This window comes from Rhinoderma darwinii, chromosome 1 (assembly GCF_050947455.1).
Source record: "Rhinoderma darwinii isolate aRhiDar2 chromosome 1, aRhiDar2.hap1, whole genome shotgun sequence".
Lineage (NCBI taxonomy): Eukaryota > Metazoa > Chordata > Amphibia > Anura > Rhinodermatidae > Rhinoderma > Rhinoderma darwinii.
The window spans coordinates 174,465,835-174,537,923 of record NC_134687.1 but is presented as its reverse complement, the minus strand read 5'-3'; the positions used below and the strand labels follow the sequence as shown (position 1 = coordinate 174,537,923).

At 41.0% G+C, this 72,089-nt stretch overlaps 1 protein-coding gene across 2 annotated transcripts; it reads right to left on the bottom strand.

Moving 5' to 3' along the window:
* Positions 1-38,943: 38,943 nt before the first annotated feature.
* Positions 38,944-67,149, bottom strand: PPA2 (inorganic pyrophosphatase 2). 2 transcript variants are annotated; one of them, XM_075860604.1, is made up of 13 exons: positions 66,806-67,148; positions 57,725-57,789; positions 55,296-55,340; positions 52,363-52,416; positions 52,113-52,232; positions 51,855-51,941; positions 48,696-48,822; positions 47,674-47,801; positions 45,546-45,631; positions 44,207-44,276; positions 42,310-42,349; positions 41,665-41,729; positions 38,944-39,087 (listed from the first exon to the last, which is right to left on the bottom strand). In XM_075860604.1, exons 1-12 carry the CDS (start codon positions 66,963-66,965, stop codon positions 41,710-41,712), a joined length of 1,002 nt encoding a protein of 333 aa, XP_075716719.1. In that variant the 5' UTR covers positions 66,966-67,148; the 3' UTR covers positions 38,944-39,087; positions 41,665-41,709. The 2 variants fall into 2 exon arrangements, with proteins under 2 accessions (XP_075716719.1, XP_075716718.1); XM_075860603.1 differs by lacking the exon at positions 41,665-41,729 and having other exon boundaries at positions 66,806-67,149.
* Between the last annotated feature and the right edge of the window lie 4,940 nt (positions 67,150-72,089).

The following is a 72,089-nucleotide window of genomic DNA, read 5'->3' as shown; positions in this document are numbered from 1 at the left end:
TAGTGCCAATCTATAAAAAATGGTTGTCTTCCCTAAATTGTTATACTTACTACAATCCTTGCCTATATACTTGAGACCAGTGGACGTTATGCGGTTGAATACTCTCTTTCGAGGCTTCATTTTGAACCAGAAGAGACCAAGAGTGAGCCTATGCATATTGCAGCAACACCGTGAACATGGTGGGATTAATTTTCCCCAGTTTCACTTATACAATATGGCAGCTCAACTGCGAGTGATTGGAGATTGGATAACCGGCAGCTCCTGCTTTACTGATTCTGCATTAGATCAACAATTTTCAAGACCCATTTCCTTAACATGCCTCTTACACACTGCCTACTCAGCTCTATCACCTGATCAACGAGCTAACCCCCTAGTCATGTCCTCCTGGAAGACATGGACCAAGGTCAGACAACACTTAGGTTTAAACCCTAGATTTTCCCTACTCCTTTCTTGGATCCATAACTTTGATTTCCAAGACGCCAATCCCCATGTGGTCTTTCGTGGATGGGTTCGAAAGGGGTTGACATGTATTAGTCAGATAATTAACATGCTCGTCCCTACTCATTAATGAACTACGTATCCAATACGATTTTTTGGGCCAACACCCATTTTATTACATGCAGGCCTGTAGTTATGCTCACAAGGTCATTAGACACTTACAAGATCAAGACTGGAATGACTTCTTCTGTCACTTAACTCCATCTCACCAATGCCGAAAAAGACTAATCACTACATACTATAATGTTTTAAGACACCCAATGGACTACGCTAAATCGAGATCGGGTGTATCTTACTGGGTTGACCACTTAGATCAAATAACTCATGACGATATCCTATCATCTGTTACGGCTGCCAAATACCTCCCATCAGCCATGTACTGGGTGATGTCTTTTAAAATAGCTCATAGGGCTTACGTATACCCTTATAGAGGCTTTCTCATGGGTAATTCCCCTTGACCATTCGTGTTTAAAGTGTGGAGCACCGCATGCAGACTTATTACATTGTCTCTGGTTATGCCCAACTATTGTTGAATTTTGGAGAAAGAGTCAATGTTTTGTGTCAAACACCCTGTCCATACAATGCCCCTCAACCAAAAAGTGGGATACTGCCACCTTCCATGCTCTTTATCCCGAAACATCACAAAAAACTGTTATACTATGTCTCTGCGGCTGCTAGGAAGGCGATTCTCCAGGTTTGGATATTTAATACACCCCCCACACATCGTATTTTCCTAGAAAAAATATCTTATCTTTTCCGAATGGATTGGGTGGAAACCTTCCTTCGAAAAGAGCACGTAACTGAAGTTTTTTTTTAATGTGGAAGAACTGTATACCTCTCTTACCACTTCATATAAAACAAAAACTAATTGCATGCTTTGGCTCCACAACTTGGTATCTGGAACATCAGCTGTCTGGTGTGACACCAATCATGATATGATTCCTTAAGTATCTGTGTGGAATCGTGGTACCGATGGGGGATACACGTGTCCATCCCCCCCCCCTTCCCCTCTATCCTTCCCTTCCCCCTTCTTTATGGTTTATTTAGTGTGTTACATGTCCTATGAATATTGAGACTTTTTCCCTTTGTCTTTGGGGTAAAATCTCTAATTCTGTCCTTGTTCCAACTAGGATCCTTTGAAGTAACTTGAATATTATATTCTATGCAAACTAATGATATAAGTGTTCAGAGATGCTATTGCCATGGGACATGTTGTTGAATTGTTGAATTTTTGTTCACTTGTCTGTAATGTTTGGGAAAAATAAAAATACATACATAAAAAAAAAATAAAAAAAAAAATATATATATATATATATATATATATATTTTAGGCACCATGTCAGCTTTGAAGAGCTCTTGTGGTACCAAAACAGTGGAAACCCCCCAAAAGTAACCCCATTTGGGAAACTACACCCCTCAAGGAATTTATTTAGCGGTATAGTGAGCATTTTGACCAGACAGTTTTTTTGCAGAAATTTTTGGAAGTAGGCCATGAAAATGAAAATCTACATTCTTTCAAATAAAATGTAGGTTTAGCTAATTTTTTTTAATTTCAAAGAGGACAAAAAAAGGAAAAAGCACCACAAAATTTGTAGAGCAATTTCTCCCGAGTAAAACAATACCCCACATGTGGTCATAAACGGCTGTTTGGACACACGGCAGGGCTTAGAATGAAAAGAGCGCCATTTGGCTTTTGGAGCTTAAATTTAGCAGGAATGGTTTTCGGAGGCCATGGCGCATTTGCAAAGCCCCTGAGGGACCAAAACAGTGGAAACCCCCCGCAAGTGGCACCATTTTGTAAACTGCACCCCTTTAGGAAATTATCTAGGGGTATAGTGAGCATTTTGACGTAGGTTTTTTGCAGAAATTATTGTAAGTAGGCCCTGAAAATGAAAATCTACATTCTTTCAAAGAAAATGTAGGTTTAGCTAATTTTTTCTCATTTCCACAAGGACTAAAGGAGAAAAAGTACCACAAAATTTGTAAAGGAATTTCTCCCGAGTCAAAACAGTACCCCATATGTGGTAATAAACGGATGTTTGGACACACGACAGGGCTGAGAAGTGAAAGAGTGCCATTTGGCTTTTGGAGCTCATATTTAGCAGGAATGGTTTGTGGAGGCTATGTCACATTTGCAGAGCCCCTGAGGGGACAAAACAATCAAAACACCAAAAAAGTGACTCCATTTAGGTAACTACACCCCTTGAAGAATTCATCTATGGGTGTAGTGATCATTTTGACCACACAGGTGTTTCATAGAATTTATTAGAATTGGGCAGTGAAAATAAAAACAATCCTTTTTCTTCAATAAGACGTAGCTTTAGCTCAACATTTTTAATTTTTTCAACAAATAAAAGGAAAAAAGAACCCTAACATTTGTAAAGCAACTTCTCTTGAGTACGAAAACACCCCCTATGTGATCATAAACTGCTGTTTGGGCACATGGCAAGGAACAGAAGAGAAGGCGTGGCATTTGGCTTTTGGAGCACAGATTTTGTTGGATTGGTTTCTTGACACCATGTCGCAAAGCCCCTAAGATACCAGTACAGTGGAAACTACCCAAAAGGGACTCCATTTGTGATACTATACCCCTTGAGAAATTCATCTAGGGGTGTAGTGAGCATTTTGACCCCACAGCCGTTTCATAGATTTTATTTGAATTGGGCAGTGAAAATAAAAATACATTTTTTTTTTCCAATAAGACACAGATTTAGCGCAAAATTAGTAATTTTCTCAAATAATAAAGCAGAAAAAGAACCCCAACATTTGTTAAGCAACTTCTCCAGAGTATGGCAATACCCCATATGTGGTGATAAACTCATTTTTGGACACACGGCAGGGCTCAGAAGGGAAGGAGTGCCATTTGGCTTTCGGAGTACAGATTTTTCTGGATTAGTTTCTGGTCGCTATGTAGAATTTGCAAAACCCCTGTGAGAGCAAAACAGTGGAAACCCCCCAAAAGTGACCCCCATTTTGGAAACTACACCCCTCAAGGTATTCACCTAGGAGTGTAGTGAGCATGTTAATCCTGCAGGTGTTTTGCATAAATTAGTGTGCACTCGATATTGCAGAGTGAAAATGGTATTTTTCAATATATATACCAATATGTGGTGCCCAGCTTGTGCCACCATAACAAGACAGCTCTCTAATTATTATGCTGTGTTTCCCGGTTTTAGAATCACCCTACATGGGGCCCTAATCTTTTGCCTGGACATTTGACAGGGCTCAGGAGTGAGAGAGTACCATGCGAAATTGAGGCCTAATTTGGCGATTTACACAGAATTGGTTAACAATGGCAGAGGCTCAGATGGGAAATAAAAGAAACCCCCCAGAAGTGACCCCATTTTAGAAACGACACCCCTCAAGGCATTTATTCAGGGGTGTAGTGAGCATTTTCACCACACAGGTGTTTTCCATAAATAAATACGCTGCGTATGGTGCAAAGTAAAAATTAAAATGTTTCCACAGAATTGCCAATTCGGTGGCAAGTATGTCGTGCCCAGCATATGCCACTGTAGACACACACCCCAAAAATTGTTAAAAGGGTTCTACCGGGTATGGCCGTGCCATATATGTGGAAGTAAACTACTGTTTGGACACACTGTAGGGCTCAGATGGGTGGGAGCGCCATTTGGCTTTTGAAGCGTAGATTTTGCTTGGTAGTACGGTAGTTTTGTTTGAGTATTACTGGGGTTTCCATTTATAATGTGGGGGCATATGTAAACTGGGCAGAGTACATCAGGGGCATAGTCAGAAGGTATAATAATGGGGTAAACAATAAAATAATCCATAGATGTGTGTTACACTGTGAAGCAATCCTTTCTGCACAAGGTGTCGCACTGATAAACGGTGTCTTTACTTATCCCCATTTTGGTCCACACTCCGCACCTTTGCAGTTTGGGGAAATTTGCTAGGAAGTGTTGTCCTGGTATAATACGGGCACCCTAGCTTCTAGCACATGTTTGGGCCCCCCACCTTCCTGGTTCCCTAATTTTAGGGCCCCGATAAATCGCCTCTTGAAACAGACGAAATGTTCCTCTGATCTGCACAACCGCATATTTTTTATTTCCTGACTTATGGAAGCCTTAACTAATTTTATTTTTTCATCGACGTAGTGGTATGAGGGCTGTTTTTTTTGCGGGACGAGTTGTAGTTATTATTGGTATCATTTTGGGGTACATGAGACTTTTTGATCACTTTTGATCCTATTTTTTGAGAGGCAAGGTGACCAAAAAAACGCAATTCTGGCATAGTTATTTAGGGTTTTTTTTTACACAGCATTCACCATGCGTTATTAATTACATGTTAACTTTATTCTGTGGGTCAGTACGATTCAGGCGATACCTAATTTATAGCACTTTTTTATGTCTTACAACTTTTTGCACAATAAAATTACTTCTGTAAAAAGAATGTATTTTTTCTGTTGCCATGTTGTGAGAACCATAACTTTATTTTTTCGTCGACGAAGCTGTATGAGGGCTTGTTTTTTGCGAGACGAGCTATAGTTTTTATAGGCACCATTTTTAGATACATGCGACTTTTTGATCACTTTTTATTTAAATTTTTGTAGGGCAAAGTAACCAAGGTTAAGGTTTTTTTTACGCCGTTCACCGAGTGGAATAAATAACATAATATTTTTATAGTTTAAGCCGTTACGGTCGCGGCGATACCAAATATGTATGGTTTATTTATTTTTTTCAATAATAAAAGGACTTGAAAAGGGCGATTGTGTTTTATTTTATTACTTAAAACTTTTATTATATTTTTTACAACTTCTTTTCACTTTTTTTGACACTTTACTTTAGTCCCACTAGGGGACTTGAAGGTCCAACTGTCAGATTTTTTTTTCCCAATACATTGCACTACCTACGTAGTGCAATGTATTAGATCTGTCAGTCATTCACTGACAGCAAGCCGATTAGGCTTCGCCTCCGAGCGGGGCCTAATCCGCTTCCGTAATAGCAAACAGAAGGCCATTGTTAGGTCTCCTGGTGTCATAATAGCAGTCGGCAGTCGTGCGATTGCAGGGCACAGCTGGTAATCTGCTAGCAACCACAAAGATGCAGCGATCGCATCCAATCGCTGCATCTGAGGGTTTAATGGCAGGGATCGGAGCTAGCTCCGGTTCCTGCCGTAACAGGTGGATGTCAGCTGTAACATACAGCTGATATCCACCACTGATGACGCCGGCTCATCTCCTGAGCCAGCGTCATCTTGCCCGTGGCTACGGAAGCCTTTCAGGCCCTGCCTCCGGGCGTGGGCTGGAAGCTTTCCGTGCTAGGCACACCCTCCCGCCAGTATTAGACCTCCGGTTGCCATTGCAGCCAACACTCCAGCGATTTCATTGCTGGGGTGTCGATGAGCTGCAAACAGTAAGTATACGACATTTTGCGGGAAGCACTGGCTTTCTATGTCGTATACTTACGACAAATGTCGGGAAAAGGTTAAAGAAATGGATTGTCTAGAGGTTTTTCATATTTCATCAGGTTTCCTTAGTGAAGGGTTAAATGTTAAGTTTTTTCTTCCTTTTTCCTTTCCAAGTAAATCCTTAGACAAAAAGATTTCTCTTTTTATACATAAGTACATATCCATTAGTTTAACCCCTTAACGACATCCAACGTATGGGTACGTTGTTGTCGTTAGGTACTTAACGCAATCCAATGTATGGGTACGTTAGAGCGTTAAGTGGTCACGTGTCTAGAGACACGGTGGCAGAGTAAAGATGGCTGCTGTCCCCGACATCTTTACACGTGGCCCAGGGGGGTGGCGCCCCCACCCCACATCGGCGATCGCTGCAATTGGGTCGTTCAGACCGGCCAATCGCGGCTTTAACCTATCACTGTGCCGCAGGGCACAGTGATACGGTGGGGATTGGTGCGGTCTAGGATGGCACCAATCCCTGCCATGTACTTGTAAGGCAGTAGTGATGGCGCCACCCCCCCCCCCCATCGCTACCATTGGTCGGTCTGCATAGACCGACCAATGGTAGCCATGGTGGGTGTTTCAAACACCCTGCACCAGATCTGCCCACCTCATTCCGGTTAGGAACGGTGAACAGATCTGGCGTGATAGTCTGTGAACAGAACACTTACCCTTGCTGGGGCCTTCTGCGCTGCGATCGTGATCTTCTGCATCTTGCTGTGTGATCATTCACTGTGATCATCATCAATTGTACTGCTGCTGATTTTTTTTTTTAGCAGCATCACCAGTGATTCCTAAATTTCCCAGTCCCTGTTGCATTTTTTTTTTTACCCAGGTTTTGTTTGTTTTTTTATTTTTCTGCCAGCCCCATCTCCGTGTGTGTGCCTTGCAGCCTCTGAGCACTGATCAGTGACCGCCATCACTGATCGGCATTTGTGCTAATTTATTGGCAACGTTTTTTTACTTTGGGCCTGTTTTTACTGCACCATTTTCATGTGTGCGCCGTGCAGCCACTGAGTGCTGAGTCCATAATCAGCCACAGTGGTAATTTATTGACGCCGGTTTTTTTGGGGGCTTTTTTCCCCCCATTTTTCTGCCAGCACTGTCTCCATGTGTGCACACTGCAGCCCTAGAGCGCTGATCAGTGACCACCATATCGGATCGGCATCTGTGCACATTTTTGGGCGCAGGTTTATTCTTTGGCCTAATATTACTGCACCATCTTTTTGTGTGCGCCCTGCGGCCACTAAGTGCTGAGTCTATCATCAGTTTCAGTGGTAATATGTTGACGCAGGTTTTTTTGGGCCTTTTTCTTTTATATAAAAAACTGTACAAAAAACAACAAGTTAAGGCCTCGTTTACACGAGCGTGATATACGTCCGTGCGACGCGCGTGATTTTCACGCGTGTCGTACGGACCTATGTAAGTCTATGGGGGCATGCAGACAGTCCGTGAGTTTTGCTCAGCGTGAGTCCGCTGGAAAAAACTAACGACATGTCCTATATTTGTGCGCTGTTCGCGCATCACGCACCCATTGAAGTCAATGGGTGCGTGAAAATCACGCAGGTCACACGGAAGCACTTCCGTGCAAACGGTGTGATTCGCGCAACAGCTGTCAAACTCTGAATGTAAACAGAAAAGCACCACGTGCTTTTCTGTTTACAAACATCCAAACGGAGTGTCATAATGATGGCGGCTGAGCGAAAATCACACAGCCGCGCATCATACGGAGCTGACACACGGAGCTGTTAAGTGTCTTTTGCGCACGCAAAACGCACACGCTCGTGTAAACCAGGCCTAAATAAAATATAGTTAGGTGTAGCTAGTACCTGCATAGGCAGGACGTTAGGGTAGCGGTAGCTAGTATCTGCATAGGTAGGACGTTAGGGTAGCGGACGTATAGGTTAGCATCCATTTATAATAAAAAAAAATACATAGCATTTTAGGTAGTTTTAGCTATACAATTTTTCTAAAGTTAGTGTCAATTTACTGTAGTATATTTCTTATACTAGTTTTTTCTAAAATATAGTGCTACATTTAGTGTCAGTGGTTACTGTAGCTTTATAGCTTTAGTCTAAATTGACTGCAGTATAGTTTTTATACTAGTTTTTCTAGCACTAATATATAGCATTACAGATTTAGCGTAAGTTAGTGACGGACATTCAGTTTGTTTTACTGAAGTTCTTCACTAAATTTTACATTGCGTAGTTTTATAGTTTTAGCCTAAATTTACTGCGGTAGTTTTTATACTACATTTTTTATTAGCAGATTCAACGTCACAAAATTTTAGTTTGTGTCAGGTAGTCAGGAAATTCTTTACAGTTTTATATTGTCAAAAATTTTTGTTACTGACGTTTGTTCAGTAAATTTTTTATACTTCATATTTTTTTCTAAACTTTTATTGTCTCTCGTTTCTCCTTTTTTTTTATATTCAGCAATTTTGAAATACACGTGTAAAAGCACAACACACACAACCCTCTGTGTAAAAATAAAGTAAGTGTTACAAGAATTCAAGCACTACACACCCCCCTAATAAAAATGTCCCAATCATCCCAAAGGGTCTATTCAGCAGAGGAGGCATACGCCATCCTGGCCTCTGACACGGATTCCGCCAGCGAGGGAGAAGAATTCGCCCCATACATCTTGTCCCCTTTCTCATCATCCGGTGATGAGGAACCCCCGCAAAGGCGGCCCAGGACATCAGCTAAGGCAACCCTCCAGATAAGTGATCACGTGTGGAACCCACCACCGAGAATTATGAGCCGGAGATCCCCGAATTCATAGGCAGCTCAGGAACTCATTTTGAGACTGAAGGGTTCACAGAAATAGATTTTAAGGGTTTTTTCAGTGAGGATTTCTTGAATTTAATGGTGGCCCAGACCAATTTATATGCCCAGCAATTTATTGCCCAGAACTCCACGTCATCATATGCTAGACCCTTCAAGTGGACCGCTGTAGATGCAGCGGAGATGCTCAAATTTTGGGGCCTTGAGCCCCTGTGAGAAAGAACAATTTAAATACAGGTGTAAATTTTAATTGGAAGAGTGAAGAAAACGGAGCAGCCAGGTACATTGCAGTGACTAACATGGGTCAGAACGGGGGGAGTGTAATGTTAACAGGTGTGATGTGACATCTGTGTGATGTGTGATACATATGTAATGTAATGAGCCATCTGTGCGATGTGTGATGTGTGCAATGTAACATGTGTGATGTGATGAGACATCTGTGTGATGTGTGTAATGTAACATGTCTGAAGTTTGAAACTAATGGCCACAATAAAAGCAGAACTATATTGTATGTTTCCTATTTTTAACAGCAGTAATGTCTAAAAATTTTAGTGTTAAAATCAGTTCCACTTTTTTTCATTTTTTATGGAACGTGTTTTATCTTCGCGCACGCGCAGTCGTCTGTAACTACACCAAGCGAGAAAAATATTACAGCCGGCTGGATCTGTTTGTAAAAAGATAAAAGCTATACTGCAGATTAATGTGTTATGATGTGATAAGATTTAATGTTGGAATGTTTTGATGTTGATTCAAATGAATTAAAATACAGATATTGTGAGACACGGGGTCTTGAAAATGTATGTGCCCCCACTGTTCCCTATTTTTATGTATAGCTTATTGGTTTGCAGTAATTAACATTTGTCTTGTTTTTGTCATGTGTTTGGCACACATGAGGCACGTGCTATGGTGCTGCTTAAACGTCATTTTTGAAAATGTGAGATGTTTTACAGGTAAAATTTATTTTTGTCAGGAGAAAGTCATTTTTGTTCCAGGCTGTTGTGTATTACAGGGGGTTAAACTAGTGCCCCCCCCCCCCTCCGATAGAGTGCCTAATTTCATTATGTTGATATGTAGTTTTGAACCCTGCTACATTACTTTCGCAGAGTCCAAATAGGAGGGAATGTTGAAGGGACTGATCAGGTAGTTTTGTTTTGTGTTTTATTTTGAATTAATGAATTTGGTTCTAGGAGATCTACAAAATGTGTATGAGCTTCTAGGAGTAACCCAGATTAAATGTGTATGACAGTAACCTACATTTTGAGGTTTTTCTGTGTAGATGGTTCCAGATCCTTCCAGAATGGTGAATATGGCACTGGGTAAGCTGTGCTGTAGTCTCCACCCAATATGAGGTATTGTGTAAGAGACCATCCCCCTCCAGCAAATTTACACAGGAGGCAGAGGTGACGTCACTCACAGATGAGTCTTTACAGATTTAGATGGGGAGAAGGCAAAACAAAAAAATTGTTTGAATATTGTTTATTTTATTCCAGATTTCAGTAACATATTTTGTTTGTTTTTGTATTAATCAGGTATTTACAGGACCTGGTGGGTGGGATTTACACGTGTTCTGGATCATCAGATGCATGTGGAACAATAAAACTCCACCCTTTTGAAATGTTCTATCTATATGTGACATGGGTTTCCAATGTAAATTTGTAATGTAGAAATACTTCATCATATACAGTATGTGTAGAACAGGATACGAGGCACAAGGTAAATTACCCAGAAACCACTCTCACCTTCTTGTTCATCTCAAGGAGCGGAGCTGGAGGTGCTCGATGAGGCTTGTAACCTGGCAGAAGGTAAGACGGCCGACATTTACACTGACTCTAGGTACGCTTTTGGCATCGCCCACAATTATTGGCCCATTGGTAGTAGGAACTTTATTGGATCATCGGGTAAGCCAATTGAGAGAGCGAGAGAAGACAGAACTGACAACAAGGGTATATGCAGCCAGGTGTCAGTAAATTGGCTTGTCCCTGGATACAATAATGCCACCACTAGGTTTGTAGCAGCCTGCATGATGTGCGCACGGCATGACATAGGTAAAACAGCAAAGGTGCCTGTGAAAAGTGCAGCCCGGCCAGATTAACAGTCCCAGCGACTGCAGAACATACAACTACCCGAGGCAGAAGTGTATGACAATGTGCTCGTGTGTGTAGACCTGTTCTCAGGGGGGCCTGAGGCCCGGCCGGTATTTTCCCCACTGCAGACGTTGTGTGTAGTGACAGGGGAACAGTGTTATCCCAAGTATTGACCTAGTGTTTGTACAATAATAAGATGTCAGCAGTTCTCCAGATGTTATTCCAAAGTTAGTTTGTTTAATAATTGTATTTAAGAAGTGTTGTGGGAATATTAAATACTGAAGTTAAGTTTTATGTAAAGTTCTAGACCAGCCTCAGCATTGGACTATTAGAGTCATGGGTCAGATAAAAGGTACAGAAGTGGAATATTCCCATTCGAAAAAAATTTTTGTTATTTGTTTATTTTTGTTGTTATTGTGAAAGGAAAATTCTGTGCAGTATGTGTGTGTGTGTGTGTGTGTATATATATATATATATATATATATATATAAAAGAAAAATGAGTTTGCATGTATCATTTCTAGTTATTGCTCAATGTGAACGTTTGATGTAAAGATGTTATTTGTTAATGTTTTTCTTCAAATTAATTTTTGATTAAGATCAATTAATGTTTATACAATGAAAAAGCTTGTTCTCCACAGGAAGAATCCAACTGGGAGCGGAAGGCGTGAGAACCAGATTCTAACAGAATGTGGACGGATAAGGGAAGGTGAACCGGTAACACCCAAGGCACTCTTGATGGCACTTGCATTGATGGTGTATGACCTCACATATGCCCCAAGACTGCAAGGATCGATTTGGTAAGATCTAATTGGTATGTCCCAGGCTTTACAGCTGTTGCTGCTAAATTCTGTTAGAGCTGTTTGATTTGCCTACAGAACAGTCCTGGCAGACCGGTGCCAACCTTATCATACCCGCCTCCCACGAAGAGAACAGACCTTGAGAGGCCTTCCCATGCAATACAAATTAGAGTAAGAAAAATTGGTTTGCGACATTTGTCAGATAAACATGTGGAATCTGTGTATATTTTGGTGAGATGGAGATGTTCCAGGCAATCAGCTCAGATCAAGGTACAAATCCTGCTGGAAAGCGTGACACCAAGTGCAAATGAAATGTACCCAATAATTACACATCTTCTAGGTGCCATGTCCATTGGAACAGAGAAGTTTTTCTTATATAAAAGGTGTTTGTTTGATTTAGTTTAAGGGCCTGACATTGTTCTTGTATGTACTTAGAACAACTTTTATAGTACGTAGATGTTATCACCAGATTAGTATTTATTTTAACAATTGACAAGGGTTGGGGGTCCCCAGCAAGTGCCAGTAAACATGAACTAAATGATTTGTAATACGATGAACTCCATTACTGAGGTGCGGCAGGCGCAGCCGGAGCCAGTACAACGCGTTTGTCATACACTGACGGCAGTGTCACAATTCCAAGCAGCCGCCCAGACAATTAACTTACCGGAGGAAGAAGGCAGATGCGGAGGGTTTGTGGTGGTCACAATAACACTCCACTAATCCGCCTACGTGGGATCTCACACCAGGCTCACAGCATGAGGTGCTGTGTACAGCCTGGTGACGTAAACTAAAAGAGACGGGGTCTGAAAGATGAGAAGGACCAAACCAAGTCCTGATAACATCAGCAAAGTTCAAAGTAAGGACCAAAGACCTGAGTGAATCCATCAGCAGTATCAAGTGTTTTAATCAAAAGACAGGAGAAGACGAGGACGATGATGTACAGGACTTGTCAATACACTGGTGGTCCTATTGATATATTGCTTGAGTTTCATAATCATAATATATAATTTCTGTAATTTAATATGAGAAAAAGGGGGGTTGTGAAGGATGATTTATTTGCTTATATTCTCTGTATGAAATTACATTGTGAATTATCAAGCAGGATGCCGAATTACTAAGATATGTAATATGTGAAAGTGATGATAATGTTTAAATGATTTAGTTTCGTGCAGCAGCCATCTTGTCTGGAGTTCCCATCTTGGTTTTATTGTAGTGAATAGAAAAGTCATTGTTCCTTTAATACAAGTAATGTTGATTTTGTATGTTTTATCTTTGACCTTGGTTCCCATTCGAAGTTGGTAGAGAATGGACAGGGAGGGAGATGGGAGGGTGGCAAGTATGCGTGAGGGAAGGTTTCCCCCATCTCCACGGGAATATTCTGTCCAAAAGAGATAAGGCCACCTGCAATACCTAATTTGTGAAGAATTATAATGATGTATCTGGGGTGTATTTTATTGTATGCTTTTTACTGAATAACAAATATTGTTACATTGTCTCTGATTGGTTTACCTCAAGCCTACACCCCTTCTGAATTTCAGTTTAACAGTTTGAGTTTGGTAATAAATCCTTCAGAGGAGCATTTTGAACATATCAGCATGTCTGTGTGTTTTCTTCTCCTCTCTCGATATATATCGGTGAAATATCCTAATTAGGATACTGACTAATGGGGTCTGGCCTTGAGAGTCTGTTTGGACTCGTAGAAATTTCAGTCTAATATATTTTGAGCGATGGATTTCCACGACACCACAAAAGGTCACATCATACGGCGGGGAGGGGGAGGAGGGAATGGGGATCAGTGTGATAGGGATGAATGAAAAGGATCCTTTTATCCCAATTGCCCCCCCTAGCCGATGGCCGTATATGCTCGATCCCCTGGAATTTGATAACATTGACACCAACAGAAAGAGGCCCAATGGATTTTCCGCATGCATACCATGAAACTGGCGGGTCTTAATGAACAAATATTGTTCAATTGCTTCCTCTGATTTCTATCCACCGCTTGCTTTGATCCTGGTTTGGGTGAACATCTATTCTGCCATGTTTCATTGCTCGATCCCGGCTTGGGTGATTGGTCATTCTGCCATGTTATGTAATGCTTTTCATTCATCCCTATCACACTGATCCCCTTCCCTCCTCCCCGCCGTATGATGTGACCTTTTGTGGTTAGCCCTGTTGCTAGGGGCCGCCCAGAATGATTCCCTAAGTGAAATATAGCGATCTACTGCACCTTTGTTTTGCAGTGATTTCCTGTGTCACACACAGCGATCTATTGCACCATCAGTTTGTCTTTACGATCGCTATGACTCCTGTTGCTCGTTCCTTTCCTGGCCATTTGTTTTCATGCCATTTTCATGCAGCCGCCTTATGATCCCTGGTTACTAGGGACGCATTTTGGTTGCTCCCTCCTGCGGTGACAGCGAGCGTCCGGGGGCTGGCCCTGCTCGGGCCGCGTCATGGCGTTGCTCGCGGCGGATTGGCTGCCCGGCCGCGGCGTCATCCCTGGGAGGGAGTGGCCAGTACTACTTATGCCCGGCATATCACTCGGCTCGTGTTCGACCAGCTGACTAGTGTCGTGCACGAGCCGGGTGAATGGGATGAGACACGCAATAGGTGTCTCCCGGCCATAATATAGATGTGTTAAATCTACATCAGTGTGACCCCTGATGAAGCACCCTGAATATTAGCGGTGCGGAAACGCGTAGGGACACGCTTTATTGGCACAAATTGACCAGGTGTTTATAATATAACACAGCTAGGGGGATCTATCGTCTCAGCAGTGTGTGGTGCCCTCATTAGTACCCCCAATTGCTCCCCCCTCTGTGTGGTCAACCGTGCATTCACCTCTATCAGTAGCTTTGGCTATTTAGGCCTTTTGGTATACCTTTAAATGTTCGGGGGGCATGAGCACTGTCCCATCTCAGTAAATTATTCCTGCCTGTTGGTTTATAAAACAAAGTTGTCATCAAGTGATTATCTATTGTTTTATCAATTTTGACATCAAGATAGTGTATGCATTCAAGATTACACTCAATAGAAAATGTAATCAGATTTTTACACTTATTAATATGACATGAATTTGTCTAAATTTTCTTTACTACCTTCCCACAATATAAAGACGTCATCCACATATCTTAGTCATAATTTGATGTATTCATTAAAGGGGCTATTTATTTTGTACAAATGAAGATTCAAATGAGGCCATAAAGATATTTGCATATCCTGTAGCTGCAGAAGAACCCATCGAAGTTCCTTGCAATTGCAAGTAGTAATCATTACGAACGTGAAGTAATTTTTAGTGAGTATTAGGGCATGTTCACACGTGGCGGAATTGCTGTGGAATTCCGCTACGGACAGTCCGCACTGGAAATCCGCAGCAGACAGTCTGTCCATTGGTTTCCACACCTTTTGAGTTATCTTCGTGCAGACGTAGCGGACAACTCCGCTGTGGACCATAGGCTGCGGTGCGGAATTTGGTGTCCGCAGCATACACTTGCTGTTGCGGACTGGATGCGTACTTGTGGCTGAATTTCTCCATTGACCTTAATGGAGTTGAAAAATTACGCAATGAAATCCGCAGATGTTATGTGTGTTGCGGATTGCTTTCACGAACAGGATATTTCATCATTCTGGCCGGACCTATGTGTTTCGAGGTCTATAGCCAGACTGAGATGGAATGTTTTAAAAGAGAGCAGGATGTACTCTTCACCTGAATTCGAAAAGACTAATCCGCAGCATTTTACTTCACATTTTAGGCAAAGGCGCAACAGAATCTGCAAGGCAGATTATGTGCGGCATTGATGTGGACAGTGTCGGCAGAATTCCGCCACGTGTGAACATGTCATTAGATCTAGAAGACACATAATGAACTTGATTGTTTTGTTGCTTAAAGTAGCATCTTCACTAAGTTTGTGTCTGACTAAGTTTGTGTCTGACTGCAGACATTCATTATATGGGATATTATTATATAATGTGCAAAGAAGTGTTTCTTTAGTTACAGTTAGTTTTTCAATTCTATTAAAAAAATCGCTAGTATCTTTTAGACGATCAGGCCATTTCTGTACGAATTTTTGCATTGACATAGATTGCCAATGGTTGCAATATGGAATTTATGCCGGAGACTATGGGTCGTAGTGGGGGTTTATTTTGATTTTTGTGCACCCTTGGCAAAAGGTAAAGTATTGGAATGAAGGGATTTTTTTTAATTAAGGCATCAGCCAAATCTTGGTACATAATTCCAGATAGAAGTGCATCATCCAGCACTATGTCGATTTGTGGGAAGCCACTTTTTTTTTTTTATATTTATTCAAATAAAATTGCATTCATATGAAACAGTTATAGTTATAAAGTAACTGTATGAATACAGAATAATCTGTCACAGAGAACTTTACAACAGAAAAACACAAAGAACCTGTTGTTTATCTTGCAGGTCATATTTTCCATACCTTCATAGAATTTACCATTTATGACTAAAAATTTTCCATGAGTCATTAATAGAATGAAGCTGTTTTTCAGACTGTGAAGTAGAAAGTTTCAATACTAAATAGCAGCAAGCAGCAAAATGTAAGAGCTCAAAAAGGCTCCTGACTAAGATGATCTATTTATGAACGAACATTTGTCAAATTGAACAGAAACTGTATCTGATAGTTTGAGGAAATAGTTATTTCAGTGGACTGGTCATTAGCCAACCTGCCAATACATTGTAATCTTTTTATGCCAAGCGATTGGTACAGTATAATGGAAAAATGCAAAGATCAAGAGTGGTAATGAGATGTATAGGCATGCAGTAACTTTGTCTTAAGGTCAACTGTTAATGATGCATTATTATTTTAGAATACTTATCCACATTACATAAGATCACATACCAGATCATTGATAGCAATAATTAAACCGCATAAAGAGTTAAAGGGGCATTAGGAGACGCACCTCTCTCTCTCTTGAATTGTACATTTGGGGGTGGTTACTGCCTCCATCTTGGTCGTGCCCTCCTCCCATCTGTAAAATAATGTTTTAAAGTGTAACTAAACGTTCGACAAACTTCTGACATGTCATAGTGATATGTCAGAAGTTTTGACTGGTGGGGGTCCGAGCACCGAGACCCCCACCAATAGCTAAAACAAAGCGGCAGAAACCCTCGTGTGAGCGCTGAGCCGCTTAGTCTCTGTTAGTCTTTTTAGGGAAATCAATGTATCAGAGTACGGGCTCAATAGAAGGTCTATGAGCCCGTACTCCAATACATCAGCTTTCCGGAAAAAGCCAAACAGAAACTAACCGGCTGAGCGCTCACACAAGGGCTTCTGCTGCTTTGTTTTGGACCCCCACCAATCCAAATTTCTGACATATCACTATGACATGTCAGAAGTTTGTCGAACGTTTAGTTACAATTTAAATAAGTGCCGGATAAAGCTGGTTCCTATGTAACCTGAATTTATTTTGTAGGCCTAGGCTTAAAGGGGTTTCCCTATGAAGGACATTTATGACATATCCACAGGATATGTCATAAATGTCAGATAGATACGGGTGCCACCTCTGGAACCCACACCTATCTCTAGAACGGACCCCCCTAATCCCCGTTCTAGCTTTTTGTGCTCACGCTGACTCCCGGCTACTTCCTAATTACATGGTAGGGAGTTATGGAAACAGCGTAACTCGTTGAGCTACACTGTTTCCTTAACTCTCATAGTAGTGAATGGCAGTTACAGAAGCAACTTAGAATGTGAGCTATGCTGTTTCCGTAACTCCCGACCATGTAATCAGTAAGTGGCCGGGAGGCAGTATGAGCACAAAAAGCTAGAACAGGGTTTAGGGGGGCCCCATTCTAGAGATAGGTGCGGGTCCCAGATGTGGGACCCACATCTATCTGACATTTATGACATATCTCGTGGATATATCATAAATGTCCTTCATCGGAAAACCCTTTTAAAAGAAAAATCAGGTATAATGAGAGGGCAAATATGTTTAGGTTAAGGATTACCTGTATAAAGGTCGCCTTGTCTTGGCAGGTGGGCTCGCACCATTTGATCAAAATGTGCGCGAAGAACCTCACATTTCTAAGTATAGTAAAAACTTACAGTAATGCAACTTAAATTAACCCATATCTTCACTGTTTGCATACATCTTAGCACCTGCAGTGTGCTACTGCTTCTTTCAGTTTGTTTACTATTTTGTAAATGTGTTTTTCCTGGCGTTTTTGAACTTCTACAGGAAAGCCTATGGACAAAAACTCTATACCTAGAGCTTGCTGTGTTTTATTAAAAATGAAACAGACGCAAAAACACTACAAAAAACAAAACAATGTATATGTAGGCATTTTCATACTATAGAGTTTTAAAGTGGCATCGGGCTGCAGCATTTTTGACCCAGAAAAGCCACCAAAATCTGGCCTAACTGTGGTCCTACAAGATAATTTCCATTTAATACCTCTTTTCCATAATCATAAAATAATGGACATAAGTTGCCTACTGAAGAGGTTGGTATCAAAATAGCCATCCTGTTCAGCGAGAGTGGTCACAAAATAGTACTGGGAACATTACAAAATCGAAAAAATCCTTAAAATGGTTTTCCTGCTAATAACATGTTTTTGCGCATTTAAATGTAAAGAGTTACTTACATAAAGATTGCTGATCCGGCGGTCAGATGCGTCGTTCAAGCCTGTCCCCCTTTATCAGCACCAGTCACGTAATTAGATCAGCTCCGCCTCTTTATTGGTAATCAGTGTTCCGACTACCCCTCTCACGCCCCCAGCGGTCGGCACGTCAGACCATACCAAATACATATTCCTGTTTGCGATCGGCAAGATGTAGAGGATGGGAGGGAGTGGTTTAGCCTGCACGTGAAGTAATTGACCCGCCTTTTGGAATGCCCTCTGAAAGAACGGAGCGGCATGATCACGTGACTGGCACTGATAACAGTGGAACGGGGCGAAATAGTGAATCTCACCAACGGAGAGGCGATTTATACGTAAGTAACTCTTTCTTTACATTTAAATGAGCAAAAACATGTTATTTGATGGAAAACTCCTTTAAATTTCATATTAAAATAATTGGCAGCATGGGGGCTAGTACGGTCACGTTTCAGCACCAGGGTCCTATGTTTCAGTCAGACCAGGAGCAACAGAAAGTTTGCTCCATTTGTGTGGGTTTCCTCCAAATATTTGGATTTCCTCCCGAACCCGGCTCAATTTCATGACCAGTTTACTTATTTTGTTTGTCTGAGATATGGACATTAAGATTTTGAGTACCACTGCGGACAGGAACTTTGAGGCAATATAAGCAATGGGAAAGCAATCAGAAGAAACAGGAAAGCATTTATCTCAGGTAGACTCTTACATGGTTCTCCTTGGACAAATAATGAATGACTACAGAATGCTTTAAGTATACTATGGATGAACGCGGCAACCTCACCATTAGGTCATCATGTCTTCTGTCTGTATTTGGTTTTGTACATCTAGGTAAAAGATGCATTACTCATTCTAACAGCTCCTTATGGTCTGCGAGATGCCGTTTATACTGGAACCCCTCCAGGATATCATTTACCACACTAAAAATGACCTCAGTCAATGTGCTTATTTAACCCCATTGTTTCTTTACAACAATGGAAATGACAGTAGAATCTGCTAGAGGGAGCATTTGCTGGTGGTGACAGAGCACAATGCGACTATGCAGAATCTTTTCAATAAATCACCAGGCAATGTAATTGGGGGATGCCTTAATATCTTTACTTCACACATTGCATGAATCAAGAAATGCTTTAAACAGTTTGCCAATATATTGCGTGCTGTCAGTGGAAAGAGAGAAAGCCAAGCACTTGACTCCATGCCAATATTCTGAAAGGTTCTGGGGAATGGAATTTCAAACTACTAGCATTCAAAGAACATCTGCAAAGAATCAATGAGCTCTTTAAGAATACTCACAGGAAACATTTAAGCTGAAGAAAATACTGATCTTGTGTTTGCATTATGTTTTCCTCAGGTTTCAAAATGCGTTTAACGGCTCTCTTCCTTCTGTCCCCAAAATTGCACCAGCAACTCATAAATCACAATGAATTCTAGCATGGACTAACGCAGAAGCTGCATGCTGGCCACCGTTACCCTTACACTGAAGGCTAGTCCTCCAACTCAATTACAAGGTACTTTGTTGGGATATTACATTTTACTATCTTCGTTGTAGGGATAAATTGTCAACTTTTCTACATCAGTTTTCTGGCATATCAAAATTACAAAAGTGCTTCAAAAGTCACAATTAAAAAGAAAAAAAAGGCCGACACATTTACTATAATTTACACGAAGCTGGCATAAATTTATTTTTCCCTTTGCATCGACTGCAAACTGTGTGACAAATTTATTAAGAGGGACGCGCTTAGTAATAAATTAGTCCCATCTTAGTCTTGAGAGCTTCATACTAAGACTCATACTAAGAAAATCTGCTCCTTACTGTAAATCCATATCTACACCAGACTAAACAGAAGTGGCTATGTCACAGTCAGGTGCTAGCTCCCGCACCACAGCGTACACTTTCTTCATGGATTCAAAGGTCACCATGTATAAACACTAGGTGACAGTACTTTCTCGACAGATGATCATCACAGTCAGCCACCAGGGGACCAAATCACAGTGGTCCCAGTTCGATGATTGCTGCTATTGGTCAGTCAAAGTAGACTAACCAATCACAGCTGTAAATGTCAAAGTGGCAGCAGAAAAAGCTGGTACGCAGCTCTGATTACCTTATTCCTGTCAGCGGTGTTGAGGAGATCAGAGTTGTGTGGCCTGTTTTCCTTGTCAGAAAGTGAAAAACATAATTGACCCCCCTTAACCCCTTTGGGACAAAGCCATTTTTAGAGGCATAACTTTTTTTTTTCCGTCAATAGAGTGATGTGAGGGCTTATTTTTTGGAGAGGAGTTGTATTTTTTTTTCGTACCATTTATAGTTCTATATAATGTACTGGGAAACTGAAAAAAATGTTTTGCGGGCTGAAGTTGGAAAAAATTGTGATTGCTCAATGGTTTTTTAAGTTTCGTTTTTACGTCTCTCATCGTGCGGTAAAAATGACAACTTATCTTTATTCTGTGGCTCAATACGATTACGGTGATACCAAATTTATGTAGATTTTTTTATATTTTACTACTTTTATTGATAATAAACTTTGTTAAAAAAAAAAGTTTTGTGTCGCCACATTCTGAGAACCATAACTTTTTTTTCACCGATTGAGTAGTGTGAGGGTTTATTTTTGCAGGACGAGCTGTAGTTTTTATCGGTACCATTTTTTGGTATGTAGAACTTTGATCACTTTTTATTACATTGTTTTTTAGAGCTAAGTTGGCCAAAAAATAGATTTTGGCGGTTTACATTTTTACGGCGCTCACTGTGCGCGTTAAATAACACTATATTGTAATAGTTCAGACTTTTACGGATGCAGCGATACCAATTTTGTTTACTTTTTAATTTTTTATATTACTTTAGGCGTTTTTTTTTTTTTTGAACTTCTAAACTTTTTTTCACTTTCTATTTTACAAACTTTATTAGCCCCCTTAGGGGACTTGAACCAGCGATCATTAGATCGCTGATACAATATACTGCAATACTAACTTATTGTAGTATTTTTTCGTCATTCTTACACACTTCTGTTGAGACTTGCCACAGGCAGGGCTTAGCCGAGGCGGAGTGCAGCCAGTCCTGGGGTACTTCATTAGGCCCCTGGGCTGCCATAACAACCGTCGTCACCGCCTGATCTCAAAGCTGGGGGGGGGGTGATTAGTTGTCGGAGGAGGCCGATGAGTTGTCGGAGGGGGCCGCCCCATCTCAACGCCTCAGATGCTGCGGTCGCGATTGACCGCAGAATTTGAGGGGTTAAACAGCCAGGAACAGCGCAATCGCTGCTCCCAGCTGTTAGTCCCGGGTGTCCGCTGTAAAATACAGTCGACACCCGCAGCATATGGAGCACACTCAGCCCATGAGCGTGCTCCAAACATCATCCCCGGACGTAATAGCACGTCTGGGTGCGTGAAGGGGTTAAAATATGCCCTGTGTTTCCCATAACTGCTCCATACACCTCTCCTGCCTTTATTTTAATAATTCTCTTTAAGTAGTGATGATTATAGGACATTAGGTAGCGTTAGGTGTAGGAGTTAATTAGCCTAAGTCAGGGATTGGGCATACATTTTTGTTCGTTAGGTATAGGGCATTAGGTAGTGTTTGCATACAAAAGAGAAAGAAGGGAGTCATGTACTATATATGGTACAAAGATATAAAAATCTAAATTTTTATTAAATACATTGTCAAAGTAGTTAAAAAATATACAGGAGAACCAAACACAATCAGCTGTATAAGGGCCATGTAAAGTAACAGGAAATTAGTACAGCGTAATTATCAGACATATATATGGGTACATAATGAAAGAAAAAAGGGAGATAAATGATGTCACTGATCTAGTACAATGCGTATGACAAATCATATGTGGGACAGAAAGGAACCAGTCAAAATCTAAATGGGAAAAACACGTAAAGATACCGGAGAATCCTAAATGACGGATAAAGTAACTAAACAGAGTAACAGTCTCAGTATATATCCATAGCAAAGGGGAAGCAGAGAGTAGTATCTACTCCAAGTAAGTGTGCAAAAAGGCCACACAAGATAGATGTGACCCAGGATTTATATTAAGCCCTGCACAATGATAGACTATAAAAACCACCATGCTGTCTCAAAATAATACACATTTTTAAGAATCCCATAGTATGTAAAAGTCAAGATTTCTTACCCATTATTGTGAATTAATCAATGTGCCCAGGAAGCGCACCGACGCGGCTGTCGTGTGATTAGCTTTTTCAAGGGATAGTGAAAGAATGTTAATACCTGATCATAAATGAGAAGCCGAATGTATCAGGTGGTAAGAGCTGGACCAATGGTATATCGAGTCAAGAGCGCATGCGCATAATGCGAGACCCCAGCCCAAGGTAACCAAAAAATAGCGCTTCTGGTGTTTACATTAAAGAGGCTCTGTCACCAGATTATAAGTGACCTATCTTCTGCATAATGTGATCAGCGCTGTAATGTAGAGAAGTGTTTTTTGTTTTGAAAAACGCATATTTTTGAGCAAGTTATGAGCAATTTTAGATTTATGCTAATTAGTTTCTTAATGCCAAACTGGGCGTTTTTTAACTTTTGACCAAGTGGGCGTTGTAAAGAGACGTGTATGACGCTGACCAATCAGCGTCATACACTTCTCTCCATTCATGTCCATTTGTACTTAGCACAGCGTGATCTAGCGAGATCATGCTGTGCTGTCACATACACCCACATTAACTTTACTGAAGTGTCTTGAGAGTGACATCACCTCCAGCCAGGATGCGATGTCTCTTCACAATCCCGACACTTTGGTAAAGTTTGTGTGGGACTTAATCACAGCACTGCAGATTAAAAAACTAATTAGCATAAATCTAAAATTGCTCATAACTTGCTAAAAAATGATTATTTTTCAAAATAAAAAACAGTTATCTACATTACAGCGCCGATCAGATTATGTAGGATCAAAGGACCTTTGTCAGGCACTCGTTCCCCCAGGTCACTGGTATATCCAGATGATCGGCGCTGTCCTCAGAATGGCGCCAAAACAAGCGGAAACCCGCCATTCTGAGGACAGCGCCAATCATCTGGATATACCAGTGACCTGGGGGAACGAGTGCCTGACGAAGGTCCTTTGACCGAAACGTTGCACGCACCAAACCCCTGGCATCTAATATAATAAATTCTAAGAAATTGAAACTCACGACTCAGTGTGCCGAATACTTTCTCTAAATACGATTGGGTTGGGACCCTATTCGTGCACCTCCTCTGATCTGGTGCATTCCGAACCAATCTCTACCAGATTATGTAGGAGTTAGGGCACTTATGTGGAGACAGAGCCTCTTTAAGCCAGAGGCAGGGCTTAATAGGAGCACAAAGATGGCAGACCTGGGGGGGCGTGCGATGAGTTAAATGCCGCAGTCGCTATTGACCGTGGCATTTAACAGATTAAACTAACGGGTTAAACCACCGGGATCGCGCTCAAGGGCGCGATCCCGCTTGTTACTGTGAAGTGTCGGCTGTAACATACAGCCGACACCCGCATCGTATGAAGCAGGCTCACTCCGTGAGCCTGTTCCATATTTTCCCCTACCCGGCTATGACGTTGTCATACATCAAATGTCGGGAAGGGGTTAATTACCTTTCCACTGTGGATATATAGTACAGTGCAATAAAAAATGTTGTACATATGTAAACTTTCGTGATATAGTAATCTCCATCAAAAAATCTGAGAATATTAATTCAAAACAGGTGAATAAATATAAAATGTATTAAACACTTAACGTGAATATCACGCACATCGTACATGGCAGTCAATAGATCATTGAGCATTATCACACAATGCCAATTACATCGTGAACATAATAAGGTTTGAAGAGAAAATATGAAGTGTAAAAATAAAGCTAATTAATAAAGTGAGGAAAACAGTGAGGAAAAATGCAAAACAATAAAAAAAACATGAAAAATAGTGAAAAAAGGGGGGGAATTAAAGAGGCTCTGTCACCACATTATAAGTGGCCTGTATTGTACATAATGTGATCAGCGCTGTAATGTAGATTACAGCAGTATTTTTTAATTAGAAAAACAGTCATTTTTGACGGAGTTATGACCTATATTAGCTTTATGCTAATGAGTTTCTCAATGGACAACTGGGCGTGTTTTACTTTTTGGCCAAGTGGGCGTTGTACAGAGGAGTGTATGACGCTGACCATTCAGAGTCATACACTTCTCTCCATTCATTTACACTGCACATAGCGATATAGCTATATCGCTATGTGCAGCCACATAAACACACTATAACGTTACTGCAGTGTCCTGACAATGAATATACATTACCTCCAGCCAGGATGTGATGTGTATTCAGAATCCTGACACTTTGCTAATACAATCCCGACATTGCAGCACAGCAAACGTAATCTCGCGAGATTACGATGTAACCTGTAATTTCAAAGGAGATTACGCTTGCCTTGCTGTAAATATCACAGAGACGCTACAGAAGTGACAGGATTCTGAATACACATCACGTTCTTGCTGGAGGTAATGTATATTCATTATCAGGACACTGCAGTAATGTTATAGTGTGTTTATGTGGCTGCACACAGCGATATAGAAGCCTGTCAGAATCACGGCATACTGCAATACATTAATATAGCAGTATATAGTGCAAGCGATCTAACGATCGCTGGTTGAAGTCCCCTAGGGGGACTAATAAAAAAATAAATAAATAAATAAAAAAAAAACTTTTATTTTACTTTGCAAAAAGTTTACAAAAATAAAACCCTTTCCTATTTCCCCCCTAGAGCATAGTTAAAAAAAAAAAAAAATTAACATAATTGGCACCGCCGCGTCCGTAAAAGTCTGAACTATTACAATATATAATTATTTAACCCGCACGGTGAACGCCATAAAAAAAAATACTGTAAATGCCAGAATCTCTATTTTTTGGTCACCTAATCTCCCACAAAAAATGATATAAAAAGTAATCAAAAACGTCACATGTATCCCAAAATGGTATCATTAAAAACTACAGCTTATTCCACAAAAAATAAGCACTCATACCGCTTAAATCGGCGGAAAAATAAAAAAAAGTTATGGCTCTCAGAATTTGGCAACACAAAATAAATTTACATTTTTTACACTTAGGTTTTTACTTGTAAAAGTAGTAAAATATAGAAAAAACTATATATTTGGTATCTCCGTAATCGTATTGACCCACAGAATAAAGTTAACATGTTGTTTTAATTGCAGTGAATTCCGTAAAAACGAAGCGCAAAAAACAATGGAGGAATCGCTGTTTTTTCATTTTCTACGACACAAATAATCTTTCCCCCGTTTCCTAGTACATTATATGGCACAATAAATGATGCTACAAAAAACTACAACTCATCCCGCAAAAATCAAGCCCTCATAGAACTATTTAGACGGAAAAATAAAAAAAGTTATGGCTATTGGAAGGTGGGGAGGAAAAAACAAAAATGAAAATCTGAAAAATGGCTGCGGCAGGAAGGCGTTAAATGTCAAAATGTATTGCAATGGATCCAATACAAGTTCACAAATTTGGATGTCCCAGTTGCTCATCCCCAGAAAGAGACGAACCGCATCAATACCATCGTTATGTTGAATGCTGGTGTAGAGATCCTACACCAGCCATGACTAAAACCATATCAGGATCAAGAGAGATCCCATCAATTCGTGTTAGGACATCTGTTGTGTCCTTCACAAAGGAAGGTAGGCATTCAACCATCGATTTCAAATACCGTATTTTTCGGACTATAAGACGGACTATAGGACGCGCCCAGATTTTAGACAACAGAAAATAGGGGAAAAAAAATCATATTTTACAAAGAAAAAACTGTTGGTTAAAAAAAAAAATTTGTTCAGTTTCACCACATTCTGAAAGCCATAAATTATATTTTTCCATCGTTTCAGCGGTCTGAGGGCTTATTTTTTGCGGGACAAGTTGTAGTTTTTATTAGCACCATTTTTTGGTACGTATGATTTTTTTATCACTTTTTATTTCATTCTTTTTAGCGCAATGGTGACCAAAAGACAACGATTCTGGGGTTTTAAATTATAGTTTTTTTTACACTGTTCACTGTGTGAGTCAAATAATGCTATATTGTCAGACTTTTACGGATGCAGCGATACAAATTATTTATTTTTTTACATTGTGCTTTGGGAAAAATGTGAAATGTTTTTTTTAACTTTACATTTTTTTTTACACACTTGAAAATGTATTTAACTTTTTTTTTACACACATTTTATTAGTTTCCCTAGGGGACTTGAACCAGCGATCATTAGATCGCTGGTACAATACACTGCAATACATGGATGAGTTACGGAAACAGCGTAACTCGCTGAGCTACGCTATTTCCGTAACTCCCATAGTAGTGAATGGCAGTTACAGAAGCAGCGTAGCATGCTACTCTGTTTCCGTAACTACTATTCAGTTCGATTTCGGAAATAGCGTAGCTCAGCGAGTTACGCTGTTTGCGTAACTCGACCATGTAACCAACAAGTGAAGTGGCCGGAAGCCAGCGGTGCCGGGTAAAATAGAATGGGGCTTAGGGGGGGCATTCTAGAGATAGATACGGGTCCCAGAGGTGGGACCCGCATCTATCTGACATTTATGACATATCCTGTGGATGTCATAAATGTCCTTCATAGGAAAACCAATGTAAATGCCGCGGTCGCTATTGACCGCGGCATTTAACTAGTTAAACGGCCAGGAACAGCGCCATCACTGGTCCTAGCCGTTAGTGCAGCGTGTCAGAAGCTGCCACCTGAAGTGTATAGAGCGGACTCAGCGCGTGAGCCCGCTCCATACATCATCCCCTCCCCACTCGATGATGTGCTGGCACATCACGGGTCGGGAAGGGGTTAAGTAAGGAGCGGTCAGGGGGCCCGGCACTGCCGGGTCCCCTGACTGCCGACTATAAGACGCAGGGACTTTTTAGCAAGATTCTTGCTAAAAACTGCGTCTTAGTCAGAAAAATACGGGGACGGTCAATGAATTTGCAGACTGGGTCACATAGTCCACCTATGCCTGACACAATAGGACGTCCCGGGGGATCGAACAAATTTTTGTGTACCTTGGGGAGAAAGTATATAGTTGGAATCTTAGAATATTGGACCATCAAACCATACAAAAATGTTTGGGGGATTATCCCTTTCTCATGGGCTGCATGCAAAATCCTACATAGGTCTGTTGAAAATGAGCTCACTGGGTTATACATCATTTTATTATAGGTTTGTTTATCTTTCAAATGGATTCCCTCTCATATTTGACTACCGGCCAGATCACGACGATTCCCACCCTTGTCTGCAGCTTTGTAGACCACATCATCATATGACTAACTCTCAAGGATGCACGCTGGGCTGAAGTCAAACTGTCCAGTCTTCGGTTTGTTGAAATCTGTTTAAAATCATTGACCACCGATTTAGTGAAAATCTCCACCCGTGGGCATACAGACAAAGGTGGGAACTTCATCGATCTGGGTACAACTGATGATGGAAACCTACCTTGTTGAGTAAAGACTTGCTCTTGTAACAGGTCAAGAGCCTTCAATGCCTCTTTCCAAATCACTGTTTAAACCCATATCTACTTCTCCCGTGCGGTGTAGTTTTTTGAAAGTCAGTTTATGGGAGAATAAGTACAGGTCTTTCATTGCTGTGAAACAATTAAAGGAGTTACTCGGAGAGAAAGTGAGCCTCTTATTCAGAAGGTCACACTGTGTGTCAGAAAGGGTATGAGAGGATAGATTGATTATCTCCAGAGATTGTTCTTAGATTTCTTTCCTTGCTGGTATAGAGGAGTAGTTTTGAGTTTGGCCGCTTGTCTTTCTCGGTTTCTACGTGGGTAGATGGATTCCTGGTTATTAACTATGTTGCCTGCCCTTTTCACGCTTAGATGTTCAGCACTTGAGGCTGAGGAGGATACGGAGCCTGACCTCGAATGGGACAGAGAACGAGATTGGGGTTTTCACCATCTATATACTCTATCTTACTGGCGATAACTCTTATCCCTCTGGAATTTTTTAGATTTAGTTGAACAAACTTCTTGTTACAATTTTTTTAATTCTTTGTCCAGATCAGAATTTAGTTTATCAAGTGCATGACTGGAGGTCTTTTTTTATTTTACTCTGTCCTTCCTCTCATTTTCTACTTCAGTCAAAGTGGCTGGATTAGACTGAATAAGAAGGTGAATAGAAGCCCCTAGAGCAATCAGTAGATAATTCCTCCCATTTTGTTTTGAATATATCATCAATAAAAACGATGGAAAGACTTGTATTCTTATCCCTCTGGGTGTAAGGCCTTTGGTCAAATATTGTTCTAAAAAGGCCTTGTTCCAGCAAACCTTAGTCCTTTTTTTTTTTTTAAGTAGTTCTTTGAACCTGCTATTGTGTTCCCTAACATCTCTACCATTCGAATAAGATTACATTAGGTAGTGTTTGTAAGGTGTTGACTGTTTGGTAGCACTGTTTGTTAAGGGCCTTTTACACCTGCCGATATTCGGCCGGTGCAGCGAGCGCCGTTCAGTTACACATCATTGATCGGCGCTCCTTTGCTCCTGTCATGAGGACGATGAGGACGAGTGGTCGTTACTCCGATCGCTCGTACCTATACATTATCAAGTCGGCAGCGCGTCTCCTTGTTTACACAGGGAGATGTGCTGCTGCCAACGATAATATTTTGCTTTTTTAAAACGATATGACCTACAGATCGAGCATTTGCTCGTTCATCTGCTGATCATTGTCCTTTTTACACAGGGCAATTATCGGCAACGAGCGTTCTATGAAGGCTCATAATAGCCCAGTGTAAAACCCCCTTCAGGTTTAGGTTGTTAGGGAACGTTTTATAATTTAGCGTTATAGAGTTAGTTAGTATAAAAAAAATGTTAAGAGTTTACATATATATATATATATCTATGTAATATATAACTATTTATTTTATTTTTTTATTTCTTTGGTTATTGTTTTTTTTTTTTTCGAAAAAAAGTATAAGACTCAGCGGGTGTTTAAAGAAGAACAGGCCTTTGCGATAATCGGTTTAGACAGAAACCTCAATTAAGGCTGATGAGAGCAGTTGTTATTGCAGTCATCCTCCAACTATAAACCCCAGGTAAGGCGGAGCAGGCAGATGCATAGTGAGTCTAGCACAAGCACTAGTGACCCAAATTTTCTGTCCAGACACATATACGCCCAAAATTCCAGATTTTAGTTTTGTGACAGGAACTTATATCGTCACCAAAGGATATAGAGGCAGATTTAAAAAAAAAAAATATATAAAAATCTTTTTACAGAATACTTAATTGATTTAATGGCCATACAGACTAATTTGCACGCTGAACAATTTGTATTTAGTTACCAGATCTTTTTATGCCCCAGGAAACATCTAGCATCCAGTCGATCAGAAAGAAATACAAACATAAAGGGTCCTGCCTTGCAAAAAAAGTAGACAAAAAGGTTCTATTGGTCGACCGGTATGTTGTACGATACCCCCAATGTATCGGGAAGTGATTAAATGATGATGTTTTGAGGCCATATTCCGATTATTGCAATGGTAAGCCACAACATCTACCAGCAAGTGACTCAAGCCATGATCGGCTACATAAAAATGTTAATTTTAAATTTGCAGAGGCATGTACCTTTGATAAAAATGTTGCTGTTGATAAATCCCCGGTGGTGGTCAAGTGGAGGTTAAAATTCCAGCATTATACACCCGGTAGGAGGGCCAGAAATGAAAGCTCATAAAATGTGCTAAAACCACTCTGAATTCACCCACCCTTTTATGGTATACGAGGAAAATCATACCCAAATTAACCCACCAGTTGTATGTCGATTACTTATATACAAGTTTGTTTGGATGCGATCGCAAAAAAAAAAAAAAAAAGAAGACTGGTCTGTGGAACCAAAATGACCTTCTACAGACCCTAGTAAATCTAACATTAAAGGCCACAATAGTAGAGCCCTTTGTAATGAGGATTTGATGGTAGTTAAGTGCACGTCCTAAAAAAAAAAAAAGATCTACTCATGCTAACTTACATCCATGCTGATGAAAGCAGCCCTGGTCCTAAGTCCGGAACAAATGCCACCGCTTCCAAACCTATATGCGTAAAGCAATATAATAAGCATATGGGAGGGTGGACTTTGCCGACCAAATTTTGCAGCTCTAGAACTGGAAATTTTTATTGTTCAAAATGACGCTATGTACAGTAATTCCTTTGTTATTTATTGAAAGGAAGGAAACGAGGGACCTTATCTGGACTACCAGTGCCCAACAAGAGAGATCCACAGGAGAGATACCGTGCGTGTTTATAAGGAGGCACACAGGCTACCAGTGTGATACTAGCCCAGAAGAACCAAGGCTACAGAATCACGAGGGTACCACATATAACATTCATCTAATTCATATAATTATATTTATTTTATTTGTACTCCTGTTTTCGCTCTTCAGAGATTTCCATTAAATTATTTCGGAGTCATTTTTACTTCACTTTCAACTCCTTTCTAATGATCATATTTGCTACTTATAATTCGTGTTTCAGCTAAATTTTTGTTATACAACAGATGAATATCTTCAGGGTTGTTATTTTATTAATATCTCGAGTTATTCTTCTTTTGACCGATACCTAAAAACCTCTGCAATCATGAAATGGCACCTAAAAATGATTCAAGCTAAAATTGCCATGAAAGCACAAGCCTTTCCATCCATTTTGAGCCCTGCCATCTTAGAGTCCACCTATTGCAGAAACCAGGACAGAGGATAACAATTTTTGGGTGTATGCGGCAGTTTTTGTTAAAGTAATGTCTATGAGTGAAAATCCGTTCCATTCAACTGAACTTGCAGAAATCCATGCACTTGCTAAAGAAATAGACCCCATTCAGATGAACGAAACTGATTTTCAGTCGCAGAAATTTCTGCAACAAAATCTGCCATTCGAATCCACTCTAAGGCCTTGTTCCCACAGTGCAGATTTGATGCATAATTTGCATGCATTTTTTAAATCCCAAACCAGAATTGGATACATGAGAGGAAACACTTAATACCTTCCTTTATATATTTCTTCTGTTTAGGTTCCTGTTTTTGGTTTAAAAATTACATGCAAAATCTGCATCACATCTGTACTGTGTGAACAAGACCTAAAGCCTCTTACACGGCAGTATTTTGCTTCAGTATAAGAAAAGCCAGGAGTGGATCTAAAACACGGAAAAGGTACAAATCTTCCCATTACTTTTCCTCTGTGTAGGTTCCACTCCTGGTTTTGGCTTACAAATACTGATTGAAAATGATAACCAAAATACTGCCATGTTACAGAGGCCTTAGGGTTGCCATAGGCTGCGTATGAAAAATTAGGGGTGTACATTTCAAAATGGGGTAACTTTTCAAGGTTGTTTTTTTAATGGTTTTGCCAGATCAGAGCCTTTGCCAACATTGCATGTTGGCTAAAAATCATTCAGTAAAAAAAGGCCTGAAAAGCCAAAAGGCGCAAGTTCATTTCTAGACCCCACCGTGTTTCTCCAGTAAAAAAGGGTCACTTCTGGATTATTTAATAAAACTGGAGACTTAGCACAATAAATATTGAAGTGCTTTGCTATAGCTTTTAGTGTAGAAAAAGTGTCACATTTTCCTTACACCCCTCACTTCCCATTAATCCAAAAGGAAAAAAAAAAAGTCACTGGAATGATATATCTGAAAAAAGGGACATTTTTATTTTGCTGTACATTATACTCTATTATTGACATTATATATATTTTATCTATTTTTGATACATTTGTTTCTATTGACTGTTCTTATGACTATGTCCTGCCATGTAAAGCCATTATAACTATTCATATTACCATTTGGTGATACGGGCGTGACTTTTTTATTTGGAGGATTTCTTCTAAGTTAGCTGCTCCTTATCAATACACTTTATTATGGTTTTGTTCATTTTTTTAGTGGCCCTCATACACCTGACAATACCTGTAGTAATGCGGACGTTATTTAGGGGACTAGTGATCCATTCATTGCCCCTATAAAATGTGTTGATTGTTTTGCGCACATTTCGAATCCTAACTTGCCAGGCAGAAATCTGTTATGGTGCACAATGTTGCTTGGCACATTGTCCATGATAATGGGATAGATAGGGCTAAAGAGACGTGGGATTAAACCCTTGAATGGAACCGGTCACCAGCATTTCACCTATTAAACTCTACTCACTCCTTGTAGTCAAAAGTTCATTGCCGTTATCCCCTAACTCCTCCTCCGACAGTAAATATCTGTCTGCAAACATTTTGCGCCTTTTATGGTAATAATCCAGCAGTCCCGTTCATTCCTCTTCTAATGTTCGCCCATTGCCGAAAACTGGCCTGCCCTGAATGCCGTAATCTCATCTGAGATAGCGCGCACGCGACCACCATGTATGGTCTGATACCCTCCCCTGCTTTGTCCGGCCTCAAATCTAGTTATTGCGCATCGTGTCCCGTTATGCGCACGCACCAGAACATCGATGCACAAGCATGGGATTTTGTGTGTGTGGGGGTAGGCGAGGAGCTGTCAATCAAAAGTAAGGAGGTGGGGTGAACTCGGAAAGGCTTGAGGAATGAAGATATGACTCTTTTCAAACGAAGATATGACTCTTATGCTCATTAGCAGACAGCACGGGAACACTAAAAAACTGAATACTGAAGGTGCAGCGCCTACTTAGAAGATAATTATAGGTTACCTAAAAATGATTTTTCTTTTGTGCCATGTCTGAACTCACTATTCGAGAACATCATTTAGCAACTTCTTCTAAACAGCTGACTGGCCTGTCCTGTGATTTCAAATACACTCCTGAACAGCGAATGTGATTGGTCAAAGCCCTCACTGGACCTCCCCATCATACTCATTCAGACAGGATTTGATAGAATTTTCCCATAGGAATATTTTGTAATAGAAAATTCAACATTTTGCAAACTGTTCTCCCCTGCTCTTTCTATAGTAGCCCTATAAAAATATTTTTGATAGTTTCAAAACTAAAACAGAAGTGAACAGTTGCTTTTACCTACCTACAATATGATTGGCGATTCTCAAGACAAACATGTAGCTACTAGAACACGAAATGCTCAGTCTGGCATCTGCAAAAGCAACACAATCCTGGACCAACAGGTATTAACCCCTTAAGGACGCAGCCTAGTTTTGGCCTTAAAGAGGCTCTGTCACCAGATTTTGCAACCCCTATCTGCTATTGCAGCAGATAGGCGCTGCAATGTAGATTACAGTAACGTTTTTATTTTAAAAAAACGAGCATTTTTGGCCAAGTTATGACCATTTTTGTAGTTATGCAAATGAGGCTTGCAAAAGTCCAAGTGGGTGTGTTTAAAAGTAAAAGTCCAAGTGGGTGTGTATTATGTGCGTACATCGGGGCGTTTTTAATACCTTCACTAGCTGGGCGCTCTGATGAGAAGTAACATCCTCTTCTCTTCAGAACGCCCAGCTTGTGACAGTGCAGATCTGTGACGTCACTCACAGGTCCTGCATCGTGACGGCCACATCGGCACCAGAGGCTACAGTTGATTCTGCAGCAGCAACAGCGTTTGCAGGTAAGTCGATCTTACCTGCAAACGCTGATGCTGCTGCAGAATCAACTGTAGCCTCTGGTGCCGATGTGGCCGTCACGATGCAGGACCTGTGAGTGACGTCACAGATCTGCACTGTCAGAAGCTGGGCGTTCTGAAGAGAAGTGGATGATACTTCTCTTCACAGCGCCCAGCTAGTAAAAGTATTAAAAACGCCCCGATGTACGCACATAATACACGCCCAGTTGGACTTTTACTTTTAAACACACCCACTTGGACTTTTGCAAGCCTCATTTGCATAATTACAAAAATGGTCATAACTTGGCCAAAAATGCTTGTTTTTTAAAAATAAAAACGTTACTGTAATCTACATTGCAGCGCCTATCTGCTGCAATAGCAGATAGGGGCTGCAAAAGCTGGTGACAGAGCCTCTTTAAGGCTCAGAGCCCATTTTTCAAATCTGATATATTTCACTTTATGTGGTAATAACGTCGGAATGCTTAAACCTATCCAAGCGATTCTGAGATTGTTTTCTCGTGACACATTGGGCTTCATGTTCGTGGTAAAATTTGGTCGATATATTCAGTGTTTATTGGTGAAAACTTGCAAAATGTAGAGAAAATTTGGAAAGAATAGCATTTTTCAGAATTTAAATGCATCTGCTTGTAAAACAGACGGTTATACCACCCAAAATAGTTACTAGTTCACATTTCCCATATGTCTACTTTAGACTGGCATCATTTTTTTAACATTATTTTATTTTTCATGGACGTTACAAGGCTTAGAACCTAAACAGCAATTTCTCATATTTTTAAGAAAATTTCAAAAGCCTTTTTTTTAAGGTACTTCTTCAGTTCTGAAGAGGCTTTGAGGGGCCTATGTATTAGAAACCCTGATAAAACACCCCATTTTAAAAACTAGACCCCTCAAAGTATTCAAAACAGCATTTAGAAAGTTTTTTAACCCTTCTGGCATTTCACAAGAATTAAAACAAAGTAGAGGTGAAATTTGCAAATTTCATTTTTCTGCTGAATTTCATTATTATTCAAATTTTTTCTGTAACACAGAAGGTTTTACCAGAGAAACACTACTAAATATGTATTGTCCAGATTCTGCAGTTTTTAGAAATGTCCCACATGTGGCTCTAGTGCGCTCATGGACTAAAACACAAGCCCTAGAATCAAAGAAGCACCTAGTGCATTTTGAGGCCTCTTTTTTATTAGAATATATTTTAGGCAGCATGCCAGGTTTGAAGAGGTGTTGAGGTATCAAAACAGTAGGAATCCCCGAATAGTGACCCAATTTTGGAAACTACACCCCTCAAGGAATTCATTTATGGTTGTTGTTACCATTTTGACCACACAGTTTTTTCACAGCACCTATTTGAATTGGGCTGTGAAATTAAACAAATGTCATTTTTTCCAATAAGATGTCATTTGTGATCAAAATTTCTTATTTTCACAGGGAACAAAATACCCCATTTTGTTGCCCAATTTGTCCTGAGTGCAGCAATACCCCATTTGTGATGATAAACTGCCGTTTGGGCTCATGGGAGGGCTGAGAAGGAAAAGAGCGCTATTTGTTCTTTGGAGTCCAGATTTTGCTGGATTGGTTTTCGGGTGCCATGTCGCATTTGCAGAGCCCCAGAGGTATCAAAGCAATGGAAACCCACCAGAAGTGACCCCATTTTGGAAACTACACCCCTCAAGGAATTCATTTATGGGTGTTGTGACCATTTTGACTCCATAGTTTTTTCACAGAACTTATTTGAATTGGGCTGAGAATTAAAACAAAATTATTGGAAAAAATTAATATGTAGTTTTGGCTGAAAATTTCTTATTTTCACAAGAAATAAAATACCCCATTCTGTTGCGCAATTTGTCCTGAGTGCCGCAATACCCCATTTGTGGTGATAAACTGCCGTTTGGGCCCATGGGAGGGCTCAGAAGGAAAGGACCACCATTTGGCCTACTGGGGATTTTCTGGTGCGAAGTCATGTTTGCAGAAGCCCCTGAGGTACCAGTACAGTTGAAACCCCCAAGAAGTGACCCCGTTTTAAAAACGACACCCTTAAGGCAATCTAGAGGTGTAGTGAGCATTTTTACCAGAGACATACACCCCATAAACTGTAATGTGGGTTCTCTCGGGTATGGCAATACCCTCAATGTGGCTGTTATCAGCTGCTTGGGCACACAGCAGGGCTCAGAAGGGAAAGATAATGGGGGATAAGCTGTGCGGAGTACATCAGGGTAAGTAGAATTGGGGTAAATTATAAATCAAGGGATGTATGATAAATTTTAAAACACTCTTTCATACAGAGCTCTGGTTTTTCGGCACACGCGTTACATTGATATATTGTGTCCTCCCTTATACCCCTCTTATAGCAGACTTTGCACCTCTTTTGAATTTTTCCCTTCTTGCCAGTTTGGGGAACTTCTCCTGGAAAGTGCTGCCCTGGTGCGATGCGTGTGGCCACGCTTCCAGAAGTACTGGGTGCCCCCCCCCCCTTCTTGGTCCCTAAAGATTAGGTTCAAGATAACCACCTCTTGAAATTCCAGGAAAGTTCCCCTCTGGCCTGTACACATTGTACAATGCCATCTGTATGATGTGCACGGCCAGCTTCTTATACCACACCGCATGGCGCTGTAGGGTGTCAGGACTTGATCTGACAAGTCCACCCCTCCCATGTACCTATTGTAGTCCAGGATGCAGTCTGGTTTAGGGTTCTCTGTACTGGTACCTCGTACAAGTACATGGGTACTGGTGTGACATTTCTCTTGTCCTTGTACTTGACACACAATATGTTGCTGCTAGAATGTGCCCTGCGCTCACCCCTTCTTGTTTGGCCTGCAGAGTCTTAGGGAGGCCTCTCAGATTTCTTCTAGCAGTGCCGCAGGACTGGAAGCGAGGCAGTTGAAGAGTGGGACGCCGGTATAAAAATTATCCAGGTAGAGGTGGTAACCCTGGTGCAGCAGTGGGTGCACCAAATCCCACACAATTTTTGCATTAACTCCCAGTAAGGGGGGGCATTCTGGGGGCTGAATACTGGTGTCCTTCCCTTTATATATCCTAAATTTGTAGGTATACCCTGATGCACTCTCACACAGCTTATACATCTTCACACCATACCTTGCCCTCTTACTCGGCAGGTACTGGCGGAATTGAACCCTCCCTTTAAAATCCACCAAGGACTCATCAATAGAAATACACTTCTCGGGGCGTATGCTTGGGAAAACCGGGCACTGAAACGGTCTAATAGGGGTCTCCGTTTATACAAACGGTCAAAACTGGGGGTCATCTCGGGGTGGGCACAGCTCATTATCAGTATAATGTAAGAAGCGAAGTATTGCCTCATTTATTTATTTTTTTAGGTTCCAGTTCAGTTCTGAAGTTGCTTTGAGGGGCCCATATATTAGAAACCCCTATCAAACACCCCATTTTAGAAACTAGACCCCTCAAAGTATTCACAACAGCATTTAGAAAGTTTATGAACCCTTTAGGTGTTTCACGGGAATTTAGAGCAAAGTAGAGGTGAAATTTACTTTTTTTTTTGTCAGAAAATCCTCTTTATACCATTTTTTTTATAACACAAAAGGTTTTATCAGAGAAATGCAACTCAATATTTATTGCCCAGATTCTGCAGTTTTGAGAAATATCCCACATGTGGCCCTAGTGCGGTAATGGACCGAAGGAGCGGCCTCAGAAGCTAAGGAGCACCTAGAGGATTATGAGACCTCCTTTTTATTAGGTACCATGTCCGGTTTGAAGAGGTCTTGTGGTGCCAAAACAGTGGAAAACCCCCAAAAGTGACCCCAATTTGGAAACTAGACCCCTTGAGGAATCCATTGTAGTTTTCATGGGGTACATGCGGCTTTTTGATCAGTTTTTATTCTATTTTTAGGTGGCGTGGTGACTAAAAAACAGCAATTCTACTATTGTTTTTTTAATCTATTTTTTTTACAGCGTTCACCGTGCGCTATAAATGACACATTCACTTTATTCTGCGTGGCGATACGATTACGGCGATACCAGATGTTTATAGGTTTTTTTTTATGTCTTATGGCGTTTGCACAATAAAATACGTTTTGTAAACAATCATTCACTTTTTGTGTTACCTTATTCTTAGAGCCAGAACGTTTTTATTTTTCCATCAAGAAAGCCGTGCAAGGACTTATTTTTTGCGTAACGAACTGTAGTTTCGATCAGCACCATTTTTAGGTACATGCGCTTTTTGATCTCTTTTTATTCCATTTTTTGGGAGGTGAAGTGACCAAACAATTGTGATTGTGGTTCGGTTTATTATTATTTTCTTTTACGGCGTTCACTGCGCGGGATAAATAACGAAATAATTTTGTAGATCAGGCCGTTACGGACACGGCGATACCAATTATGTATAGTTTGTTTGTTTATATATTTTTATTAATAATAAAGGACTGATAATGGAAAAAGGGGGATTTTTACTTTTATTACTTTCAAAACTTTTATTTTCTTATTTTTACACATCTTTTTTTAACTTTTTTTTAACTTTATTACTTTGTCCCATTAGGGGACTTGAGGGCAGGAGGCCCTGATCGCTATTCTAATACACTGCACTACATGCGTAGTGCAGTGTATTAGAACTGTCAGCTACTCACTGACAGCAAGCATAGTGGGTCCTGACTTCGTCAGGACCCACTAGGCTTCCGTCGATGGCAGAGCCGGACGCCATTGTTTGGTGTCCGGTTGCCATAGCCACCATCGCCAGCCGCTATCACGTAGCAGGCTGGCGATTGTAGCTTAACCCCTAAAAAGCCGTGATCACTATTGAACACAGCTTTTAAGGGGTTAATCAGCGGGGACACCGCGATCGGTCCCCGCTGTAGGAGCTGCGGCAGCTGCTGTACGAGACAGCAGCTGTCACAGCTCCTGTATGTGTCGGGAGGACGGCCGAAATGGCCGTTACTCCAGCGACGTAATAGTCCGTCGCTGAGCGCTAACGATACAGTTAGCGCGACGGATTATTACGTCGCTGAGCGCGAAGGGGGTTAAAGCAGATTAGAGCGTCTTAGACACATGTCCAGGTACACATGCAGAATTGTTGTGCCCACATACTGTAATTTTTCTCTAATTTCTACAGTAACACATCTAATTGTCATATAGTCCCTTTAGCCGGCAGTAAACGCATAAAGCGACACATAGAAAATATATACAAACTATTAGATCTGTAAAAATATTTAAGATCGCAAAATTCTGAAGATACAAAGTAAACAACTAGAGAACTTTAAGAAAAGAAAATGTGTTTATTTACAGTCATCAGAATCCATGACATAAAATAATACGTACACCGTCCAAGGCTCTTGACAATGTGCTAAAAAATAACTAGGAGTTAACTGGATCAATTTTTAATGAAGTGCCATATGTCAACTGCAAAAGAAAAAATATGACATTAGAAGGAGTCCTCTCCAGTGATGTTTATTAAAAAATACTTCATGAGAAATGATAGAACAGAGAATTTGTTTTTAAAACCCATTAAGGCAATGACATTAACAGAAGTACCTTCATTCATTCATGTTATTTCTGTAATTCCACAAAAAGTTAAGACTTAAATTAACATTTTAAGTGTTAAAACAATATGCCAGACACCTGGACTAGAGTTTCGTTTTAGATCCTTTTTAACATATAAAACATAGCTCTACACATACAGATACAGTTAGGTCCAGAATTATTTGGACAGTGACACAAGTTTTGGCATTTTAGCGGTTTACCAAAACATATTGAATATACAATTATATAATCAATATGGGCTTAAAGTGCAGACTCTCAGCTTTAATTTGAGGGTATTCACATCCTAATTTGAGGAAGGGTTTAGGCATTACAGCTCTTTAATATGTAGCTGCCTCTTTTTCATGGACCAAAGGTAATTGGACAATTATCTCATAGCTATTTAATGGGCTGCATGGGCTATTCCCTCGTTAATCCATTATCAATTAAGCAGGTAAAAGGTCTTGAGTTGATTCCAGGTGTGGCATTTGCATGCTGTTGTAGTGAACCAACATGAGGTTAAAGGTGCTCCCAATGCAAGTGAAACAGACCATCTTTAGCCCTTATTCTAATTTTCTAAGACTTTCAGTGCCACTCTGATTCATTCCAAAACGGCCCGAGTGTCACAACGATCGTGTGCATAAGGCGTAAAGGTCCGTCAAAACAACAGACAGCACACGGAAGGCATACGTGTGCCGTCCGTTTTTCACGGATCCGTTGCCAAGCAGGGCATGCCGAAGTTCCCTGCATTCAACACACAAGATGGATTTTAACGGAATGTTTTAAACGGAAGCACAACGTGTTAAAAACAGAACGGAAGCGTAGTGACATCGGAAACCACACGGATGACACAACATTTTAAACTAACGTGAAAATGGTGAAGGATGTGTGCAGAAGTCCTTAGGAGTGGACAAATCAGTTTGGTACATTCTTGGGTGAAAAAAAAAAAAAGAGCGCACCGGTGATCTCGTGAACTCCAAAAGGCCTGGATATCCACGGAAGACAACAGTGGTCGATGATCACGGAATCCTTTCCATGGTGAAGAAAAACCCCTTCACAATATCTACCCAAGTGAAGAACATGCTCCTGGAAGTAGGTCTATCAGTATCTAAGTCTACCATAAAGAGAAGACTTCATGAGGGCAAATACAAAGGGTTCACCACAAGGTGCAAACCATTAATCAGCCTCAAAAACAGAAGGGCCAGATTAGACTTTGTCAAACAACATGTAAAGAAGCTGTTCTGGAACAGCATGAAACTAAGATCAACCTGTACCAGAATGATGGGAGGAAGAAAGTATGGAGAAGGCTTGGAACGGCTCATGATCCAAAGCACATCACATCCTCTGTAAAACATGGTGGAGGCAGTGTGATGGCATGGGCATGCATGGCTGCCAAAGGCACTGGGTCACTAGTGTTTATTGATGATGTGACTGAAGACAGAAGCAACCGGATGAATTCTGAGGTGTTCAGGGATATACTTTCTGGTCACATTCAATCAAATGCAGCAAGGTTGATTGGACGTCGCTTCACAGTACAGATGGGCAATGACCCAAAACATCCTGCAAAAGCAACCCAGGAGTTTAAGGCAAAGAAGTGGAATATTCTGCAATGGCTGAGTCAATCACCAGATCTCGACCCGATCGAGCATGCATTTCACTTGCTGAAGACAAAACTTAAGGCAGAAAGACCCACAAACAAGCAACAACTGAAGACAGCTGCAGTAAAGGCCGGGCAAAGCATCACAAAGGAGGAAACCCAGCGTTTGGTGATGTCCATGGGTTCCAGACTTCAAGCAGTCATTGCCTGCAAAGGATTCTCTACAAAGTATTTTAAAAAAAACATTTTATTTATGGTAATGTTAATTTGTCCAATTACTTTTGAGCCCCTGAAATGAGGAGGCTGTGTAGAAAAATGATTGCAATTCCTAAACGTTTCACAGGATATTTTTGTTCAACCCCATGAATTAAACCTGAAAGTCTACACTTCAGTTGCATCTCCGTTGTTTCTATTCAAATCCAATGTGGTGGCATGCAGAGCCCAAATCATGAAGATTGTGTCACTGTCCAAATAATTCTGGACCTAACTATACTAGAATAAGAAAATGGCACTGCAAAATGGAGTTAGCGAGTATGTGAATGACATCACCAGCCTGTGCTCACCTCCTTCAGCTAATATTAGGCATTGGCAGTCTGAAGGTGGTTTCAAATTACCGCATCACACTATAACCCATGGGGGTAACAATAGTCTGAAGTTATGGCCACCTCTGTGTACTGCATAACTCATACTTTTTTGCTGCTACCGCTATTCTTATAGAAAAAAAATGCTAAGACTTCTTTTGACCCGGTTTTCATATTACCCCCAGTGAGCAAAGAAATAATCTTAAAGGGGTTTTTGAGACACTTAAAACACAGGCTGCAGGCAGGGTATGGGCTAAAATAAGAAAAACAAGTTATACTAACCTACTAAATCCCCGGATGCTCCATACTCCGCCTACAGCCCTTGTTTTACATGTTCCAGATGACTCCTGAGTTTAAATAAATAAACATTTAAATTGGAGCTTCCTAAAGGAAATTAAAAATGTGAAAAAAAAAGTCTATATACGATAGCCTGCCGTTACAAGCCAAAAGTTTAACGTTTCATTACTAAGGTATTCCAATGACCTCTTCCCACAGAATTCCACATTTGCAGTGCCGTCAACGTCATGAAGACACTGTGTCGATTCAAATCCCTAAATACATCTTTGTCATCACATATGCCCCTGTTAGAGCCGTGTAAGAAGTAGAAGTGTTGTATTTTGCGGTGATTTGAGCACACAATCGGTCTTCCTTGACAAAACACATAGAAATAAGAAAAGGACAGCTCATCAGAATCGCAGTAGTGCAGCTTCAGGCTTTGAGTCTTAAACATCATGTAATTCCCATCAAGGTATACTAGAGGGGCTTTTTTAACATTTATTTTGGCAGCTACTAGAGATTTTATGGCGGTAGTACCAAGCGGTGCAACAGTATTATACATAATTACACCCCCAGAAATATTAGTAGTATTAGAAGTTCATGGACAACAGGCTTTAATGGCCAGAAATTAAAGACAATTTACACACTGACCTTCAGGGGACACCGGACTTGATTGTCCCGACAATGGTGCCTACAGGAACAATGAAAAGGTTTTTAGCTTTTCTCCCCCCATCATGGTTTGCTCATTGCAGTTTTACAGTGTACAGCTTCGAAGTAGTCGAAGTTATAGGTACATAAAAAAAAAAAACAACTAAAGCGGGGTTCACACTTGTGGTGTGTAATCCGTTACTCTGATCCATTTTTATATTAAAATAACTGATAAAAAACGGATCCATTAAAAATCCCATTGAAATCAATGGGATTTTTAATTGCATCCGTTTGCATCCATTATGTTAGTCATCTGTTTTTTTTTTTAAGTACATAAAAGTGCAGAGTGCAGGACTTTTTTCTCCGTTCAAAAAAACTGATGTCAAACTGATCAGTTATTTTTAACATTGGTGTCAATGTAAGGCTTCGTTCACATCTGCGCTAGGGCTTCGGACCGACAAAGCTTTCCGTCGGAACGGAGTCCTGACAGACACAAACGGAAACCATAAGTTTCCGTTTCCATCATCATTGATTTCAATGGTGACAGATCCGGTAACGATGGTTTCCATTTGCCTCCGTTGTGCAAGGGTTCCGTCGTTTTGACGGAATCAATACCATAGTCGACTACGCTATTCATTCCATCAAAGTGACGGAAACCTTGCACAACAGAGACATACGAAAACCATTGGCACCGGATTCGTCACCATTGAATCAATGGTGATGGAAACCTATGGTTTCAGTTTGTCTGTCAGGGCTGTGTTCCGACGGAAAGCTCCAAACAAACGTTGGAACGGAGCCCTAGCGCAGATATTAACGAAGCCTAAAAGTGATACAAACGGATTGTAATCAGTTTGCGTCACTTTTTTTTCATCAGTTAAAAGAAGCCTTTTTTTTCTCTACCCATTTGCAAAATTAAAACTCTATTGACAGGAAAACACCTCTAGTTCTAGTAAGAAACTGGAAGTGACCCCCCCCCCCCCCCCAGCAGACATTCTATTGCCATTTTGGAGCTGTATCTACATAAAGTTTGGTGGGAAAATTTATTGTTTTAGCTTTGTCATAATGGTGTGAATTGATCAATGTACTCATACTCATGTACACTACTCATTTATGGCCCCCCCCCAGGAAAAAAAAAATAATTTAAGATAAGAGCCTAGCAACAGACTATCAACTGAACAAAAAAGGGTGCCAAAAAAACTGATCCGTTATAAATTGATGCAAACGGATGCTTCTCGTCCATTTTTTTTGACAGATGCATTAACTAATCCTTTAAAAAAAAAACAGACAATTTACCATCCGTTTGCAGCTGTTATTTTTAGAACATCCACTAATCTAAAAACAGATCAGAGTAATGGATTATGCAACACAAGTGTGAACTTAGCCGAAGTAATAAAAAGCTCTCAATTTTTTGGGTAATAATTTCTACAACTTCCTCACAAAGTTACATTCATCTCTAGACTTAAAGCATTTGAGAAGCCATTTAATTTCCACTGCAAAGGGATAGAAACATGCAACGACACCATCTTCTGAGCAAGCAGCTGGAATGTAGTAAATTATACACATAAAAAATGTTGGACAGGAGTAGCCGATGACGGTTGATAATAAATTTTGCCAGCTGAACTGCAATGTCTCAGATTGGGTTTAATATGCAAGAGTATAGACAACATCTTTCAGAGAGTCATTCGCTAATGGGGTCTTGTCTTTACTGCGTGGATTTTACACCTTCTGGATAGACACAAATAACTGCAAAAATTATCAAAATATTTTGCACAACCAGTTTCCATCCCATAAAAGAGGTTACCCATCAAGGCAAAACCGTTCTTTCCAGTTAAAGAGAATGAGAACGGTGGCATCCTTACAAAGCAATGCAAAACCACAGTAAATAAGTGGAGGAACTCACGGATTGGACTATAGCGGCAGCTTCTTCCTCACTGCAGCAGAAAGGACTATCACTAACCAAAACGTTTTTACTGCAGGCACAAAAAATTTAAATGGTCATTTAGTGCATTTCATAAAAGTAATATGTACAAAGAATCCGTTTTTATATAAACTTTTAAAGAAAACCATATAGGGAATGAGTCCTTAGAGGTTCTTAGCATAAATTTGAATTAAATAGCCAACCATGTCTGAGAAGTAGGTAATATTTTGTGAATCAACAAGGTTGTCGAGCAGTGTGAGCCAGTGTGAAGGGGCACAGGGATTTGAACGGACCTTTAACTCTTAGTGAACCATTTTTGTGAATATAAGGTGAAGACCTTTTTTTAACCCTAGAGTACCTATAATTTACATTTTTTTGGTATAACTCATAAGTGTATGCAAAAATTATAAACTTTGTAATGTATCTTGTTAAAGAGAAAAGCTTCTTTCTCCACTTATCAAACACTTCTACTTGGCTACAGTATTGAAGTTGGGAGAACACGGGGAGCTCATCCAGGACACTCCTTTGGTAGTTCATCAGAAGTAGGCACTGAGCTACTGAGTGTGGGAGAACATCATAGCAGATAGTGCCTGCCCATCTAGAGCGGAAAAACTGACCATTATGCCACTTTCACATGGCAGTATTTTGCTTCAGTATTTGTAAACCAAAGCCAGAAATGGGTAAATGGAAGAGGTGCAAATCTTTTCATTATAGTTTTCCTCCGTGTTGGTTTCACTCCTGGTTCTGACTTACAAATACAGATCCAAAAAACTGACCTCAGTACACAAGTATGAATAAGGGCTTAGAGATGAAGCCTGCAGAGGAGGGGGGAAACTGCTGAAAAACACATCACACAGGTGAAATGGTGGGGAGGAATACGGATATTACTCAAGTACACACGATTGTTTATTCTGAAAATGGATTTAGAATGATAGGTAATATATAGTTCCAGACATGGGCAACTTTAATATTTAGGTATTAACATTCTGAGCATCCTTTACAAGAATTCTGATAACATTGTAGAGAAGCTGTATCAGTGCAGATGTCCCCAACAGTATATAGGAATAGTTCACAACTTATTCTGTGACCAGTGGTCTCACGTGGGCTATTGCCATATCCATCAGCACACGGATATGACAAAGTTCCATAAAAGAAGATGTTAAAATGGCTTGAAAACCAAAGCTTCACTTAAAAAGTGGTGCAGCTTGTACTGTATAAGCATTAGCTCTTCAATCGCACTTCATAATAGACACGGAGACTGTACAGAAAACAAGAGTATAATAAGGTAAAGGGTCAAGCAGCAAAGACACACTGCTCTTACCACACTAGATCACCACACTCTGACTTCTTATGCACCATGTTTAGCCAATATTCATGTGTTTCTTTAATCATTTCAACTGCAAACGCCTAGAAAAACACAAACACAAAGCTGTGTAAGGCAACTTATGCTACCTAAAGAGATATAGAATAGTAAAGGCCATTCGTTTCTGAAACATAAAAGAAGCAGCATGTCGCTGAATGTTCCTTATTGCTCTTTGTTATGGCAAAGGCTATGCCAACCGCATGCTCGTCCAGAACAATAGACATTCTGTGACTCAAAAATATTTATAGATTTATTTTTTTTTTACTGAAAATGCACATTTCATTTTTTCTTTTTTAACCCAGAAAGCTTTACGGTGAACCAATTGACAACATCAATATCTTCAATTGGACTCATTTCAAGAAAGCTAGTCTTCTTGATCAGGTGAAAAAAAAAAGTACGTTTTTAGACACAGAAAAGCAAAAACGGCCACAGAAATTAAAAACAACTGACAGATAACGATACCAATTACTTTTAATATTATTTGTTTTAACGCGGACTTCAGCATGGACACTACTTTTCCAGTTTGAAATGGGGATGCACTGACTTATTAATTACGTATTCTTAAAGAGAAATGACATCAGATTTCTGTATTCTCAGAAAGTACAATCAGCAGCTTTGACAGATTATTTACCTGCCATAAAGTGCTTTCAATTTTCAGCTCTTTAACTGTAGCCACTAGTAGAACTCTATTAGGATGTCATACGGAGTCCTTATTCTAATATGTCTGTCAAATACACAGGTTCTCTTTAACCCCTTCAGGACCCAGCCATTTTTTGGATTTTAGTTTTAATTTTTTTCCTTCCCATCTTCCAAAAGCTATAACTTTTTCATTCTTCCGTCAATATAGCCATAGGAGGGCTTGTTTTTTGTGGGACGAGTTGTAGTTTTTAATGGTACCATTTGTTGTACCATATAATGTATTAGAAAATAATTCTTTGTGGGGTGGAATAGCAAAATAAAAAAAAAACAGTGATGCCTCAATATTTTGAGGGGTTTCGTTTTAACGGCTTTCACCAGATGGTAAAAATGGCATGTTCATTTTATTCTACCAGTCAATACGATTACGGCGATACCAAATTTATATATAGTTTTATTTATGTTTTACTACTTTTACAAGGAAGAAACTAATTGTTAAAATAAAATTTGTGTTTTGTTGCCACATTCGGAGAGCCATAAATATTTTATTGAGCTCTCTGTATCTGAGCGAGCTGTAGTTTCAATTGGTACAAATTTGGGCTACATGAGACTTTTCGATCACTTTTTTATGAGATATGAAGTGACCAAAAAACAGCGATTCTGCCGTTTTATATTTTGTCATTCTTACGGCCTTCACCATGCACATTAAATAATGCTATAGTGTAATAGCTCAGCAGCTGTGAAAGTGATTAAAATAATGTTGACATGAATTCAATTTGTGTAGCCGCCATCTTGCCTGGTGTCTCCATCTTATAGCGATACCAATTTTGTAGGTTTTTTCCATTTCTTCAGAGGAAAAATGCTGGTTTTTGAACTTTGAATTATAATTTTTTATTTACACAACTAAAAACGTTAACTTTTACTTTTTTACACATTTCATTAGTCCCCCCTAGGGGACTTGAACCAGCAATCCTTAGATCACTGGTACAATACACCTGTATTGCAGTATATTGTCATTTTTACAGGCTCCTGTTAAGCCGTGCGAGAGACACGGCTTAACAGGAGATGAAGAAAGGCAGCCCTGGGGGCCTTCATTAGGCCCTGGGCTGCCATGACCACTATTGGCACAAACCGATCACTTTACGGGGGTCAGATAAGCTGTCAGAGGGGGTGCCCTCCACTGTTTGTAACGTCTTAGATGCTGCGAGTGTGCTTGATCGCAGCATCAAAGGGGTTAAACAGCCATGAGCAGCGTGATCGCTGTTCCTGGCTATTACTCCCGTGTGTCAGCTGTAAAACACAGCTGACACCCACTGCGTACGGAGTGGGCTCAGCGGGTGAGCCTGCTCCAAACATTACCTCCTCCACCACGACGCAATAGTACGTTGTGGTGCGGGAAGAGGTTAAAGAGCAATCCTTATGCCTAACAATTGGTGTTCTCTGCACTCACCTGATCTTTAAATTGCCCATTAAAGCCAAACTGGTTTTCAGGTTTTCCATCAGGCACTTTATAGGTTTTCAGCCATTCAACAGTAGCCTCAAGATAGCCAGGTTTGTACTTTTTTACATCATCGATGTCTGTAACATGACAAACACAGTGAAAAACTGAACATGTCCACTGCTGTCGGTGCATTTTATACTGGATTTTACTACAGTTTACCAATAAATAGGAAAATAGTAAAAGGGGAAAAAAAATAAATATATATTTACAAAAAAAAAAACCTCTAGTATACAATTTCTGTGACTGGGTGAGAAAAAATATATCCTACTACGAGCACCACATGGGACTAAAAGATCAGAGCGATAGGGATCTCAGCAAGACTACGGCTACATCTGGTTTTCTAAAAAGCTTTACTTTTCTCAGTCTATTTTGAAACATCCACCCACTCCGATTCTATGTATACTCTCTGCTTCTGCTCCCACCTGCCCTCTCTGTAGACTTGTATTGGCAGGCTGTGAAGAGACACACACCCCTGCAGTCCGTCTCATCTGCTCTATAACTAGGGATGGATTTTGCTTGACCACAGGGGTGGACAGCAGATTACACGATGGGAGACACCTAGTAGCAGTAACTTCACACAGAATTTGCATGGATACATTTTTTTTTTTTATAGTAAGTAAATTACAAAGTTTATATAATATGCCTGTTATATATATAATGTTACCATAAATTGTTTGAAAAGTTAGTGTCCATTTACGTAAAAACAAAACCATTCCTAAACTTTGGCTAATGCTCTAACCTCTGATTAACGAATACAGGACCATTTTTACTTTAGAAGTACAAGGTCTTGAGGGAAGTTGCTTAGAACTCAACTCACAGTGCTTGAATAGATTTGCTATCTTGGATATAGTGGTCATACGAACACTAGAAACTGTTATGCAATAAATCGTAACATTCCGAGATAACAAATACCTATACGCAAACTGACCAGCACACAGCACAGTAATGACTTCTACTGTAATTTAACTAACCATTGAACTTGTCGGCTTCAGGATCTTCAATATTGATTGCAATAATCTTCCAGTCCATTTCCCCTTCATCTATCAACGCTAGAATTCCAAGTGGTTTTACTTTAATTACTTCTCCTCTAGAGCAAACCTGCAACACCCGATGCATTGTATTAAGGTTTTATTAGTTAATTGTTATAATTTGATTACAATTTTTTTGCCAATCATGAAGACAACCCCCCCCCCCCCAATCTATCACTATTGAAAGATATGCCGGATTGAATGGATATAGCTGCAGAGCTCCTGGCTGTACTGATCTTGCACATGTTCATTTTCTCAGCAAACTAGCACAAAGTATGTACCAATGCAAGATACCATAAAGAGGAATAAACACGCCAGCTGCTGTGAAACCGCTAGCCCCATAATGCCCTGAAAGCTGTTCATGGTTGTGAAACTGCAGGTTTCAACCCGCGAAAACTTCTTCTCTTCCAAGTTTGTACCTTGTTGCCCTGGGATGAATCCTGCTATAGTTCTATTCACCACGGTTGGGCATATATCCGCTTTCTTTCTGTGTAGTGAGACTGCACTTGTGCGGTCCTCACTGCACAGGGCGGGCATGCGCCCTGCGCACCAGCTGCTGTCACAAAAGAAGCAGTTTCTTGCCTTTCTGGATGGGCTGCTCACTACAGTATACTGTATTTTGGAGGCATGGCCAACATCGGCAGCGCACAGGAGAGTGCATGGTGTTTGTAGGAGAAGCATGTAGTTTCCCCCAAGCAAACAGCGATCACGTTCCCAGGGGTGAAGGATCACCCACATCGTGCTAGACAGGGTCACGAAGAACTGGGTGGTAGCAGAAGTAGTAAATCAGCTAATAAGAATCCCATATTTGGGTTGCTTTATGTTGATATTTGGATAAACCCTGGCCTCACTCACGTTTTTTTCTTAATGCATTAAAATAAAACCTGTAAAAACAGCAGCATTTTTTTTAAAACGCAAAATGCATTTTTAGGGCGCTTCTATTTAGTGTCATTTTGTACATGCGTTTTTCTTTAAAGAAGCCTATGGAGAAAAACATCTGAAGAAACTTTATACCTGGTAAATGCTGCGTTTTGAAAAAACTTCTAAAACCAAAATGTATGTAGGCTTTCTGATATTTCCTTAAAAACTTTAGAATAACATCTGGCTGCAGTGGTTTTTGATCCCTCCCCAACAACTTACAAGAAAAAAAAAAAGCTATGGGAAAGCCAACCTATGCAGGGCCTGATTCACACAAACTTATTTCTTGTCCGTGTGCTGTCCCGTCCGTTTTAACAATGACAGAACAATGACCCATACAAGTCAATGGGGCACACATCAGATTTTTTTAAACGGAGCGTGTCCCTGTTGCGAGAAATTCACAGCATATTCTATTCTGGTCGGTTTTTGCGGCCCAGACTAGCCCATTGAAGTCTATGGGTGCGTGAAAGAAAGAGACCGCACACGGACAACATCCGCGTGCTGTCTGTTTTTTTCGAATCAGCTGCTAAATAAATGCAGAAAAAAAAAACTGATGACACATGGAAAGCACACGGACATTTATATGGATAAACAAAACTACTTTTCTTTCGAACGCAAATCAGACAGGCTTGTGTAAATAAGGCCTTAGGGTAAGGGCTTGTCCACACGTAACGGAATTGCTGCAGAAAATGTCTGCAGCAATTCCACAGAAACTAGCAGGATTTCCACTGCGGAAAAACTGCTCCATTTACTGCATTTTTCAAAGCAGAAATTTGTGCAGATTTTTTTGCATTTTTCTCATTGCTTGGAGATGGTGATATCTCCTCTGAAAAACGAAGCAATTCAGTCCACTTTCCACAGAAGGAATTGACCTGCTGCGGTACGAAAAATACGCACTGCAGGTCATTTTCTGCAAGGAAAATTGAAGCAAGGTGTGGATGAGATTTGTTAAATCTCACCCACTTTGCAGCTACTGCATTCTGCTGCATATTTTCCGTCCGCAATTAATGGACAGAAAATACGCAGAAATTCCACTACATGTGGACAGGCCCTAAGTCGACACAGGACGGAATTGTTGCAGATTTTACTTGCGGGTTTGTGCTGGTAAAATCTGCAGCGGAATACAGTACAAGGCAATTTAGTAAGATTTTACCGAATCTCATCCACATGCTATTGAAACTTTCAGATTTTAAGATCTGCAGCACGTCAATTTCTGTTGTGGATAAGGCAAAAATTTGTTGTGGATTTTCCCTACTAACTAATAGGAGGGGGGGGGGGGGGGAGAAAATGTATGATCAAAACCGCAAGTAATGTAGTGTTGAATTTGAAACCAATGAATTCATTTTTAGCTTCCGCATCAAATACCAGTGTGGAACTGAACTAAAGTTGGCCATACAATGCAGACCAAAGACATGCATTGTGCTCTTAATAGGGAGAAAGGAGTGAAAGGGGTTGTCTCACCACAGTTCTTTAGAAAACGGTAGCTAATGCTGTATGTGATTAAAGTAAAGCTATTTTACATAGTTTTATTCTTTTGGGACTCCCCAACCTGTTTTTAGTTATGAGATGGGTCCCTCAGTGTTCCAATTCACTTCCTCTTTTGGGGGACGGGCTCACTAGTCCCCTGCTAACCAAATCCTTTCTTGTACTGATTATGTATCAGTCTCTGCACTGCCAGTAAATAGAAAATAAGAGATTAGTTGTGTTTACAAACTACTAATCACTCATTTGGCTCAAGGGTGGGGAGAGAGAAGGTAAAGAAGGGTCATGTTTCAATCTTGCATGGTGAAGGCCCTTTTACACTTATCACTTTTACCAATTATCGGGCAGAACGCTCGTTCCCGATCATTGCAGTGTGTAAACAGGGCAACGATCAGCCGATGAACGCGCAAATGCTCGCTTATCGGCTGATTTTATCATTTTAAATGCCGAAACTATTATTGTAGACAGGGAGACGTGCTGCCAACATGAAAAATGTATGGGGACGAGCAATCTGAGATACTTATCTCTCCCAACATCCTAGTTCGAGGGAGTCGGGACGATGCCATACACATTAGACGGTCGGCCGGTTCTGCCAAAATCTTGTGTGTCCAGCCAACATTCATCTAATGTGTATGGCCACCTTTGAACGCAAAAAACAGACAAAAAAACAAAACCAAACACAGTTTACAGAACATAGAGGACCTTTGAGCCAATATCACAGACATCAATAGGATCATTATCTCCACAGCATTTCGTATCTTTGTCTTTATGACTAGGATCTTCCCAGGTCTGTAAAACAGGGCAGAAAAACAAAGTTATTAACTAGTAGACACTGAAAATAAAATAACTCAAACACAAGTTTCCTAGCAACAACGTTCAAAATCTTGTAACTATTTTTCCCATTAAATAAATTATTTTAGAATATTTTCCAGTAGTCAATACTGAACTTCTTTATTTTACCTGAGGTAAAGCGCCATAGTTCCATATGTATCCCTTGTGCGGGAAGATATTTGACACATATCGAAGTTTGCCTTTTTTTATATCTTGTTTAATTGGATTTAAAGGCTCCTTTGTTGCAATCTAATAAAAAAAAAAAACGCAGAGGAAAGTGAGAACAGCAGAAATACCAGGGCGAGTGGCCATGGAAAAAAAACCAGCAGCAAAACAGAATATATTTCTCTTATTTTAATTCTAAAAAGCAGCTAGTTACCTCCATTTTGGCATTTGTCCATCTTGGCACTTCAACCACCATGTTGAATATATTCTGAAAAATAAATTAAATTCGGGTTTTTAAACAGACATATAAAATAAAAAATGGTGGGCCTCTGGACTTATAGAAAAAAAGTTGGTTTTTAACCATACCGAATAGAAATTGCAAAAAAATGCAGTAAATATATTGCACGGTGCCGTTTCTGGAAAAAACAATATGTGAAACCAAAAAAAAAGGAAAAGGAATTCCAGAAACACAAAAGACACTCTTTGCTTGTAAGAATTATAGAAAAATATTTTATTAAGTTCTAAATAAATATTAGAATATAAATATATAGAAAGGGAAAGGGGAAATGGACATAAAATGTAAAAAAAATCTCCTGGCCAGTAAATGATTATTGCATTCCTCCCATACATAGATTTTACATCAAGCAAGATGGATTAAATATATATCTCCCTTGATATAAGGTAAGTTGCATATAATTTGACAAAATTTGTTTGTTTTATGTTTAAAAACCGCTGGGCTCCGTTCACACTTGCGGTTTCTACAGATTTGTTGATTTTAATCTCAAACTGACACAAACACTTGTTCAAGACAATTGACAATAAGAATAAGGAACAGGTTTTCTATTATATGATGATTCTCATCAAAAGGGTGCAAGCAGGATTAAAGGGACGGTAGGGCTGCGGTGTGCTATTTGCTCTTCTTTTTAAATTATTTTAGGGATCCGGGGTAAATGGTAGTCTATGTCTACTTTACGGTCAAAGTTAATCCCCCTCGATCCCTAGATATATTTGAAAGACCGCTTCCAAGTTGTTTTTATACAACGACTCCAATTCCTAATTGATATATAGATTTTTACCTACAATCATCCGGAGACAGCCGGGAGAAGCCACGCGGAGGAGTGCAAGACTCAATGGGAGGCACCAACCATCAAGACGATAGATTTAGAATTGTATGGCACTATTATTATTAATATTCTTGCTTTCAATCAAGCCACGATGTAAATAGCAGAGATCTTACTTTCAGGTGTACAGAATCGGTCGGAGAAGCACACGAAGAGGTACGCGATCCAGACGAGGAGGACGCACGTTGTTTTCCATGTAGTATTTGGGACAGGGGATTGCAAGGCATGGTTTGACGTCACTACCTGTCACTACCTGCCAGGCTTGATTATCAGCTGACGCGTTTCATCCCTGATCGGGATTTCTTCAGAGCCATTTGGCAAATACAATAGAGTACTGGACATAACCAATCAAGAATTACCAAAGTCTACTTAGAATTTACAAGTTAATTTGCAAGTTATAGCTAGATATCAGGTTATTGTGCCACAATCACAAGCCTGGTACAAAGGCAAGTACAAGATGCCGTGAAAGAGATACACATCACGTCGGTCATGCTCCTGGAATGGTGAATTGCATACCCAAGTATTGCTTCCTGTTGTTGTGCAAATCAGTATAGCAGAGTTCTGATTCTGGAGTCTGTACCGAGGGCAGTCTGTGTGCCTGCTGACTTGATAATTCATGGGCAACGGATAGATGTCTCTGTTTAATGCACCCATCACATAACAGTGGTACTTTAACCATCAGGCATAAAGTGTAAGCGACTACATTAAAAAATTAGATATTTTATTCAATATGGCCACCTACAAGTACAAAGATGCAGATGTCAATCATGACTAACAATATAGAAAGCTTGTTATTCCATTTTCCAACACAGGTTTTAGTTAGTAGTTTTGCACCTGTAGATGGCAAGTAATTATCTATTTTAGTCAGAGCGGTCAGCTATTTATATGCAGATTTTTTGAGATTTGAAAATCCACATTGTGTTCGAATTTAGAAGACCAAATATTTCAAAAAGCTCAAAGTGTTCCCATATTTATTTATTTTTGTTGTCTAAATGAGCCCAAAACACTGCTGATCAATATATCTTTATAGGAGTTGGAGCTCATGTGCAGCACGGGACGGCCGTTTAGGACACCCCCCTATTAGTAAAATTCAAGGAGTGAGGCTGGAAAGGTGCCGGTACTTGTTTACACGGATATCACAACCCTTTGTATGACAACTACACATGCCCCAGCGCAGTCTCTTATTCATTCAGACGAAGCTCAACTGATAGTCCGGCAATGCCAACCCACAGAGGGGGATAGTAGGCGGGATTACCTTTAAGTGGGCATTGATTTCCTGGACGAGGATTGGAAATCGAAGTCATTTTCATTACATCCCTTCCGGCCACACATCGGGCATGTATGGGCATATTACACAACTATTACGGACAATATCATCTGGAACGTGTATAGTCAAGTAGGCTTAATAAATAGTAGTTGGTCGAACGATCGTCCGAATAGCACCTTACTTCTACCTAATGTGTATGGGAACATTAAGGTCTGAATATAGCTCCTCAGTCCCTGACTTATGGAAAGAGAGCCTTTTTATTTTGAATTTCTTAATTTTGATCACTGCTCTGCATACTTGTATTCAGACAGATCAACATTTCTTGGTCTTGTTTTCGGCTTTACTACAGTATGGGTCTGCTTAAAGAGATAGCTCTTATATTTGTGCATGTCTTTTTATATAAATACATAAACCTGTTATCGAATATTATTTAGAGTTTTTCAGTCGGCCTAATGTACAGTTTCACACGTTTTCATAGATAAAATTGCCTGTGTGTCCTGAATAGATGTTCTATTAATATGTATTGCCTGCTAAGAGTCTTGTTTCCAAAACAGTGTTTGTTCTACTCAAGTGATGTTTTGTTACAGTATGAAAATCTACAACCAGTATTTCAGGTCAAGTTGGACAGCAAAAATATAACAAAAAAAAATCATCTATTCACTTTTATACTAATGTAGGTCTCCAGTTTACTACAGTGTAAAGGAAATTGGTGGAAATCTTCTATCCAGTACGTTTGTACCATTTTAGAGTTATTATTACCATAGCCACATGAGATTTGGATTTCTTTGCTGGCACATCATGGTCCTGAATAAAAAAAGAAAAAAAAAAGTTTGTGAATTTGGCAAGAAAACCATACAGGAGGTAGCAGCTAAGGGCCACAATCAGTCTCGTGAATAATAGAAATACTTTAATCACGCAGAATTTCAGCCCACTACCTGGGGATTTTTACAAGATACACTATATAGACAAAAGTATTGGGACACTCCTCTTAATCATTGAATTCAGGTGTTTCATTCAGTCCCATTGCCACAGGTGTATAAAATAAAGCACCTAGCCATGCAGTCGCCTTTTTCAAAAATATGTGAAAGAATGGGTCATTGAGTTCAAGCCTGATACTGTAATAGGATGTCACCATTATAACAAGTCAGTTTGTGAAATTTCTTCCCTCCCTAGATATTCCACCATCAACTGAGTGATATTATTGCAAAGTGGAAGAGTTTAGGAACCACAACAACTCCGCCAAGAAGTGGTAGACCACGTAAAGTTACAGAGCGGGGTGGCCGAGTGCTGAGGCGCATTGTGCATAAAGTCGCCAACGCTCTGCTGGCATTAACATCAGCACAAAAACTGTGTGCCGGTAGCTTTATGGCATGAGCTTCCATGGCAAAGCAGCTGCATGCGAGCCTTACATCACCAAGCACAATGGAAAGAGTCGGATGGACCAAGACATTTTGTAAAATTGTATGCTTCCAACTTTGTGGAAACAGTTTTGGAAGGCCCTTTTTCTGTTCCAGCATGAAGTAATGGCATGGTTGGGTGAGTTTAGTGTGGCTCGCACAGAGCCCTAAACTCAACTCTATCAAACATCTAGGGATGAACTAGAACAGAGATTACGAGCCAGGCCCTCTCGTCCAACATCAGTGTCTGACCCTGCAAATTCTCTTCTGGATGAATGGGCAAAAATTCCCAGACACCGTATAATCTTGTAGAAAGCCTTCCCAGAAGAGTGGAAGCTGTTTGAGCTGCAAAGGAGGGGGGGGGGGGGGGGGGGCACCACCTAATATTAATGCCTATGGATTTAGAATGGGAGGTTATAAAAACTTGTGTACGTTTAATGTGTAGGTGCCAATACTATTGTCCATATAGTGCATAGTAAAATAAATTATACATAATGCTTTTTCCACCAGAATCATTTAGGCTTCAAACTCAACGTATGCCTGCCATATTGTTTGCAAACATTACACTGGTCTCACCTGGAAGAAAGCAGCATCATTAATTGGAGCCCAACTGCAGCTGGCAGGTAGGGATTAAGATTATAAGAGAATGGTAATAGACATATATGATATGAGAGGTACAGGAAGTGGCAGTGACAATTTAAGATTACACAGGACGATGGAGAACTGCTGTTGTCAGTCAATGCATTCATCGACCATGGCTATGCATAGTTCCAGACAAATTCCAGCAGAAACCGTACTTGTCTTCAGACCAAATAATTTCTGGGAAGTATTTATAAGGGAAACAGGTTTTCACCGGAGTTTCCCTTTAAAATCAGTATAAAACCATTAAAACAAGTTTACTCGTGTGGTTACGGAGAGAAATACTAGGAAAAGCTGTTAAAAACAGAATCCCGTATTAAGGTTGAAAAATGGATATCTTGCCTGTTCCAAAAATCTATGAGTAACTTACTGATGAACTCCCATGGAGATGACCGACATCCAATTTACAGTAAATATATTTATCTATCGTAAGCAGTAACATGACATTTGCATAATTCCAGCAAGGAGGAGAGTTTTTATGCTGATTATGTTGTGAATTTATTCACACAGAGGATAATTACAACATGCGTATGTGCGACTATTATCCCAACGTTTCGGTGCCCGTTTACATGGCCCAGGACAGGCTGTGTAAGAGGACCTTTACTCTGATCCCAATATTGTACCCTAACTTATGCACCTATTACTAATACTTCATTATGCTATATCCGGTTTTATTCCTCTGTATATGCTCCTATGTTTACCCCCATTTCGCACCCAACTATACTATGGAAATCCCCCTATATTGACACATAGTCTAGACTGGAATTTTCCCTATCCGTAATGGGTTTCCTTATACCTTTACGATTAATTATCTACCCCATAACCCTCATTGATGGTTTTTTCTTGATAGGCTGCCTATAACAAGTATTTATCTTATTACTCCTGAAATTGACCATGGAGATTCTATATATTTACGTTTATATCATATACATAGTTATGATCACATTTTGATTCATTTATTGATATTTCCTGTATCAAATCCACAGCGACACAGATAAACGTCGGGATAATAGTCGCACAAACGCACGTTTTAATTATCCTCTTTATGAATACGATATATGAATAAATTCACAACTTAAATCAGAAAAAAAAACAAAAAACTCCTTCTTGGATTTGCATAAGCATGGCATATGTACAAGTGTTAGATTATACCTCTTCAGTTCTTGGATACAGAGGGATGTCATGAAAAGGCGAGATGAATTTACCCTCTTCATTCTCTGAGAAGCATAGAGAAAATAAAAATTAGCCTTTTAACAAACAAAAAGGTTATTCACTAGAATACTATTGTGTCGTCCGCAGAGTACTATTCTGACCTCCCAGGTTACCCAGATGGTTGTTTTTATGTTCATCTTTTTCAACATAGTCACACCTTTGAGGTGTGGTAATGGTTTGGTACGAGAACATGGACAAAATAATTGTATCCTACAGCAGCATGAATTTTCATCATCTGATCAGCTACAGCTTGCAGCAGCCACTTCCAAACTGGTGACAACTTGATCCAACGAGATGTCGATGGAATACAAGCATGTCCCGAGACCCTAGTAAAAACACAGACTATTTACACTTGCGTTAGTCCTTTTCCATTGCTTTTAGAAGGTCAGAATATAGTAGCATGCTGCGCTATTCTATCCTGACAAACCCATTATAAAAACAATGGCCGTAAACAAAAGAGAGAAACCAGATCAGTGACAGACTCTGTATAAACAAACCATGACGCCTGTGTGTTTAGAGCCCAAGATGTACAGTAATTAGTTCTATTATAGTTACAGCTAAGGCTTTGTTCACATCTGCGTTGTGGTCCCGTTATGACGTTCCGTTGAAGCTTTCCGTCAGAAAGGGACCCTGAACAGACACAAACGGAGACCAGAGTGAACTACACTATTGCTTCCAGCGGATCCATTGCACAACAGAGGCAAACTGAAACCATGGGTGCCGAATCCGTCACCATTGAAATCAATGGTGATGGAAACGGAAACCTCTGGTTTCCGTTTGTGTCTGTTCAGAGTCCCGTTCTGACGGAAAGCTCCGACGGAATGTCAGAACGGGACCCCAGCACAGATGTGAATGGAGCCTAATGTGTGTTCTTAACCCTCTAATAACTGGCCTAATTTGGTCCTTGATGGGCAAGCAATTTCTTTTAAACTTTTATATTTTTCGGACGCCCTTGTTTTTCACAGGCATGAGTTGTATTTTTCAATGTTGCCATTTTGGAGTACATATAGTTTACGTGGTCTTGTTTTTTGCGGCACGAGATGTTTTCATTGGATACATTTTTGGGTACATGGGACTTATGGATTAACTTATCGCGGGATGGAAAAAAACAGGATTTTTTGAGTGCTCACCGTAAAATCCTTTTCTCGTCCAGTCCATTTGGGGGCATAGATAATAAGTATATGCTGTTGCCACCAAGAGGCGTTACACTAAGAATAAAACAGGATTGACTCCTGTCGCAACTTAGATAATCCGTAACCCAGTTGTCGACCTCAGGAATGTGGACTGCCGAGAGGAGGAATGCAAAGCTTTGCCCACTGCCATCAGGAAAGAGACAGATGGACTTACAATAAGAAGGACTCGGCGGTCCAGGGAATCCGGGGAGCAGTTCCACTGGAAGGGAATTGCCCCCTAAAGTGGACGAGTGTGAAATTGGGCAAAGGGAATCGCCTTGATTGAGGCCACCAGGCTTCTCTGAACCTTCCTACAAAGCTGGAGGGAGGTTGGAGTGCCCCATCCCAGGGTGCAGGCACCCTGTTGCAGGATAGACAATTTTCCGGAGGAAGGGACACCCAAGCCGAGGTGGTGTTTAACACCATGTCCAGGAAGTGAGTTTTCAGCAGGGGACCGTACAGGATTTGAAGTGGTTGACAATCCATCCGAAATGAGCCAGGGTATCCAGTGTGTTTTGCAGACTAGTCATATTTTCCTCTCAGGACAGGGACTTAATGAGAATATCGTGCAATTACGGGACAACTGAAATCGCTTTGGAACGAAGCAGCGCCATGACCACAGAAAGGATCTTTCTGAAGATTTGAGGGGCTGTCAAGAGGCTGAAAGAAAGTACCACAAACTGGTAGAGGAAAGGGAGGATCGGAAAAGGCATGAAGCGCTGGTGGGACAAGCAAATGGGGATGTGTAAGTGCACGTATCATGTCCACTAACAAGAGGAAGTCCCTTATTCCATGCACAGACAGGCGGGACTCTTTGGAAATGACTCTTTGACAAAGGCGTTGAGCCTCTTAAGGTCCAGGATAGTATTTGACATGGGTCACCAAGTTCCCTAATACCTTGGGAAATAACTAGTGACTGAGTCCACTTAATACTGCAAGGCAAGGCTGCAAATAGAGGGGAAAAAATAAACTTACATAACAAAACGTCAAGACAGCCTGTTGTACACCAGCAGGGGTGTCTGCCTCCTACAGACATTAAGCTAAGACTGACTAGCTCAGTACCTCTAGGAGGGTTTTATACTGTAGGGCTCAACACATTCTTAATGTCATGCCTCCTAGTGCCAACAGCATATACTCATGGTTTGTGTCCCCCCAATAAGAAACTAGAAAATATACATTTTCTGTGTTATTTTGCATTTTTTTCCATTCATCGTGTGGTTTAAAAACCTTGTTAACTTTATTGTCCCGGTCGTTACCATCACAGCAATACCTTATATGTGGGTTTTTTTATACACTTTGACAAAATAAAACCCTTTTCTGCAAAAAAATAATTTACAGTTTTTACTGTGCACCAGTTTTTTTATTAACTTTGTTTGACATTATTTCTTTTTTTGTCCCACTAAGGCCTCATGCCCACTTCAGTCTTTTTCTTCAGGGTGCTAGACGTTTTTCTGACGGCTGGCACCCTGACCCATTCATTTCAATGGGGCCATGCACACTTCAGTTTTTTGACTGTCCCGTTGCTCCGTTCCGATCAAAAGTAGAGCATGTCCTACTTTGGTCCGAGGTTCCGTGACCATGAGGCCCATGCAAGTCAATGGGGCCGTCAAAAAAACTGAAGGCACAGTGTGTGATGTGTGTGACGGAGCCGTTGCCTAGCAACGGCCGAGCGGGCAGAAGTACATTACAGATATATTACACTAATCGGCAGCCACTTGTCTCTATCAATCACTGATAGAGAAAAGAGGCTGCTGATTAAAAATAAAATAAAAAGCAGTTCATACGTAACCGGTCGTTGTCTTGGTGACGAGTCCCTCTTCTTCCTCCAGTCTGACCTTCCTGTATGACGCGGCAGCCTGTGATTGGCTGCAGAGGCCGCTACAGCCTGTGATTGGCTGCAGAGGCGGTCACGTGGGATGAAGCGTCATCCCTGGAGGCCGGCCTTCTGACGTCATCCTGACGTACGTGACCGCCACTACAGCCTGTGATTGGCTGCAGCGGTGACATGGGATGAAATGTTATCCCTGGAGGCCGGACACGAGGAAAGTAAGTATGAACTTATTTTTTATTTTTTTATTTCATTAAAATTGTATTTTCCGAGCGCCGAGCATGGTACTGTCCAGGGTGCTGAAAGAGTTACCGCCGATCAGTGCAGCCCATTAAATCTTTCAGCACCCTGTACAGTGACTAGCGCTGAACGACCATGCTCTTTCAGCACCCTGGACAGTACCAAGCTCGGCGCTCAGAAACATGGAGTGCACACGGTCGCTAAAACGGGCACACGGATCCGTCAAAAACAGCCGTGAAAACGGTGTTGGAAGTGTGCACGAGGCCTTAGGGATATCTCTTTGCGATGATTTAATCGCTTCTATGTTTTGATATACTTCGTATACCAAAGTACTATTGCCTGTCAGTGTAAAGCAGTCTATTATCTGGCACGGCCTAGTAGGAATACAGCCATGGCAGGCCTGGGGGAGCCACCTCCCTCTATAATCACTTAGATGCCGCCGTCGCTATTGACAGTGACATCTAGGGGTTAAATAACTAGGATCGAAGTTAACTCCGATGCCAGCCACTCGAGTTGGTGCTCTGCTGTCATCAGCCATAAAAAGACTTCAGAATAAGGTCCCTTAGTGACTGCCGTAAAAAGGTATATTGGCAGTTAATAAGGGGTTAATGTGACACTTCAGGCAAAAGCTGCAAATACAGCTATTGCCTGTAGTAGAGGCATCCAGCCCAGCCCCAAAGTCTCACCTGCATGCTCCCCACTGATCAAGGGAATCCACAGATATCTTCTGGCCTGCCTAACACCCAGTACTTAGGCACTGCTGGTCTTGACCAGCCTGGGAACCTATAGTCAGTGCCCAAACTCCAGGAACATTGGCCTACATTTATCAAAAGTAGCATAATTTTAGCCAACGTCGAAGTAAAAACTCCACTACTTTTTGACATATGTTAAATCTGTCAAAACATGCTTCACTTCCATTAACATTCATACTGGCTGAAATGACAACACTTTCTACACCAAAGTCTGTGGGGAATAGAAATGCAACTTTTTTTTTTTTTTTTTAAAGTGTATTTCATAAAAAAGTATATCTTGGCCAGGCATAAGCCACAACTACTTTTTACTAGTTTTAAAAAGTGACGTACATTGCGCAAATGACTTTAGGTTAAACACTATTTTGGTGCGTAGATTGTAAAATGAGCCAAAAAAGGCACACATTTATTGATCAATATGGGCCAATATGTTTTAACCCCTTAACGCAATATCACGTAACTGTACGTGATAAGGGTTAAGGGGAAGTATTGAGCTCGCTCCATACTCAGCGGGTGACGGCTGTGTTACGCAGCCGACACCTCACTGCAACGGACGGAATCAAAGTTCACTTTGATTCCGCCCATTTAACACCTTAAATGCCGCGGTCAATCGCGACTGCTGCATTTTAAGTGTTAGGGTGGATTCAGACGAACGTGATTTTCGTCCGTGCAGCCCGCGTGGTATTCCCGCGGGTCGCACGGACCTAAACAAGTCTATGGGGCAGTGCAGACAGTCTGAGTTTTGCGCAGCGCGAGTCCGCTGCGTAAAAGTCACGACATGTTCTATATTTAGGCGTTTTTCGCGCATCACGCACCCATTGAAGTCAATCGGTGCGTGAAAATCACGCATGCCCCAAGGAAGCACTTCCGTGGGACAAGCGTTATTCGCGCAACAGCGGTAAAAGAATGAATGTAAACAGAAAAGCACCACGTGCTTTTCTGTTTACAAACATCCAAACGGAGTGTCATAATGATGGTAGCTACGCGAAAAGCAGGCAGCCGCGCATCCATATGAACAGGACACACGGAGCTGACACGCTGCTGCCACGCGCGCAAAACGCTCACGTTCATCTGAATCCGCCCTTAGAATCAGAGGGCGCCCCCTGAAACAAGCTATCGCGCTCCCCTGTGGCGAGATCAGACAGTAACAACGAAGGCCCCCTAACAAAGGCACCCAAGTCTGCCATCTTTGTACTTCTTTGAAGCTCTGCCTCCGGCAGGACTTCTAAGGAGACTGTGAGAATCACAATATACTGCAATACATTAGTATTGCAGTATATCATGAAAGCAATCCAACGATCCCTGCTTCAACTCCTAGGGGGACTAATAAAAAAAGTAAAAAACAGTTAAACAAAGTTGTTTTTTAAATTTAGCAAATAGTTTTATTTTTTTGAAAGGTGGTAAAACATAAAACAAAACATAAATTTGGTATCTCCGTAATCGTATCAAGCTGTAGAATAAGGTGAATATGTAGTTTTTACCGCCTGATGGATGCTGTAAAAACAAAACCCCCAAAAAAAATGGCGTAATCGTTTTTTGCCCATTTCACCCAACAAATAATTTTTTTTCAGCTTCCCAGTACATTATGCGGTACAATAAATGGTGCCATGAAAAACGACAACTTGTCCCGCAAAAAAACAAGCCCTCATATGACTATAAAGACGGAAAAAAAAAATTATAGCTTTTGGAAGGTGGGGAGGAAAAAACAAAATTGAAAACCCAAAAAATGGCTGAGGAGGGAAGGGGTTCAATTCATGCATAAAATATCTCCATTATTGCACAATAGGACTGTATAAGGCCATCCCAATCACTTCTTCCATATACAGGTTTTTCATTTTCTGCTTTTATATGGGGAAGTCCATATTGATTATAACAGTTTATTCTGCTGTTTAAATATTTTCAGGTCTAGACTAGAGCATTGACACTTGTGTGCAATATGATGTTCTACCCGGTCAAATGAGCTCATCCAGTGTTAAACAATGTGCTGCCTACTGTATTAAACAGAGGCAAAGCCAAAACTGAACAGATCCGTTATATTTTTGCCGTTTTGTAAATGAAGACATTGTGATACACAGCCATACTTTGACAAGGCCAACTTTCCAAGCCAAAAATAGTTATGGAGCTAAGGGGTTGACTTTCTATTGAGCCTGTACGCCGCTCGCTCGGCTTTCCGAGGAAAGCAGATCAGAAAAATGAAGCAGCCCAGCGCTCACCCGAGAACGTCTGCCACTTCTTTTTAGCGATCGGTTGGGGTCTCACTGCTCAGACAACCCCCAATCAAGACTTCTAACGTGAAAAGGTTCTAAAAATTTAAAAGTCTACTTTAAAGTGTAGATAAACGTTTGACATGTCATAGTGACATGTCAGCAGTTTGGATTGGTGGGGGTCCGAGCAGTGAGACCCCCCCACCAATCACTAGAACGAAGCAGCTGAAGTGCTCGTGTGAGTGCTCAGCTGCTTCGTGTCTGTTTAGCTTTTTCCAGAAATAAATGTATCGTGTACGGGCTCATAGACTTTCTATTGAGTCCGTACACCGATACATTTATTTCCGGAAAAAGCCGAACAGACACAAAGCGGCTGAGCGCTCACACGAGTGCTTCATTCTACCGATTGGTGGGGGGGGGGGTCTCTGTGCTCGGACCCCCACTAATCCAAACTTCTGACATGTCTCTATGACAGGTCAGGAGTTTGTCAAATGTTTAGCTACACTTTAAATAAGGTGAGTGTACTAAAATGTACTTTTTTAAACGAATGTTTTTCATTGGAAACCCCTTTAATAGAGAGAACCCTACGGTCAGTAAGCCCAGAAATTAGGCCGCTATTGAGATCAACGTATTTTATTATGGTCTTACTAAAAAAAAAAAAAAAAACCTAGTCTTGTCAAACAGGCTTCTAAAGTCCACAGTATTTCATCCATCCCTGGGCATTAGTTGCAGCACAAGTCCTTAAAGGGTAACTAAACTTTTACAAAACTACTGGACATGTCATAATGACACGTTAGAAGTTTTGATCGGTGGGAGCCAGAGCACGGAGACCCTCAGCGCCCGCTAAAGTGAAGCGGCAGAAGCACTCGGGTGAGCGACGTGCCGCTTTGTTTCTGATTGGCATTCCTTGGAAAGCCGAGCAAACGGTTTACGGACTCCTATACTTACTATTGAGCCCGTACACCAATTGCTTGGCTTCCTAATGAAAGCCGTTCAGAAACGAAGAACTCCCCGACCGCTTTATTTTAGCGATTGGTGTGGGTCTCAAAGCTCGGACCCCCACCGATCAAAATCGCCGACAGGTCACGCACTATATGTCAGAAGTTTAGCTACACTTTTAATCTGTTGGGGGGGGGGGGGGTAATTGCGCCACAAACACTTCCTGTTGGCAAAAGTTTACACTGGAAAATCCCTTACACGGTGCCAGTTGAAGAGGTGGTCTTCTTCAGACGTTTTTTTAATAGACCTATTAGAGCATTTTATAAAAGGTAACTGGTAGAGAGCAGCCACAATAGAATAGATGGCTGTGGATTTCAATGGGTGCTTCATTTTCCCTACATAGATTCAGCATTCCCACTAGAACAGTCATTTGAACACCATAGATTTTTTTTTTCTAAAGGAGTTTTCTAGCGCCATGATTTTTTTTTTTTTTTGGAAACGGCTCACAATTAAACAGAATTGAATTTCCTGATTTGAGCCGAATAAATTTGCTGAAAATCTGTGGAGCTTTGCAAACATGTCGCTGAAAAAAAATGTCTGTTTTAGTATGTTTGCTAATATCAAGTTCTAAGTTTGCGCATGATATAGGCGATCGTTCTACGAGTAGTCATCTGACCGGTGCTTGAGGGCTTAGGAGTCACGGCATCCCGACTCTCTACATGCCTAGTCTTCCTTGCCTGTCAACCCGGTTGTCATTTCATATGAGCTTGCTGGCCTGAAATCCTGCACATGCGCCATTCACTGGTATACCCCGGGGGTGCACACCGGCGTGACATGTACCCTCATCGGCCTCATTCAGTCATCGCGCGTGCACCAGATCCCGCAGGCCTTTGCATTTAGCAGCTTGTCTGTCTCGGGGCAAACCTCGTACGCTCTCAGTTACACCAGTGAACAGTCTATATTTAGCCAGAACAAGCAATGAGTCGTCTCGCGCACGTGGTCACTGGAGCGGTGACGTCATTGAGGTCAGCTCGTCACCACGGCAGGCAGCGATTTCTCAAAAACTGGATGGCGCGAGGGAAGCAGCAGCGCGGGAGCAGTCGGGGGTTATTTCATATGGTTTGTTGGTTGTAGAAATTTCTAAGTATTGCTAAAGGGGACCGTTTATTTCTAGAAAGTAGTGGTGGTCCGAGATCACATATGCCACCAAGGTGACCTTCTCACATGTATAAGAGGATCATTCTGACTGGATTTCCAATTATATAGAAGCTGGACCGAGGATTTTTTTTTACACGACTCCAAACATGTTTTAGTTGAACAACGGGCCGATAATGATATTTACATGGAGAAAGCCGAAAAGGACAAGAAGTGATGTTTTTGCCCCACTTTGGGTAGTATTTGCATCATGTGGGCACCCACATGGTCATAGATTTCCAACCAACAGGCGGCTAGAATGTTGGGCAACTATAAATAAAGCTTTCTGCAGGATACTCTCTAGCTATAGTCTGCAGCAGGACTGCTAGTGCCATGCGAACAGCCCCATTACATTCCACCTTCCCAATGTCAGAGATAGTTCAGACACAAGACTTCTTTCCGCAGCGTTTGTCTCACTTCCATTTTGCTTTCATTTCAGAGCCGGCTCATTGACAATAAGCAACAGGTGTGACAAGGTCACCAGAGAGAGCGCGCCGCAAGGAGCAGAGAATTACGTACTCCAGCAGCAGCGGTGATTGGCATCAGACTGCTACACTGCACTGTGGAAGGGCTCACTTCTACACGCCGGCAGGTCCATGTGTTGTGACAGGGGAGGGGAGTTCTAGTTCTCTGTGACTGCAGCGCGCCCGGCTTCTATACCAGAACTCCCCTCCTCGGAAACTGCTCCTACTTACTGAAATAAAGCCGGTACTCGGCAGTGTTGGGCCGCCCCCGTTCCTCGGTGCTGTAGCACTGCATGCTGAGCCAGCGGCGACACACTAGAAGCCTTCCGGGACTACAAGGGAACGCGGCTCTATGGAGCCTGAGCAAGCCGCCGCGCCATAGAACGCTCATGTTTTATCCCCTCCTCTGATAGTGAGGCACGGCCCCTGCAAGTTCACAAGGACGAGCCGACACTGCCATCTACACGTCTGACAAGGGCAGGGCAAGGACACCTCCTATCCAGAACATGGCCGCTGGGAAAACAAAGCGCCTCATAGAAAATGGCTGACCAGGCGCTGACAGCTGTAACGAGCTTTGTTCGCCCGCCGCTTATTGGCGCCATTGCTAATGAATGCACACGTGCCCGGGATTTCTTTTCATTGTCATATCCCTGCGCAGTGCCAGCTGTAGATACAGAAGTCATAGAATAGTGATGTTAATATAGACGAATAAAGGAAACCAGGGAACACAAGAGGGTGCTATAGGGGAATCCGGGATCAGAGAAGCTGTGGTTCCCGTCGAGATAAGGGGTATGGTAATTGAATGGCAGATGCTTATCTCTGGCTCTATAGCAATAAAAGCATCTGTCCCAGCCCCCCCCACTTTTTTTTTGGACTGTTAGACAGGAAATACAATTTTGATGGTCCAGCCGTTAGGAAAGACCATTCAAGGCTACAGAGTCGGCCAAGCCAATGCGACTTGACATAGGAATGAATGAATGGATGGTAGGGCTCCACTATATCACTCATTCATTGCTATGGACAGTGGCTGCGTGCTCTCGTACAACGCTCCAGACAGAATCTTGTGGCCTCTTCCGTTAATGGGGCAGGACTTGGTCTAACCCCCATTATCATACTTTCATAACCTGTCTAATTGAACGTTCATAAAAGTAAAAAAAAAAAAAAAAGTTGTGACACGTCTGCTATGTTGCAAATTAAAGGGGTATTCCCATCTCACACATTTAGATATCCCATAAATGTCTGATAGATGCAGGTCCCATATCGGGAACAAGGATCTCGCATCCCCGTCCTTGTTAAAGGGGTATTCCGGAACTAAAAAATTACATTTATTTAAATAAAACAATGAAAAAGATATAACTTTCCAATGTACTTACGTTTCATCAGATGGCTGTAGCGTCGTATATCCTCCTCCGTCGCCGTCCCCTTAGCAATGCAAAATCTGCACTTCCTGTGCAGACCCGTCCATTTGGTCTTCTGCCTTGCTTCCGGTTTCCGGCTTTCACACTGTACGGTTACGTCAAAAATGACGTAACCGTACCACGTGCTTCTTTATTGAATTAGAGCATGCGTGGTGAACACACTCCACCGCGCATGCTCTGTGAAATTATGTGGCTGCGTCTTCAGCGGCCGTGTATATTACACTGCGCATGCGCAAGGTTGAAGGTGTGTAGCGTTAGTGTCCTAGTGGAATAAATATTTATTCATCCTCAGTGAGGTCAGTATAAAGTTTTAGCATCAGATTTTAGTTCTTGATTTAGATTAGATGTGTAACCCCTTATAAATTACCGACGGAATACGAAGTTGCGGGAATAACGGCCGTTTCGGCCGTCTTCCCGACAGGTGCAGGAGCTGTGACAGCTGCTGTCTCGTACAGCAGCTGCCGCAGCTCCTACAGCGGGGACCGATCGCTGTGTCCCCGCTGTCTAACCCCTTAAAAGCCGCGTTCTATAGAGATCGCGGGTTTTTAGGGGTTAAGTTACCATCGCCGGCCTGCTACACGATAGCGGCCGGCGATGGTTACTATGGCAACCGGACACCAAACAAAGGCGTCCGGCTATGCCATCGACGGAAGCCTAGTGGGTCCTGACAAAGTCAGGACCCACTATGCTTGCTGTCAGTGAATAGCTGACAGTTCTAATACACTGCACTACGGATGGGACAAAGTAATAAAGTTAAAAAAAAAAGTTAAAAAAAGATGTGTAAAAATAAGAAATTAAAAGTTAAAAAAATCCCCCTTTTTCCCTTATCAGTCCTTTTTTATTAATAAAAATATATAAATAAACGATACATAATTGGTATCGCCGCGTCCGTAACGGCCTGAACTACAAAATTATTTCGTTATTTATCCTGCGCGGTGAACGCCGTAAAAGAAAATAATAATAAACCGTACCAAAATCACAATTGTTTGGTCACTTCACCTCCCAAAAAATTTATTAAAAATAGATCAAAAAGTCGCATTTACCGAAAAATGGTACTGATCGAAACTACAGTTCGTTACGCAAAAAATAAGTCCTCGCACGGCTTTATTGATGGAAAAATTATAAAGTTCTGGCTCTTAGAATAAGGGAACACAAAAAGTGAATGATTTTTTACAAAACGTATTTTATTGTGCAAACGCCATAAGACATAAAAGAACTACAAACATCTGGTGTCACCGTAAGGCCGGGTTTACACGAGCGTGTGCGTTTTGTGCAAGCAAAAAGCGCGGCGTTTTGCGTGCGCAAAAAGCACTTAACAGCTCCGTGTGTCAGCCCTTTATGATGCGCGGCTGCGTGGTTTTCGCGCAGCCGCCATCATTATGACACTCCGTTTGGATGTTTGTAAACAGAAAAGAACGTGGTGCTTTTCTGTTTTCATTCATCCTTTACAGTGCTGTTGCGTGAATCACGCTCGTCCCACGGAATTGCTTCCGTGCGACATGCGTGGTTTTCACACACCCATTGACTTCAATGGGTGCGTGATGCGCGAACAGCGCACAAATATAGGACGTCGTGCGTTTCACGCAGCGGACATACGCTGCGTGAAAATCACGTACCTGTCTGCACGGCCCCATAGACTAACATAGGTCCCTGCGACGCGCGTTGCAAAAACGTATAATACGCTCGTGTAAATGAGCCCTAATCGTATCGCCCCATAGAATAGTGAATATGTAATTTATAGCGCACGGTGCACGCTGTAACAAAAATAGAATTAAAAAACAATAGAATTGCTGTTTTTTAGTCACCGCGCCACTTAAAAATAGAATAAAAACTGATCAAAAAGTCGCATGCACCCCAAGAAAACTACAATGGATTCCTCAAGTGGTCTAGTTTCCAAAATGGGATCACCTTTTGGGGGTTTCCACTATTTTGGTACCACAAGACCTCTTCAAACCGGACATGGTGCCTAATAAAAAGGCGGCCTCAAAATCCACTAGGTGCTCCTTTGCTTCGGAGGCCGGTGCTTCAGTCCATTACTGCCCGAGGGCCACATGTGGGATATTTCTACTGCAGAATCTGGGCAATAAGTATTAAGTTGCGTTTCTCTGGTAAAACATTTTGTGCATAAACTTTCTAAATGCTGTTGTGAATACTTTGAGGGGTCTAGTTTCTAAAATGTCGTGTTTCATAGGGGTGTCTAATATATAGGCCCCTCAAAGCCACTTCAGAACTGAACTGGAAGCCCAAAAAAAATAATTAGGCAATACTTCGCTTCTATACGAACTAGTTAGCGATTCACAGTGTGATGAAGGGGAAGCAGTGCTTATACGAGCGGTGCACCCCCTTCAAACAGCCGATGACTTTTCAGTTCACAGGTAGCAGAGTTACATGATGGGGAATTTGTTTTCCTGTTGTGTAACTCTGCTACCTGTCAATGGAAAAATCAGCTGCCAGAGTGAAAAATGTTTCCACACAGAGGAGTACCGCAAAGAAACACCTGGGAATCAGACATGATGGACTAACATTTTTCCCTGTGGTGGATGACTTTTCAGTTGACAGGTAGCAGAGTTACATGAAGGGGAATTATTTTTTATCGATGGCTAGTTAGGAGCGCTGCTTCCCTTTAGTTTTTTCTTGCTCACTGTGAATCTCCGACACAGGATGCAGCGGCGATTCACAGGTATTGCTCCTTTTATCCCAATTCACTTCAATGTTAGAATTCAATTTTTTTTATTTTATATATATATATATATATATATATAAAATACAGTATTTAAAACTAAGACTGTATAAACAGTTAATATACATTTAGAAAACTTATAATTATAAAGACCAAACTTTACGTACCATCATATAGGGTCAGTGTTGTTTAAAAACGCAGATATCCAGTGATTTCAGCTTGTGCTATCAGTAATAGAATGAGAGCACCAAAATGAAGACTGAGATTGCAGAAGTTAGTAGAGCTGGGTGTAGTAGGCGGAGCAAGTGCACTGCTGCATGCACATTGCATGCTGGGACTAGAGCAGTGCATGCAGGGAGGAGAAACACAGGAAGAGAAGAGGAATGAACTTACTGAGCAAAACAAACCTCCAGGTAAACAATAGGGAGTAATGTTACTAAAACCATTTATTATCAAGAAAAAGCTAGTCAGAGTGCACTAATATATTAATAGAGGAACATTGCATTGATTTAAAAAAAAAAATAAAGTATTGGAAAACCCCTTTAAAGAAAACGGTCAGACAGCTTGCACAGATCGCCTGTAAGGAAGATGTTTAGCAATTTGCCAGACAGAAGATGTGCAATAGGATTCTCTCTTTATTGTAAAACAGATCAGGCATTTTGGGGGGGGGGTTCCTCACCCCTTCCTCAGATCAGCGTAACATAATCCATATTACAAAAAATCATGGTTAAATATGGGAATCCACTGGGTTCAAAAGTTACACCAACAGTATACTATTCACATGGTGCAGTCAAATTGCGGTTTATTGCCACGGTTACTGCAGACAAAACAACAGCAATTTTTCAGTATTTACAGCAATCAACCACTATTTAACCACACCGTGTGACTAAGCCCTTGTACTTTTCCTTCTTTTTGGATCTGTCAGGGATCATTACCATGTATATTGTTTGCAAAAATATTATCCTTATATATATATATATATATATATCAGTATATTACACAAAGGAATTGAATCTATGGAACACGATGGAGTCTGTACGAGGAACAGGCCTATGGAAGACACCGCCCCTGGAATGCAAGAGGAGTGTACAGAAGAACTTACAGCTGAATAGAGCCAATAGGGCTTAAGCACGTCCCACATCTCTAGGGAGGAGATTTGTAAGTCTTTGTTCAATAAAGTTTAATCCTGCTTCACTGAGGGAGGATCTGCACCAACTTGTCTCCTGGTATATTTCTTCCACACATGCCCTTAGTTTCCAATTTACAGAGGTGGCTATTCGGTGTGAAATAACAGGGAAAAGGAAGTTACCCTGACAATGACCGTGACATATCCACTGCGGTGTTTGCCCAAAAAAATGCATTTGTGGATCCCAGCCTAAAGCCTCATGCACACGGCAATGCCTGTAATCACGGCCCG

Excerpts from the sequence above, each read along its gene's own strand:
- PPA2 (XM_075860603.1), bottom strand. The coding sequence starts at position 66,965 with ATGAGCGTTCTATGGCGCGGCGGCTTGCTCAGGCTCCATAGAGCCGCG. Across the intron at positions 55,341-57,724 it reads TGTATCCAAGAACTGAAGAG|GACCATGATGTGCCAGCAAA; the intron begins GTATAATCTAAC and ends TTTTTTATTCAG. Across the intron at positions 39,088-42,309 it reads AAGTCCGGTGTCCCCTGAAG|TTGACATATGGCACTTCATT; the intron begins GTCAGTGTGTAA and ends TTTCTTTTGCAG.